Source organism: Cannabis sativa, chromosome 5, assembly GCF_029168945.1.
Source record: "Cannabis sativa cultivar Pink pepper isolate KNU-18-1 chromosome 5, ASM2916894v1, whole genome shotgun sequence".
NCBI lineage: Eukaryota > Viridiplantae > Streptophyta > Magnoliopsida > Rosales > Cannabaceae > Cannabis > Cannabis sativa.
The window spans coordinates 74,857,315-74,929,403 of record NC_083605.1 but is presented as its reverse complement, the minus strand read 5'-3'; the positions used below and the strand labels follow the sequence as shown (position 1 = coordinate 74,929,403).

Genomic DNA, 72,089 nt, shown 5'->3' with positions numbered 1-72,089 from the left:
AAAATTGATTAAAGAAAATTAAAGTCCTAAAAATCCAAAGAAAACCAAACGAAATTTTAAAATGAAAAACCTAAAATATCACAAACCAGAAAAAACCAAAACGATGAAATGGAAATACAAGAAAATGTTTAAACTGGGGGGAAACGAAAATGAAACCGAAAACAAACCTCGGTTCGAACAGCAACACCAACATTATTGTTTTTCCCATAAACATCTTCAGCCATTTTTTCTTGCACACGGACCTTTGTTTTCTTCTTAGGAGGAGCTCTCCCACGCTTCGTTAATGGAGGAGCAAAATCAGAGTCTTCCTCCTCAATAAAAGGACGTTTTCCCTTAGCTTTATTAGCTAGTGATTTCAAACCCATTTTGAATTTTTTTTTTGAACAGGAGAAGGAGATGAAGAAGAACGGGTCACATCCATTTTATATAAAGATTGAGAAACAAAAAGAAAGAGAGAAAAATGTTATGGGATGGTTTAGAGGGAGTTGAAAAAATTTTGAAGAACAAAAATGAGAGGGAAAATGGTTGAGGAATCGTGATTGAGGGATGGTTTAGAGAAAATGTTATGGGATGGTTTAGAGAAAATGTTATTATTTGTTATTTCAAAAAAAAAAAAAAACTGAAATGAAATAAAAAAATCAAAGGAAAACAAAAGAAAAAGAGAGAGGGAAGTGATTGAGGGATGCATGATGGTTGATAGGTGAGTTGACGTGACTGGTGCATAGATGTGATGTGTATGTGGTATATGTGTAATAAAATATTGAGAAAAGGTAAAAAAGTTGATTTGACCGTGTGTAGGTTTATATGTAATAAAGTGTATAATTTGTATTTTTGGTGTAAATGTTTCTTTTAATAAAGCTACGGATTTAAGATAATAATAATAATAATAATATATAGTTGTGAAATTGTAATTTTTTTCATTTGATTTTATTTTAATTTTTTTTGTCAAATAATTTAAGAATTAAGCGGCTAAATATTTAGCTTATTTTTCTAATTCTATTTTTCTCATTATAAGAAGGAATTAAGATAATTAAAATCAAAGTATTACATCAAGATTACAAGAAAATTAGAGAAAAAGAAAGTATTTTGTGCTAAAAGTCATTTCTTCCCTCACATGGACAGTTAGAGAAATTTTAGAAATGCCACTAAGGATTACCAAGCCTCATATGCTCATCCTTATATGCTTAGTTTAGTATTTAAGAATGAGTACATCCTCATAAGTGAATAAATAGTGACTATTTATAGAGTTTTCACTCTCATATGCACATGAATGACCACCATAAAGTCTTTGAGTGTTACCAATCATAAATGAGCGTTTATGATATTAATTGGGCTATTTGAAAGTGTTTTGAGCTGTTAGAGAAGCTTTCAAATGTTAAAAATGCATGCCATTATATACTAAAAAAACAGTAACTAGTTTATAGTTGCTAGTTACTAGTTACCAATTACTATTTTTTAGGTTTGGTCAATTTTTCTCTAAAGTATTTCAAACCACTTTCACTTAATTTTAAACTATATACACACCTTATAAATGAATAAATCAAGTCACCAATAGCTATTATTCATTTATATCTAAACACAGTTAATAATATCTTAACTAATTTATTAAGAGTGATAATATGAAAAGGAATTACAAAGTTTATCTTTATCATCTTTCAAAGATTTGCAACTCATTTCTATTATTTAGTTTCAAAACTATGTAATTTCCAATTGTATATTATTATTTGAGAAAATTAATAATTTTTTACACTTAATTATTTCATCTAAATATTATATATATTATATAAAATATTATAACATCATTAATGCAACTTATTAGTTAATTAAATATTTTTAGTCAAAACAGAAGTAAGTGAGTAATGGTATAGAGAAATATTGATGAGTTTACAGGCTTTGTTGTTGTAGACAGGTATATATATATATATAAATATTTATATATATATAAATAATACTTAATTTAATTATTTTAACTATTTAAAATAGGGTAAATACTATTTTGGACCCTATGTTTTGCAAAAATTACAGATTGGACCTTGTGTTTTGTTAAATGATAAAATGGACCATGTATTTTCTAAAATAGTAAAAATAGGATCCTGAGCTTAATTTTTGACAACTTTTTTTTAATACAACCAACTTGAAGACAATGCTTAATACGAACATACACAAAAAATGTAAACAGTTTTGTCATAGCACTTTTAGATCGGATTATAATTAAACTTTATTTTGACAAAAAATCAATTCAGGGTCCTATTTGTACTATTTTAGAAAATACAGGGTCCATTTTGTCATTTAACAAAACACAAGGTCCAATTAGTAACTTTTGCAAAACAGAAGATCCAAAATAGTATTTTCCCTTTAAAATATATAATAATTATTTAATCCTTTTAAACATTTCAATGTTTTTTCTAATCTAAAATCATAAACCGTATATATACAGCTAGCATATATTTCAAAGGATATCATATACTATACTATATTATAATTAATTTTTGTTTAATATATATAATATTGTTGATGAATAAGAAATCGATCGATTATTTTAAAATATTTAATTCTAGCTAGTCAATTGTAGAAGTATATATAGTGCTTTAAAATAGTCAGAGATTTGACTAGAATGATATTTTGACCAGAATATATATGATAAATATTAATATTATTAGAGATCATTTGTGTAATAAGGTGAAGATTTATTTTCTTGGAGTGATCATCGATTATTGCAACTTAAAATCATATAAATATATATAATTTATTAATTAATAACTAATTTCATCTAAATCTATATCATGATCAAGCATACTCTGACTACACATGTAAGATCTATAAATATATTTATATAATTTTATACAAGTCTAGGGGTTTATAACACTTATCAACTAATTTTCTCTCCCTTTTTTCTTAAAATATATTAACAAAAAAAACTAATTATTATTAAGTTAAAAAGAAAATTGGAAAAGGAACACAAATTGGTAAATATTGGTATAATTAATAATCCCATCAATAATTAATTTTTTTGAATTAATTTCTTTTGTATAATTGAAATTTAATCTTTGATCCTATATATAAGGTCCGATCTTAAATTAAAGTTCTAAAAAATATTTTAAAATTTACATAATTTTTTTATTGATTTTGAAAATACTATATTTTTTTAAAATAAGAAGCCAAATTTTCTTTAGGCTCACTAAAATTTAAAATCGGTCGCCCTATGTATATATTTCTGAGTGAATGTGGGATTTGATAGCGGGTCGGATCCATAATAATAATAATAATTTTCAAAGAAAATAAGACAATAATCACATGCTATTTACAATCATAATATTAATTAATGATAATGTATATGTACTAATCATTATAATTTCTTTGTTCTAATTTTTGCTTTAGAACTTTTGCAGAACAATTATATATGTATAATGAATTTAATTTAATTTAATGCTATAAGTATATATTGCATGCAAAATTAACTTCATTTTTTTTCCTTTAAAAAACCAAACTAAAATTACATGGCTTATTAACATTTAGATAATTTCTTAATTTGACACTAATTAAAAAATTAAAATTGATATTTTCAAAAAAAAAAAATTAAAATTGATGGTTGCAAATGACTAGTAGTTCTAGTACTTAATTTGATCCGAATTTTGAACTAATTTTATTTTCATTGATACATAATTAATAATTATTTGTATGGAATAATAATGTAGCTTATTACGAGAAATAAAATGGAAAGATCATTAAGAAATATTTATTATCACTCGTGATTTATCATATTTTCTAGTTATTATTATTCAAAGGTGAGCAATAAAGCTATATATTTTTTGTCGGGTTGTCTAATATTTTTTTAATTAAAAAATAAATGGAAGAATAAAAAATTTATAAAATGAGTATAAAAACAAGAAGAAAATAAGTAGAGTAATTTATTTATAAAATGAGTATAAAAAAAAAAAAAAAAAAAAAAAAAAGTAAAGTACGTGGGAACTCTTTAAGCAATTCAAAGGAACTGTGGTGTAAATTGTAATTCATATATTATAACTATTAATATTAGTAATTTACGGCATTAAATAATTAAGTTTAATTTTTAATTACAAATAAATATTTAAATTTAATTTATTACGATAATTATACTTAAATTATATTTTTAGATAAATATCTAAATGTTAAGTGTCAATTAAAAGCCACATGGCAGTTCCGGACTAGTCAAGATTATTAAATTTTTATCTTTTATTTAAAAATTTATGTAAATATATCAATAAGAAAATAACATGTAGATACTGACTTTGTGACAGTCATTAGTCCCGTGATCCGTAGAGGGAAATACCGGGTAAGTTGTGTAATCGCACACTGCTTGGGGAAGGTCAAGTAGAATGATTCTGAGACTATGTATGTATGGGACTACACAGTTGAAGAATACTTAAATTGATTGATTGGTACTACTTATATCAACAAGGTGCATCTTGTTTTTTGGTAGCCCATCACGAAAGAACTCCATGAGGTGACCTCCTGGAAAGTTTTTCCAAGAAGCATGTGGGTGAGGACAAAGCATGCTAAAAACACTCGTATTGGTCTGTAGGGTTAGTCATCAATTCAGGAAGCAGCCAGAGTGACGTACTCGTGTATAAGAGCTGCCATTCTGTGGGTGTAAGGGCCCAATAGAGGCTTGAAGCAGGGACGTTACAAAATATCAACAAGGTGCATCTTGTTTTTGGTAGCTCATCATGAAAGAACTCCATGGTTAAGCGTGCTTGACCTGGGGTAATTTTAGGATAGGTGACCTCCTGGAAAATTTTTCCAGGAAGCGTGCGAGTGAGGACAAAGCATGCTGAAAATACTCGTGTTGATTTGTAGGCCAGTCGTCAGTCCATGAAGCAGCCAGAGTGACGTACTCGTGTATAAGAGTCATCATTCTGTGGGTGTAAAAACACAATAGAAGCTTGAAGCATGGTCGTTACAGACTTGGCATTTAAGGGCTTAGATTCTTACAAAAATTCTAAAAATATAACTTAAATATTTTTATCGTTAAAAATTAAATTTAAATATATATTTATTTGCAATAAAAAATTAAATTTATATTTATTATTATTGTTCATTTTATATATTTTGTTGGCCCCAAATCAATTTGTTGACCAATTAATTTATTAAAAATGAATAAAGACAAATTAATATGATTATTTGGTGGATTATAGGATAAATGTTCTACCCCACAAAACGTGGCAGCTTAGCTAGAAGCTCTTAATAAAATATGATAAAGCAGTCAAAAAGAATTAAGATCTTCAATTTATATTGTTATTATTTATTAACTAATTTATAATAAAAAAAGCCATGTCAAATAATAATGGCCAGAAATATAAAAATAGACATTTTATTTAGAAATCAAGATCAAATAGTCTGTATCCAGAACAAAAATAAAAAAGAAACATATACACGTGGCCTAAACCTACAATTCTTAATTAATTAATTTAGTTGACTATTTAGATTAAATTAAAAAAAAAAAAAAAAAGGTTGTATTGTTTCTAGATATTATTGCTTAATAAGACAAATTAATATTAAATAAAAAAAATGGTTTGAAAGTGTCAAAGTAGGGGAATTGGGTCCACTACTAGTACACACCCTAGTATACCTAAATTAAATCCAACTTATAATTTTTTAGCAAAAAAAAAAAAAAAAATCAACTTAAAAAAATCACATTTTAAAATATTTTTTTTTTTTGAAAATATTGATATATGTTTTATTAAAGGTTAAGTATATATACCTAAATTAATTTGTATGTATATTGATATATGGTTTAATGTATCAAATGATTTGGTAATTAATTATTAAAGGTTAAGTATATATCAAATCAAGACAAATAACTTTAATTTTATATTGGTTAATTATATGATATATACATACAAATTTATTTATAATTTTATATATTTTATTAATTATGGGAAACATATTTTTAATTTTATATATAATAAAAATTAATAATAAACAAATAAATATTATATAAAAATAAATAATAAACACATATATTATTTTAATAAACACATTATATCAACAACATAATCACAAATATTATTATAATAAATATATTAAATTAATAATTAATTAACATTATCTCAATAATAATATAAATATATTTTTTATACATAATGTCATGTTCAATTATAAGTATAGTTTCTTTTAAAAAAAAATACACACATTTTTAAAAAAACTATAAGCATAAATATTTTATTTTTAAAATTATTATGTTCTTCTTTTTTTAGTAAATGAGGAAAATTGTATTACTGCGAAAACAATTTACATTATGTACAATTATAGGCAAAATTTACAAGATTATGCCCAAACTCTTGAACGAATCAATATCCTTACCATAAAGTATTATTTCTTGCCTCACAAATATTTGCATTCAAAATAGCAATATAGGCCTCTCTTCTACACTTTGTCTTCCTATAACAATGGACTAGATCATTCTGTCAAACATTTAGATTTGTCTAATTACACACCTCAATTTGAATTTGTTATGAATTTTTAGTAAAAAGAAATTATATTTTTTCTATTAAAATATTATCATAATAAACATACTAAATTAATAATATTCTTATAAATATTAATAATACTGATCAATTTTGGTCACAAGGCGATTAGAGAGTTTGGTAGTTTGCATAGCATACATGGGCAAATACAACTCCACTGATTTAATGAGGGTAGCACGACCCGCCTTAGATAAGGTTTTGGCCTTCCACCCCTGCAACTTAGAAGTAAGGTTATCCAAAATAAAATTGAAGTCAGCATCCTTTTGTCTAACTCTAAATAGGGGCAGCCTTAAGTATTTAATATTGTCCTCAGGAGAGTCAATCCCCAAAGCTTCATTAATCCCTCGTTTCATGCCATTGGAAGTATTTTTACTGAAAAATATAGAAATTTTGAGCATATTAATTTGTTGGCTAGATCAAGAACATTACCGCTCAAGACATTGCCAGTACCCTTTAACTTCATTTAAATTTGCTTTACCAATAAGAATTAAGTCATCTGTGAAGAAGATATAGGAGAGCACCGGACCTCTTCTGTTGAGTCTTATACCCTGAATAGTACCCTTGTTAAGGGCATCCTCTAGAAGCCTAGATAAAACTTCTGCAGCCCAGATGAATAGATAAAGAGACATAGGGTCACCTTGACGTAAATCGCAAGAGGGTTTAATCTTACCAACTTGATGAGCATTCTAACAAGCATTATTGCGGGTCTCCCACACATTATACGCCATAGCATTAATTGCAACCTTACAAACATGCTTTTCTTTTTCTTTAATAGAATATATATTGATGTTTGATGCATTTTTTTCTAGCATCCACATATATAGTATAAATATTCTAATTTATATATAAAAATATAATAATGTGCATCCTATATATTTAAGATATTTTATAAAATTTTAAAAAATTCAAAATAATTTACATGTGTGAAAAATAATATTTAAATAATTTACTACATGAACATATATATTTATTTTATATGCGTGTAAAATAATTTATTTAAATTCTATTTTCGAAGAACTTTTCAATAATTCCATATCTTTACTAACTAATTAAAAATATTAAAAACATAAAAGGAGAAATGTTAAAAGGTGTTATTAGTGTCTAACACTTTTGTCATATCTTATATCGTTGTTAGTAAGGGTGTTCATAAAATAGTCAATCCAATCTAATCCGCACGATCCAATCCAATCCAATCCGCAAAGTGCGGATATCTGCACTTGTGCGGATTGGATTGGATTGGAAAATTCAAAATCCGCACTTGTGCGGATTGAATGTTGATTGACATGTAAAAGTAACCGATCCAATCCAATCCACACATATTTATAACAAAATTAAAAAATTATATATACAAATAACATTTTAATGTAAAGAAAATAGTACTTTAAAAGTCTAATACATATAATAGAATTATATTGCAAAACTTAATAGATAATGTATATTCTATTCTTATATATTTTTGTTCTACTTTCAATTTAAAATAAAATTAAATATCTTTTTATATATATAATTTTTTTCCTTTGAATTTGTTATTTGTTATTTTATTTATTTAATGTGTTGTTGTAGACATAAAATAACTATAATTTATTTTATTTTGTTGCTAGTTATGTGAAGAAAAAAAATATTTTTTTATAAATATTAAATAATTTAATATTAAAAAGTAACCAATCCAAAGTAACTGATCCAATCTGCACTTTTGCGGATTGGATTGGATTGGATTTGAGCTATTGTGCGGATTGGATTGGATCCAAAAAATGAAATCTGCACTTAGTACGGATTGGATGTTGTTTGACCAAAAAAGTGCGGATTGAATCTGATGAACAGCCCTAGTTGTTAGTACGATTAAGTATCAGAAATCATATAATTTGAAATAATATTTTTCAAAGAATATCGCTCACTAATTATCTACGTACTTCTAAAAAGTACTGAACACTAATAACAATGCTCATGAAAAAGGTGTATTAATACACCAATTTTTGGTGGGTGAAGTGAACTATAAAAGCTCCCTTTATATATTGCTTAATTAGTTACTAAGTCAAATTAATTACTCATCAAATTAAACCATAAATCCAAGGCCACTAGTTTTCGTTCATAGTTTCAATTCGTCTAGGTTCAAAGGCTGCATGCATGTATCGATATCAAATCTTCTTGCTTTATTAATTAATTAATTGGCTAAAATATTTAGAAAAATAAATTAAGATTATTGTGTTCATATTAACTCATTTCATCTTTAAAAAATAAACACCACCATCTATATTATATGCATTATTAAGTTGTAGCACCCACTAAACCAATAATTATTATTTATTAAATAAGGTATAGGACATCTTTGTTGAGATCATTGCTATTTGGTATTTTAACACTATAGTGATGGAATACCTTATATATAATTGGTAAGTAACTTTTTTATATTATTTATTAAATTAAAAAATATAACACTTAATATCTCAAAATATATATATATATATATATATATATTTTATAACACTTAATAATATTACAATGTACCAATATATGTCACACAATATTTCTCCTTTACAGATAATCAAATGATCCTTTACAAATAATAATAAATAAATAAATAATCAAATGATTATGATAACAAATTTAATGGGATAAATAGTATTGTTACATTTATTAATATTATTATATAATTATTATTTATTTTACCTTTCTTTAAAAATAAAAGAATTTCATTATAAAATACCATTACGCTACACTCAAAAAAAAAAAAAAAAAAAAAAAAAAAAAGAATTTCATTGTGGCATCTGCCAAACTGACCCAAAGGTAAAAATAATGGGATTTTTTTATAAATACATAAAGTTAAAAAAAAAATTACAAAAATACGGTTGTACGAAATTTTAAATATTTTTTACGATTTTTTTGATTTTATTTACAGAAAATACAATTTTTTTATGTTGTACTCTTGTTAATTTGTTGTTGATTTTTTATAATATGTATGTTATTTTTTGTTGTTGTTTTGATGTTGTTTGGATGTTACTTTTCTGTTACTTTTATGTAGTTTTCTTGTTGTTTTCGTGTTATTTCTATAAAAAACCGTAAAAATGTAAAAAAAAAAAATCTTAAAATGTGAAAATATAAATTTTTTATAAAAAAAGTGTTTTATGTAATTATTCCTATAATAGATCAAATAAAGGCAAATTTAGTGGGTCATATGAAAAAAAAAATATTTTTGGACCCTTATTTAAAAAAATATAATAATTTCCAATATCAGTAAAAAAAAATGTGCAACTTTAAAAGGAAAATTTTTTCAAACCTCTGGGCTAGGTGGACTCTAAATACAGAATTAACCCGTCTATGCCTCGGACCGAGTCTTCAAGAAGGATACCCGGCCACCAAACCATTGCATGATTCAAAAAAATGACCAATTTGGCCAAATTATAGGCAATGATATTTGTAGCTCTATGATAGTTTTTAAACTCTACAACACCCTATTACAATTGTTTTTTAATTAGTAGTTAAATATATAAAAGATAATATAAAATAAAATCTTCGAACATCTAAATACAGTAGAATTTTTATATAAGACTTTATTTAAGAATAATTTTTAATTTAGTTATAAATAAGAATAACATCTAAATTATTATTAATTAATTATACATTTTTTTAAGTCTTACATTAAGAAAGTATACTTCTATATAAAAATAATTTTATCTTAATAAAATTATATATAGTTTATAAATTTATTTATGGAGTATTAATAATTTTATTTCAAATTATAATACATGTATAAATATTATACTTACTAAAAAAATAATTTTATAATGATATACATTAAAGATTGTTTATTGTTAGTCTTGGTACATTTAATACTTTCTGGTATTTTAATTTTTTTAATATACTTCTATTTAGCTATAACCTCTCAATTAAAATATAATTTGTTCTAAGCATGTAATTATACTGTAACTGTGTAATTAAAAGTAATTAAGGGTTCAATTACATTTTTCAATCCTCATGTCCCCCTTAAGAAATTACTATAAACTTTACTGTATATTAATTATTAAAAAAAATATTATTTTTTATGTAATTACTAAGTATTTTGTCAAACAAGACATTAAGAATTCAATTGTAATTACCATCTCATATACGTTCATAACTTGTATTATAAAACATACTAGTAATAACACGACTTATCACTTACATAGTAACTTCCAAACTCGCTCTAAGTATTTTCCTACTTGTACATCTGTTTGATAAGTCTAAAGTAATTAATTATTTAATTATATATTAATCAAATAAAATTATAGTAAATATATATAGTTGGAATATTTCTCTATCTTTAGATTTTTTCTTTGTGCTTATATTTATTTATTTTTATTATTATTTGTATAATACATTTACAACCTAGAAACTATTTGACCAATAATTTGACTACATATCTTTTTCATCTGGGTTTCCTAATAATAATAATAATAATAATAATAATAATAATAATAATAATAATAATATCACCTTAATGAACTTCAAAAAGAATTTGTTTAGAAGACCAAGTCAAAATCTCAAAACCCATACTAAATCCAGTCATCAAGTGATCAAGAAACTATAAATTTATAATTATATATAATAATAATAATAAGGTTAATTAGGATTTTTTTTCCTGAATTTCGACATGTATCAAATCATGCTCCTTGAACTTTATTAGCCGTTAAAAATTCCCCCTAAACTATTGAGATTGTTAGATTTAAGGATTTTTATCCAATTTCATTCAATTTTACTAATCCTGTGATTGTCCATGTACTAAATCATACTCCCTATACTTTGATATCTACCAAACCATGTCCCTCGAACTTTGACATGTACTAAATCAAGCCCCCTAAACATTCAGCCATGTTAGACTTTCCTTACAAAAATTAGAAAAAAAATCCTTAAATCCTACAATCTCAATAGTTCAGGGAAAATTTTTAACGGCTAAAAAAGCTCAGGAGGCATGATTTGGTACATGTCAAAGTTCAGGGGGTAAAAATCTTAATTAGTAATTTTGAATTTTGAATTTTATAAAAGTTATCGATTGGATTCCTTTTTTTTTTTTGTTACATGATAAAAAGGATCTTACATTTTTTTAAATAATACACATAGGATTTTAAGCTCAATTTTTAATAATTTTTTTAATATAACCAACTTAAAGATAATTTTTAGCAAGTACAAATATAGAAAATATAACAAATTTTGTCATAACACCTCTATATTGAATTATTATTAAGTTTTATTTTAATAAAAAATCAATTCATGATACTATTTAGTACTATTTTAAAAAATATAAGATCCAATTTGTTATTTTATAAAATATAAAGTCCAATTAGTAAATTTTACAAAATACAGAATTCAAAATAGTATTAATTGTTCTAATATAAATGCATAAGATAAAATAAAGAAGTGAGATTTTAGTAAAATATTTTAAAGAATAAAATAAAAAAAAAATAACGTGATATTTACGTATATTTGTAAAATTATAGATACATGCATATAAAAATATTTTATAAATTATATCAATAATAGAAACAAAAAAAGAAAACACTAGTAAGGACATTTTTGTGTTTATCAATATTAACTTAGACTAAAAATAGACATTACTTTACTACTACTATTGAAGAAAACTCACTTGATTGAGGGGCTTAGTGGTAATTTCCAAAAAAGGAATTAAATGAATATAATAGTAGCTTCTCATGAAATGACAAAAGTGAGGTTGATATGAAATAATAATAAAAAGTCAAAACTATTTCCACAAACCACACCACAAGGCAATGACGCGGAATGACCTTTGAATATTCTTTGCAAATATTAAAAAATTACACATAAAAAATAATAGAAATACTATCTGACACCTTTTTAAGTGTGATATCGTTGTTGGTATAATTAAATATCAAATCTCATATAATTTAATATTATAATTTTTAAAAAATAAAGCCATGTGCCAATCCCGCAACATCGAAACCTTTCTCTTGAACCACTGGTCGTTTCATACCCACATACACTTGCAAAGGCAGGCGCATCCCTGGTTTCGTACAGATAGATATGTGTTTTTTAATCTTTAAACTCCCGCTCTCTATAAAGTGTCGCATTTAGAAGGTGTTGAGTATTACTGGTGCTTAATAATAAGGAGTTTTTTCATTTTCACACTTCAAAATAATTTTTTTGGCATATTTACGGAATTCTACATAGAAACTCCTATTGCAACTAGCGCTGCAACCTAAATTGCAACAAAAAATCGCATAGAAATACCTATTGCAACTAGAGTTGCAACCACTTCAGGAACCCAAACTGTAAATTTGAAAAAAAAATAGTATATGGGATAATTCCCTGATAATAATACTCTAAAAATAATTTGATAAAAAAAAAATTAAATAAATTATTATATAAAAACAAAAAAAAAAAAGAACTTTTGAGAGTAATTGAACCAACAAATAAGTGAGAGTAGTAATAGAAGAAGAGGAATTGGTCAGCATAGACTTTCTTCACTCACTCAAATAAAAACTCTTTCTTTCTATTGGTTCTCAATGACCAAAGACTAGTCAGAGCTGAATAACTCGGTTTCTTAGTCAAACTTCAAACTTTCTTACTTCAAATCTCAAATTAAACAAACCCCACCATTTCAAACTCAAACATACCACCCTTTAAATACATCTTCTTCACAAATTTCCAATTACAACTCACTCTCCATATTGTGAGGAATAGTGTTTTAATTAGTAATGAAAAGTAACAAGTTTTGAGATCAGAAAAGAAGAGCTGTATTGGGTTGGTTTTTGTTGAATTCATTTGATTACAATTTTGAGTAAAAGAACAATGGAGGGTAATTGGAGCTGGGAGCAGAAGATACTTATCAGCGAGCTCGTTCAAGGGATGGAATTAGCGAAACAGCTTAAGCAAAATATATGTTCTCAAGCTTTGCCGGAGAATAGAGAATTTCTAGTGCAGAGGATATTATCTTCGTATGAAAAGGCTCTTTCGATTCTTAAATGGGGTGGCGGTCAGCAACATCAGCAGCAGCAGCAGCAGCAGCCTCTTAGGGTGGCGACTAGTGTGAGTTTGCCCGAGTCTCCCATTTCGAATAATGAAAGTCCTCAGAGTGAAAACTTTGATAGGCCATTCAAGGATCATCATCAAGATAGCTCTAAGAAAAGGTGAATTGAATTGAATTGAACTTCTACTCTTTTCATGATTGTTTGACTACTTATGATTGTGTGTCTTACTATTTATGGATTTCGGTTTTGCAGAAAGACATTGCCTAGATGGACAGACCAAGTGAGAGTTAGCTCTGAAAATGGTTTGGAGGGACCTCAAGATGATGGCTATAGTTGGAGAAAGTATGGACAAAAGGACATCCTAGGAGCCAAGTATCCTAGGTAAACAGTCATTGTCATATACAAACCATATTGTCCAAAAAAAGTAGGCAAAAACCATCAACTAATAATAGTATAATAGTACCCACGTGTTGTGTGGTGTAGTGGTAGAAATGTCTTTATTGGCATTCTTTCTTGTTTGGGTGAAGGGTTCGAATCCCACCACAGTCCCTGATGAGAGGAATTATGCTTGGCCATTTGGAAGGCTAGCTTGTGGTGGTGGTGTCATCCTTAATGGGATGAGAACCCTCAAGGTGTATACCGATGACCCAATAAAGAGAGGATGAGATATAAGTTCCCTATAACTGACACGTGGTCTCTGAGATTATCTAAACTATTGAAGGGATGGGGAAGAAATCTGCCCCAAGTGATTAGCTGAAAATTCTAACATAAAAATGTTACCTTTATTTTGCAGAAGCTACTACAGATGTACTTTTCGCAACACACAGAGTTGTTGGGCCACAAAGCAAGTGCAAAGAACAGATGAAGATCCTTTCCTTTTCGAGATCACATACAGAGGAACACACAGTTGTTCACAGGCGAGTAACTCGGTTCAGCCACCTAAATCACCTGAAAAGAAAGATCAGAAACCGAACAATCAAAACATGATTCCTCAACAGCAACAGTTTGAACAATTCAACCCCAAGTTTCAATCTAACTTGAGGGTAATAACAGATGAATTGGGACACAGAGAAGTGATGGAATCTCCTTTCTCTTTTCCTTCAAGTTCATTTGGATGTATGAATGTGAAGAATGAAGATAGCTTTACACCTTTGATGTTAGACAATGAAACTTTCTTGGGAGGCTTCTCTCAATCATTTATATCTCCAGCAACTCCTGAATCAAACTACTACCAGATTTCGCCGTTCCAGATAAACAGTCCTACAGCTTTTCATAACGTGCAACAACAACGGTCTGAATCTGATCATACCGAGATTATCTCAGCCAACAATTCAGTAACCAATTCTCCTATTCCAGAAATGAATTTCTCACTTGATCCAATGAACAATGACCCGAATTTCCCATTGACACTCCTGGACTTTACTCTTGATTCAATTTAAATGTTTTCGAAAAGAAAACAAAACAAAACAAAAAAGATATTGCAGCTCAATTAGGTAGCTATCTTTACCTGTTGAATTAAGTGTGTAGTTTAAGAGAACAAGTTTAAGATTAATAGTTTGTAAAATTCATTAAGTGCCTTTTTCGTACTAAATAGGTGTATGTTGAGACTAACAAGTTTCAAAGGTTCTTCCTTTGAAGTTCAATTTTAAAGCAGAGTTTCTAGAAAAGTATAAACACTCAAATAAAAATGCTAGAAAATACCAGAAAAGGGCATTCTAATTCAGATATCAATTCAATCTGTATATTTACACCTGAAAATGAAATCATTTTACAGCACACATGAGATTGAACAACATACAAGCTTCTACAATTTAACATACCAACCCCATCACCCCAATTCTTGCAATGGATTCATCCCATATCACAATATAAGCTTATGTCAGAAATATTGGAAAATTAAGCTTATTTGAGAAAGTTGAAGAAGACAAGACAAAATAGTTAAAGCTATTGTGACAAGAAGACATGAACACAAGACCAAATTACATACATACATTAAAACCACTTAAAGTTGAGTTTTCTTCTCCTCCTTTAACCTTGACACAGTACTTGGTGTATCTTCTTGTGTATCTTTAGCTTTCCTCAGAGCTTCTCTTAATCCAATCACAATGAATATATTGGTCAGAGTTAGAAGAGATTCAGCTCCACCATGTAACCAGTCCACATTAGACAAAGAAGTTCCATAGTGTACTTTTGCTGTCTCAAAGGAGAGTAAACATAGTTAGTCCATCTATACAAAATGTATGAAAGCATAATAAAGTAATTGAATTAGAGAACTCTAAAACTGTGAGAACTTACCATAAATTCCAGCAGGAACTGTTCAATGGATTCAGGACACCAAAGATCAAACTTAAAAATGTCAGAAAAATTCAAGACAAAATTATATATTCACATATAGTTTCGAATATTTACGGCATAAGTTTTTTTAAGCAATGTTAGTAAAGCTATAATTTAGTCCAGAACGAATTTGCTAGTGTCTTAAATTTGTAACCAGACATAGTTTTTGAATTTGCTAAAAAAGATTTAGATGTAACTGATACTACGTCCAAACACTAATAGAATCTGTACTAACTAACTTAGATAAAAAGGACAGTTTTAATAACATTATGTAATTATGCAGCAAAAAAAATCATTGAAAATCATTGATTATAACGATTATAAATTTAAAATTTGAGTACTTACCCCACAAATATCCCTATATTTATACATGTATATGAAAATTGGAGAAAGTTAAGAACAAGAACTATTCCAAAGACGTTTTGAGGGATCAAAGAAAGAAGTTATGGTAACTGTTTTGACACTAAATAAATAGATTAATGATCAAAAGGGTATCTGAATCTCCACACAATCTGATAAAAGCTTAAATTTGTAATAGAGAAAAACATAGTATTTTCACATCAGAAAGAAGAAAGAGAATTATAATCATCCAACTAAACTGAGCTAAAAAGTAATATGAGAAAACTTACTAGTAGCCCCAACAAAGGTGAGCAAGAAGTAGAATCCAAACAAAGTGAGCTTTGGGGCAGACTTAGATTTGGTGAGAAAATAGAGAAAACCAATGTAAGGGAATAGAGAAGCTGCAAACAACTGTGAAGCTATGCTCTGGGAATCAATGGTGGGTGCCCATGGATCAACTGGAAGAAGTGCTCCACAGGGAGTCCCTCTTTTTATTTTCTTACACAACAGTCCTCTTTGTCCCAGAATATGGGAATCCTTGTTCTTCCCCAATGGTTTTGCTTGGTGGGGTTTTGAGAAAAATGAGGATGAGCCCAAAGAAGTAGGAGGAAAAATAAAGGTGGGAGCTTTACAAAATGAATGAATACAAGTAGTCATAGAGAAAAGTTTTGGACTTTTTCAGTGGTGAAAGGAGGAAGAAGAACAATGTAGGAGTTGAAGAAATCGTTGTGGACAGAAACTGGACATTTGGTCGGAGAAGATGATCCTTTTTGCTTAGTGTTATCATCATGCTCTAAAACCAGCGGTTGATCAAGACCGTTGATGAAGGTACGTATTAAGTTTATTGGGCTTGTGGCCCATATATAGTTGGCCACTCTATTGGCCCATGATCATCTTTTGTTGAAAAAATAATTTCAAAACTACTTATGTACAATATTCTAAAAAAAAAAAAAATTATCTCCTTAATTTTGACATGTACTAAATCATGTCCCTGAACTTTTAAGTTCGTTAAAAATGCCTCTTGAACTATTAAAATTGTTGAATTTAAAGACTTTTATCTAATTTTTGTAAAAAAAAAAAGTCCAACATGGATAAAACTTCAGGGGCATGAATTAGTACATGTCAAAGTTCGAGAGGCATGATTTGGTAGATATTAAAGTCTGGGAAGCATGGTTTAGTACATAAATAATCACTGAAATAGTAAAATTGAATGAAATTAGACAAAAGTCTTTAAATCTAACAATCTCAATAGTTTAGGGGAAATTTTTAACGACCAAAAAAGTTTAGGGGCATGATTTGGTACATGTCAAAGTTCAGGGGTAAAAATCATAATTAGCCAAAAAAAAAAAAAAAACTAGTGTAAAATATGTAAAGTTAGGGATATTTGGAGCATAGTACTCAATTTAGACTCTATTAGTATCTTTAATAGAATATGTAAGAGCATCTCCAACTATGCTCTTTAAACACACTCTTTAGTTAAATTAGGGAGTGAAACTTAAAAAAATGAACTACAACCATAAAAAAATAGCTCTCTATAATAAAGAATAGATATGTAAGGAGCTCCTAACTTTTTTAATAAGCTTTTTTAATAATATTTTAATCAAATACTAATTAAAGTAGGGAGCATTAGAGTAATGACAATAAAAATAATTCTCTATTTTAACTTTTTAACTAAAAAAATAGATAATACTATTAAAAATGCTCTGAGACCTGAATTCTAAATTATAAATTTACGACACTAACGAGTCCATATTCACAAAATTAGACAGAAATTACAATTTAATAATATTAGATACTTATGTGACTAAGTATATTATTTTACAAACTCAAAACTTGAAGTATTTATGCTGCAAATATCTAGTGTAAGTTATAACCATAAGCCAATCAATTAGCAAGTCAATTAATAACAAAATGATAAATGTCTAGAGTTAAAAATTTTAGGAAGAAATATTACCCTAATCATAATTAAGCATTTTGTACCTATAAGAGTACAAGTGATACTAATTCATGTTTTGTTGATACAAAGTTAGCTCCAAGAAGGGAGAATTTTGTAATAAAAAGACATCGATACCAATATTACTCAAATAAATGTAACTAATACGATTGTAAAGAAAACAAAACTTAATATGTATACAACTAGGCTTATATGTAGACACCACAACAACAAGAAGTCAAGGAGAAAGAAAACTCAATAGACTAATTGGTGGGTTCAAATGTAGCCTGTTCATGCCAAACACCACTCAAATTTGATTGCCACAACCTAACAACTCCATCGTTTCCGGTGGTTGCCAAGGTCATTCCGCTCATATCCCATTCCATCTCCCATACCTGATCACAAAAAGAAGACCGCATGTACAGTCAGTTACCACCATTTTAAGACTGTAAAACAAACATTGCTATACATGAAGCTTGGTTTGCCAATATCTCAAGAATCTCTCTCTTGAAATTGAAATAACAGAATGCTTTGTACTACATTAAAATCGTCATGATATCAGTAAGTGAACTCAATCAAAGAAAGTGGCATTGGTAGTATTAATACCTCGCCTCCATGGCCGGAGAGCAATGCAACTTGCTCCACCGAGAGTCTTCCATTTGTGTCAGGGGTCAATCCAAGATGCCATAGCGCAATCCCCTCGTGGGTTGCAACAGCAATTATCTCATATGGCCTGAGTATTACCGAAAACAGAAATCAGTATTAGGGACAATGCACTTTCTGAATTCATTTGTTCCATAAGCACATGCAACAGAATATTTAATTGCCTGTAATACGTAATTTTATCCCACTTTGTTGTACCTGCCAATATTTGGTGCCCAGGCAACAGAGTAGACCTGATCACCCTTGTTGCCATCCAAAGCCAATTCTGCAACTGGAAGCCATCTTTGATGAGCTTGATCAAACTCCCATACCTGAATGAAAACTAGATCATGATTAGCTGTGAATCGATTAAAATAAAAAATGAAAGCTATTTAAATAAAACTTTAAAGACTGTGATAATCTATAAACAAATGCATACCTTGGAGGAGTTAAGTTGTGGTGTATCTGAATTGAAACCCAGAACAAAACTTAATTCCTGGCTTTCACCTCTTGGTGGATTCCATGAAATAGATGCAGACATACATGAAGCTTTGCTCAAAATAGAAACTGAATCACTGACATTCTGAAATTCGGCCTGACCAAAATGAACAATTCCAAACATGTTAATATTTTTCTTTTCATCTCCGATAGAGTACAGTAATGACTAAATGTTAGAAAATCATAAAAATTCAAAAGAAAAGTCGGTACATAGCTTGCAGAGATTTTCAGTAATAGTATGATTTTCCAGCTTATATAAAATTAATGTAATTGAAGTAGAGTAAGAGAAGTAAGATTGAAACTGAAGTGTACTGACCTGAAGTTGCCAATTCTTCAGTTCCAAGGGATCTAAGAGCTCATAGACTTTGATATGGCCATCTGAATAAGCAGCAACCTATAAATGATTGTTTCAGAGAATAAAGAAGAACACTTGAATAGTAATAAATTACTGTATTACTATAACATAAATTATTATGGGAAAGGTATATGGTCCTCGTTAAAATCATTCTTACAATTTGTAATTCACACATGACAAATAAGATGATCGCATAAAGTAGTTTGTGACATTCTTTTTTTCTTTCTCATTTTAAAAACACCCATTTGAAGGAAATATTCAGTGGTACATCAGTAGCTAATTCGTTATACTCACTCATCAATAATTGTGCCGAAATATGTAGAAAACGTTGAAAATAAAAGTATTAACAAAAAGAGCAAATTCTTCCACCTCACCATCTTTAAGCCTGATTGAGAAACTCCAAATTGGATATCCAGCACCTGAGATGAATTGCTTTTAAAGGTTTTGCAAATCTTCCACTGAAGAGGTTGTGCATCTAAAATACAAAAACAGAAAAACATTAATACTAATGGCAAAATTAAGGATTTTTTCCCCTAATTATATGGTATATAAAATCCAAATCTATGAAATTCTGCTTGAAATCCAAGTAAATACAATCTTCACAAAACCCAAAACGGGGTCTTTAAGTGGGTAAGCAATTGGTGCTGAAGAAACTCAGTACCATATTAAAAGTCTAAATGTAAAGCTAATTTTGTAAATAATGGGTACAAAACCCTAAACTAATTGTTACTGTGATCTAGAGACTAGACAAATAAGAGAATATTAGTTAAAGGAAGTGAATAGAATTTTTGAGCTTTTTGAGTTACTTGAAAAGGTTGTTTCTTAGAATGAAAAGGTTGTTAGTAAAGTTAGTGACAGCAAATCCGAGAGGCAAGAAACAAAGCATGACAACAAAAGATTCAGAAGATTGTTCAAGAATATACAAGTGAAGCTAGCTGAAACCTGAAACTGAAGTGAAGTACACATGCTTAAGATCAAATATTATAAATTTGGTGGAACAACAACATTGGACATTGGCTAGCGCTGTCCATCTAGCAATGAAGGTAGAAACTCAATATAACAATCAAAATGAAGTTGAAACTTGAAAACACCTCAAAGCAAGAAAGAACCATTAGTCAAGAACAGCAACAAAACCTCTTACAGTCAAGATCAGCAGAGGTTGATGGGAAATAATGTCATCAAGGACAGCAATATTACATTTCAATATATTGCATCTCAATTTGTTAAGAGACAAAAATAATTTCTTTAAGAGCAGGAAAAGGGACTTAAATCCTCTAACTTCTTGTGCCAAAGAATCCCTAAAAGTATCAGATAGAGCTAATGAGCAGCTATAATTTAATGAAAATAAAGTCACTTGTAAGATCGAGAAGCTCGAATTCTAGTAGTTCATCAATCTATGTTAGCTCCTAGAGTATTGGAAAGTGATTGGAGAAGAAACAACATCTTTAGAATCAAGTACAGTACATCAGTCATGGGAAACTTTGCAACATTATCATTGATAAAAGGCAGCTAAGAGAATTTGTTTTCCAAATAAATGGTGACACATCCAAATTCCCACATTTTAGCTTGGTTCATGAAACAACAACAAGAAGAAGAAAGGTGAGAAATAAATACCTTCTACAACCTCCTCCCAGAGTGACACTGTTCCATCCACACAAACACATGCCACTGCATCACCATATTCCGGAGGAACCCAAACAACTTTGACAACTCCATTTTCATGCACCTAACAGAGATGATAAGATCAAACATAATAAACAAACTCAGAGAGCACTAAAAAAACACAAATCAACAATCATACTCAAAACCAACTTGCATATTCATCCACTTTCTTGTATATCTAATACAAAACCATTACACCACCAATGACACAGTTTTATTCAAGTGAATTACAACCAAAATTCACATCTCGACCAACATCTCCAAAAGCTATCATTACATTTAAAAATTTATCAATTTGATCAAAAAGCACATTACTTTGAAGGAAATGAAGGGAATAGAATGCAGTATATTGAGGAAATAGAAATATAGGAACAAACCCTAGATTTAGATGAGCGGGTGAAGGAGGAGGAAGCAGGGTCCGGAGAGTCGAAGATAGAAAGGAAGCCATCGTTGGAAGCAGCAGCTAGCCTGAAACCGGAATAGTTCCAGGAGGAGCAGGTTGTGCCAATGTCCAACTCCACCAAAGATTTCTCCATGTCCGTACAATTGCTTCACTCACTGTAACTCTGTAACTCCGATGAGTGAGGAAGGAGAAAGAAGCAATCTTTAAACCCCTTTCCCCTTTCTTTCTAGGGTTTTATTAGATTTTCTTTTTTCTTTTTTCTTTTTTTTTTTTTTTTGATTAATTAGGATTTTTAGTACTAAATTGTGCTTTTGAATTTTTCACACAATTATTGTTGTTATTTTTCTCTCATTTTTATGTAAACCGCTCACACTGTACAAATGTCCGCAGTGCACCATACCGCATAAAAATTGTAGTTTAAAATTCTTTGTGGTGCTGTTGTGGTTTGTATTTTTACCAAACTTCACGGTTCAGTGCAGTTTGCAGTTTGAAATTTAATAATTGCATACTTGCAGTTCAAACTGCACCGCACTATATATTACAAAATTACTAACTTTTCAATATAAATTTTATTTTCTTTTCATATAAAAACAAATATATGTAATATATTTATATTGTTTTTTAGAGACAGTTTAACATAGTGATTTAATAATTAGAATATATGTTATGATGTTAAAAATTTAATAATTTTTTTTTGTATTATTAAAACTTTAATATATTAATTTTTAAATTTTTATTATAATATTTGATAATGAATGTAATGTAAAGTGTTCAAACCGTACCGCACCATACCGTATTTTCGAGGTATAATTTTTGTAATTTTAAGATCTCACGATACGGTTACGGTTTAAGAAATTACAAAAATCACATATATGCGGTTTCGTTTAGGAAAAGGGCTATAACCCGCTTCATGTAACGTCCCCTGCTTCAAGCCTCTATTGGATCCTTACACCTACAGAATAATGGCTCTTATACACGAGTACGCCACTCTAGTTGCTTCATGGGATGACGACTGACCCTACAGACTAACACGAGTGTTTCTAGTGTGCTTTGTCCTCACTCAAAATTTCTCAAGAGGTCACCCATCCTGAAATTACCCCAAGTCAAGCACGCTTAACTGTAGAGTTCTTTCGTGATGGACTACCGAAAAACTATATGCACCTTGTTGATATAGGTAGTATCAATCAATTTATTTAAGTTATCTTCAACTGTGTAGTCTCATACCTACACAGCCTTAAAATCATCATACTTGATCGTTCTTAGACAATGTGGAATTGCACAGCTTATTTGGTGTTTTTCTTTATGAATCACGAGACTACTGACTGTCACACACTAACCATACCGCGAACACTCCTATTTTGATGTAGTTTTTTTTTTTTTTTTGTGTCTTTATAAACTATCATAAAAATCTAAAAGGAAAAAAAATATCAAAAATAACACCAATTTTCCCTTTTAATAACTTATATCATTCCATATAAAATTATATTGCAATACTTGCACACATGTATATATAGATAGAAACAAAATATATAAATTGTCATTCCAAACAACATTCCATAAATATAAAAACAAAAAACAAAAGCCAACATTAATCCTTATTTATTACTATAATTATTTATCTTATGAAATTTGGCCGAATAAAATCCATATCAAACTTTGTGATTTTTCCAAATATGAGCAACCTCAGCAAGTGACTTAGTAGAAGACCCTTCATCACTAAGAGCCAACTTAGAAGCTTCCTTAAGATCACTAACATTTTTCCTCATAACCTTTCCTTCTTCACCTTCCATTAAAATCTTCACATACTCACAAATCTCATCCCTCCCAACAATTCCACTCTCATTAAACTTCACTCTCAACCCAATTTTCAAACCCTTTTCACCAACCAAAACAGCATTCATTTTTTGCTCAGCATAAAGTGGCCAAACCACCAAAGGAACCCCATGAACAACACTTTCCAAAGTTGAATTCCACCCACAATGGGTCAAAAACCCACCTGTTGATTCATGGGCCAACACCCTAATTTGAGGGGCCCATGAGTCCACAACAAGGCCCAAATCTTTAGTCCTCTCCATAAACCCATCTGGGAGATAATCAAATGGCCTTTTTTGACTCTTCAAAGTGAAAAAAGCACTTGAAGCTTTGTCATTTGGGCTTCTAATAACCCAAAGAAATCTTTGCCCACTCATTTCAAGTCCTTTAGCCATTTCAGTGAACTGCTCTTGTGAAAGGGTCCCACCACTACCAAACGACACAAAAATAACTGACCCTTTTGGTTGGTTATCAAGCCATCTCAAACATTCGGGTACTTCCTCTGACCCGGTACCCGAACTCGACCCGGTTTGAGTCAACGGCCCAACCGGGTAAATAGGCGGGTTACCATGGACTCTATCCATGATAGCCCTAAAAGCACCCGGTTCCAAATCCACAAAGCTATTAACCAAAATCCCCGAAGCCGAATGATACTTCTCCGCCATCCGAACAAAAGCTCGATAGGTTTCAGTTGTCCGGTCGTGAAGCGGGCTAAAAAAATCCCGCCCCTCGACCGGAATACACCCGGGTAATTGAATCGGGTCGGATAAGAACCGATACTCGGATGAAGTGATGGCATCAAGTTTTGGTAAGTAAAAAAATAACGACAACACATTTGCTGTCGTTGGGAAGAAAATATAAGGAGGAATATTGAATTCTTTTGCCACGTCAAAGGCAGCTGGACCAAATACATCAACGACAAGAGCAGAGAACTGAGTTGACTCGGTGGTGAGTTTGAGAGCTTGTTGTAAAGCTGGGAGTGACCGAGTCAAGGTGAGTTCGATACGATCTTCAATTGGGGTTTCTGCTGTGAGGTCGTCCATGTTGACAGGTGGAAGAAATTGGGAGGAAATTGGGTGTGGAAGGGATTGAAGAAGCTTCTTTTGAAGTTCAATGGAAGACGACCCGTCGTTTGGAACAATGAAGGTTATGGCTATGTTGTGTTGTACGACAAGTCGTTTTGAGAAAGCTATGAGTGGGAAAAGATGTCCCATTCCTGGTGTTGGGACAATGAGTATGTGGGGTTGTTGTTGTTTTGGAGAAAGGTCTCCCATGGTGTAATTGGGTTTTTTATTTTAGTGAAATTGAGATTTTTGTGTGTAAATTTGTATAGTATATATGTGTATATATAGGTTGTAGTGTATACATACAATTTATGGAGCCAAAAATGAAAAGTGTTATCTTCGTATATCATATAAGGAAAATCAGATTTTTTTTATTAAAAAAAATTGATTTTATTGGAAAGCAATTTATGTAAAAAAAAAAAAATCTTCAAATTTATGTACATACCATTTATGTTGATACATATCCAAATAGATTGGGAAAATTAAGTATGTTTTTTATTATAAGATTATCCAATTTTTTGTATTGTAAATTGTAATACTTATGAGAATACCATGCATGTGTGTATAAAATTGGTATGTACATTTTATTATTATTTATTGAAATGACTATATGCATTGTTTGGTGGATATTGAATCTTAAATGAAAACTTTGTCATTTATTAATTGGGGATTTCAATAATAAATTGCTATGGTTTTTTTATTTTGGCATGAGTATTCCAATTTGGACCTAGTCATTGATTTTTTAATTTCTTTTTTTTTTTTAAAAAAAAAAAGTTTCAAAACAAACAATTAGAAAATAAAATTACTTAATGTTATACTATTCATATAAAAAATTTATAATGATTTATTCACTTAAATAAAAGAAAAAAATTTAAGCAAATAATGTTCTCAAACATGATTACAAGTTAAATTTACATTCCTATTTACATCTTTTAAACAAAAAATACATCCCTATTTACATTACAAGTACTTAAAATATTTTATGTATATGTAAAATATTTTTATTGGGACAATGTTATTCAATATCCTTAAGATAATGGTTATTTTTTTCAATATCCTTAAGATAATGATTATTTTTACATTTAATCTAATTAAGACATTGTTATTCAATAGAGAGAGTTGGGTATGCAATCTCTTTAAAATATATGTTAAAATTCACTACAATTTTTCATTCAAATGTCTCTTCCTTTCTAATTTAATCCAATTCAATCAATATTGACTTAATTTTTTTTGATAATTAATCAATGGACTTAATTATATCCTACTTTTATGCATGAAATTTTAGGTCTTCAATCCCACAACCATAAAAACTATATAGGTTCGTCTTTTTGGGTCTATAACAAAAAATGCCAGAATTTCATGGTAATCAATATACAATAATTATATATATCAAGTAGTTATTATATGAGAATTGATATAAGTTAAGTATAAACGCTAGTACTCAATAATAATAATCTTACTATATTATAAATATATATGTTAGATTTATTATTGTGGACTAATATAATCATGAGCTTAATACCATAAACGCAATCATTAACTATGTGCCCAATATTTGTTCACTACCATAATGGGATGGTTAATAATCATATATTATGTTAGAGGCACATGAGAGCACCCTTAAAACTATAATTGGCCCATTAAATTATAGTATACCATTATTGGACCACTTAAGCCCAATTAGTAAATAACCCTTTAGGGTTAAAGGGCATGAGATGTATATATATATGTTATATATGAAGAAGTGGTTTTAAGGTAAGTTAATGGTAATAAGGTGAAGAGGGGATAGCTCCACATTGTGCTCCTCTCCAATCTTGGTTTTACATTGGATTGTTTGGATTCTTGGATGCTCTAACATGGATCAAATGGATGGTTCATCAATGGAAGGTATGTATGTTTATTTTGGTTTGTGATGCTTTAAATAAAATATAGATCTTGCCTCTTGGTTAATGATTATGAGTAAAGAAGATTAGCATTTAATGTGTTTGAATATCTCATAATCTATATGATAATTTAACAATTGGTATCAAGAGCTAGTATATTTAATTTTAGAGCTCCATAATATTTTGAACTAACCCATTTTATTTTCAAATCTGAAATTTATTACAATTTTTTGTCTTTTTCGGATTTATATGTTTCATGAAATGTAAATATGAGATTTACTCTTTAAATGGGTTTATATATATTTTCTATGGTTTTTTATTTTATTGCTATGGAGGTGTTCATCAATGGTGAAAGCCATTTTCGGATTTGTTGTATTTTATGAGTAATGGTTTTTCTTGTAAAAATGGATGAAATTAATGGAAGAAATTGATAGAGGGTTGAAAATGGAACATAATCCCTCAAACGTCGTCGGTTTTGGTGGCCGGGAATGCTCCAACCAATCGGGTCACGAAATGGGTCGCGCCGATCCGAGTTGCAGGCCCGCGGACCCATGGGGAAGTTTGTTGGGTGACAGGGATGACGAAAAACGACTTGTCGTTTTGCCTCTGTCGGTCAAACGACATGTCGTTTATCATGGGTGAAAAACGTCGTTTTTGGAGCAGAAAAACGACATGTCGTTTTGGCTCTGTCAGCCAAACGACGTGTCGTTTTTCATTGAATGAAGGTCGTTTTTTGGGCAGAAAACGACGGGTCGTTTTTTGACCCTGCGACACGTCGTCCACTACAAACGACACGTCGTTTTTCCGAAAACGACATGTCGTACGCACGAAGGCTCAGCCCATTTCCAGCGAAAAACGACGGGTCGTTTATGACTCTGCGATGCGTCGTTTCTACCAAACGACATGTCGTTTTTCAAAACGACATGTCGTACGACAGGTTTCAAAAAAAAAAATAATAAAAAACTGGGCGCGTGGGGGCACGTGCAAGGTCAAATTTTGGGCCTTTTTCACCAATTGATTCCATTTTTACCATTCTACCATTTTCACATCTTAATTTATGCATAATATTAATTTATGAATTTGTTCATAATCTTAGTTATTAATATTATCTTGTTATGGCATAAATTAATGTTTATTTAAACAATTAATGCTTATTTTCTTACCTATCGTAAAATTAAGCATGTAAAATTGTTTGGTAATGAGGAACACTTAAATATTAATTTATTTAAGTATTGTATTTTCCTCCAAATAACATTAAGATCTTTATAAGTAATTAATTATCCTATCGATGATGGTTGCTTATTAAAGATGCTTAGTATGGTGAAGAAAATTATTAAATATTATGAATCACAATTTATCTATCCTTTCGATAGTGAATTAATGTATTTGATTATAATATTTAATAAATTGTTCTTACCTGTGTATGAGTTCCATCTTGTTAATTTGTCTGAGAACTCTAGCATGCATAATGATCATTTGTTATTTTGCGATCATTTATTTATGAGAAAAGAGCACAAATGGCATGATTATGTTATAACATGCATTTAATGGTTATTGCTCTTGTTTCTCATAGCTTTAAGCAATCCAAGAACCTCTGCCATGTTGACGCTGAACAGAACTAACCACAAGCAATTGGTAGAATCTCTCATGATGAATTCAACTCTCATGAGAGTGGATTTGGCCTTGAGAACTGATGCACCTCCGAAACCTACTCATGATACCACTGAAAAGGATAGAATGTCCTATGAGAATTGAGAGCATTCCAATCGTTGTTGTCTGATGCTTATGAGATATCACATGGATGAGTCCATTCGTGATAGTATTCCCCAAACTGAGATTGCAAAAGATTTTCTCAATGCGATCAAGGAAAAGTACAAGAACTTCTCAAAGAATGAGAAAAATGAATGCTTGACTTTGTTCCATCGGACTAATTATGCTGATTCAGGCGACATTAGATCTCACATTGACAACTGATGGGTTGTTACCAAAAGCTCAAAGGTATGAGATTGGATCTTGGTGAGGATTACATGGTGTAGTTTGTGATGGAAACCATTCCCTCTCAGTTTGATTCGACCAAATCAAGCTACAATGCTCAAAAGGAGCAATGGACCATTGAGGAGATGACTGCCATTCTTGCTAAGGAAGAGGAGGACTTGAAAAAGGGAAAAGCAAGAAGCATCTCCCTGGTAACGAACCCAAGCAATTCTCAGAAGAGAGAGTCCACTTCCAACAACTCTAGTTACCAAAAGTCCACTTAGAGAAGAAAGGCAGTGACAAATCAAAGAAGGTCGAATAGTTCGAAAGGGTACGTATATATGGAAGACGATACTAAAGTCAGAATAGAGTTTTTTTTGGGACTGTTAGACTACAGATAAATACAGAACATTTTTTGGAATCGCAAGATGTTGCTTACTTGCCCTCTATTCGAAAGAACTTGTTTTCTGTATCTTTTTGGATAGACTAGATTATAGTCTTCTTTTGGAACTAGAAATTTAATTTTGTATCTTGACTCTATATTGCCTAGTTTATATAAGCTTGATTTATATGATGTTGTTTCTGTTACTTCTCCCTCTTACCTTTCCTCTTCTTCTCTTAATGTTGTTGTTGGTTCCAAACGTGCAAGATTAGAATTGAAATCTTCCATGCTTTGGCATAAAAGTTTGGGCCATATTTTTTCTAGAGATAGAATGGAGAGATTGGTGAAAGATGGTGTACTTCAAGATCTCGATTTCTCTGAATTCACTGCATGTGTTGATTGTATAAAAGGGAAAGTTAACTGCTAAGGTTAGAAAGAGTAAGTCAGATAAGTGCACAGATGTATTGGAGCTTATTCACACTGACATTTGTGGGTCCTTTGTTCCACCTGCTATGGGCGGCTATAATTACTTCATTACCTTCATTGATGACTTTTCCCGATATGGTCATATTGAGCTCATTAGTGAAAAATCTGAATCTTTAGATGCCTTTAAGTTTTTCAAGACGAATGTTGAGCTTCAAAAGGAAAAGAAGATTAAAGTTGTCAATTCTGATAGAGGTGAAGAGTATTATGGGCGTTATGATGAAACTGGAAGGAACCCCGGGCCGTTTGCCAGATACTTGCAGAAACGTGGCATTGATGCAGGATATATATAATGCCAAGTACACCCCAGTAGAATGAAATTGCTGAAAGAAGAAATCGCACACATCTTGATATGGTACGTTGTATGTTAATTCATTCTAGCTTACCAGAGTTTTTTATGGGGTGAGGCATTAAGGACTGCTGCTTATATCTTGAATCAAGTGCCTAGCACGTCGGTTCCAAAGACGCCATACAAGTTGTGGTCAGGCAAGAAATCGAGTTTGCATTACTTTCACGTTTGGGGATGCAAGACTGAAGTAAGGCCTTATAACCCTAAATCTAAGAAACTGGATTCGAAGTCTATCAGTGAGATTTTTTGTAAGCTACACTATTGGTTCAAGAGGTTCTAAGTTCTATTGTCCCTCTCACACCACCAGGGTGATGGAATCAGACCGAGCTGTCTGTTTTGAGGATGAATTTGGTTCAAGTCAAGGGTCAAGAGAAATTGTATTCAGGGAAGAACGTATCTATGTCCCTGTACTTGTTGCTTCTGCTTCCGCTTCCGCTGCTAATCCTACTAATGATCCTATGATTGAACAGGTTCCAATAGAAGCTCACGGTGAACCTTAAGATCCAGTACAAGATGAAAATCTTGATTTGGGGGACGATGAGGTTGTGGTGAGAAGATCACAAAGAGCCTGTAGGCCTGCTATTCCTGATGACTATCTTGTCTATATGCAGGAACATGAGTTTAATGTGCGAGATGATTCTGAGCCAGCCAGTTACTAAGAAGCAATGAATAGCCCTAAATCTGCATTGTGGGTGGATGCAACGAAAGAAGAATTGAGTTCTATGTCACAAAATGAAGTTTGGGAGTTAGTTGAACTACCCAAAGGTTGTAGACCCATCGGGTGCAAATGGGTGTATAAGATCAAACGTGATTCAAATGGGCAAGTGGAGAGGTGCAAGGCTCGACTTGTGGCTAAAGGCTATAGTCAGAGAGAGGGCATTGATTTCAAAGAAACTTTTTCGCCTGTTTCCACCAAAGATTCGCTGCGAATCATTGTGACTATAGTAGCCCATTTTGATCTAGAACTCAAACAAATAGATGTAAGGACTGCCTTCTTGAATGGTGACCTATCTGAGGATGTGTACATGGCTCAACATGTAGGTTTTGAGAAATTTGGCTAAGAACACATGGTTTGCAAACTCAAGAAGTCAATATATGGGCTTAAACAAGCATCAAGACAGTGGTATCTCAAGTTTGATATGATTGTAAGTGGGAGAATATGGTGGATCGATGTATACACATGAAGGTCAGTGGGAGCGGTTTCATTTTCTTGGTACCGTGTGTTGACTTCTTGCATCTAATAATTCTGACCTGTTGGCTAAGATAAACAACTCTTGTTTGACCATTTTGACATGAAAGACCTTGGAAGTGCTTCTTATGCGCTTGGGATTCAAATCCCTCAAGATAGGGCCAATGGTATTCTTCTTTTGTCTCAGAAAACTTACATTGATTGGATCTTGAAAAGATTCAATATGCATTCATGTTCTTCTGGGAAGGCACCGATAGTGAAGGGTGACAAGTTCTCAAAGGCTCAATGTCCACAAAATGATAAAGAGAGAGATGAAATGAAAATTGTTCCGTATGCGTCACTGGTTGGTAGCCTTATGTATGCTCAAGTATGCACGCCCTGATATTGTCGTTGTTGTTGGCGTGTTGGGTAGGTACTTGAGTGATCCCGGACTTAGCCATTTGGAAAGCGGTTAAGAAGTTCATGCGGTATCTTCAGGGTACCAAGGATCATATGTTGACCTATCGGCGAGCTGACACTCTGGATATAGTTGGGTTCAGTGACGCCGATTATGCGGGATGCGTGGACGATAAAAGGTCCACTTCAGGCTATATTTATATGATGGCTGGAGGAGCTGTATCGAGGAAAAGTGTCAAGCAGACACTCATAGCTTCATCCACAATGGAGGCAGAGTATATGGCGTGTTATGAGGCTACTTGTTGAGAAATATGGCTGCAGAATTTCATTTCAGCACTAGATGTTGTAGCCTTTATCGCGAGGCCGCTGAAATTATATTGTGGTAATTCTGCAGCAGTAGCTTTCTCTCTAAGAACACTAGAAGTACTTCTCGCTCAAAGCATATTGACAAAAGTACTATTTTGTTAAAGAGAAAGTTACAAAGTCTCCTATTTCCATTGAATACACGCCTAGCACTGGCATGTTAGCAGACCCACTAACGAAAGGCTTACCCATATGTGTTTTTTTGGAGCAAGTTGCCCGAATGGGATTGTTGGAAGCCTAGCTTATTAAGCTCAGTGGGAGTTTGTTATTTATGTATTGAACATGCTAGTATTTTGTACGGATTGCTTATGGCTTGTGTTTTGTTAAGAACATGCATTATGATACTGAAGTCACTTCTTTATTGTTATTACATATGTATGCTTATACATATATGTCGTTGTTCAAGGAAGTGACAGGTACAAAACGAGATGAATGCGCATAATCTCAATTTTGTCGTACCCCATGCATGTTTAGTTCGATTGTTAATGATTGTTAATGGATAAATGTCTTCAAGGTCAATTCATACATAATACATGTATCCTGTCGATATGATATTATGTACGTCTTAATTGGTTACCTTATGTGTGATAGACAATGTTATGGTGGTTGATTATATTGTCCAAGTGGGAGAATGTTAGAATTATTATTGTGGACTAATATAATCATGAGCTTAATACCATAAACGCAATCATTAACTATGTGCCCAATATTTGTTCACTACCATAATGGGATGGTTAATAATCATATATTATGTTAGAGGCACATGAGAGCACCCTTAAAACTATAATTGGCCCATTAAATTATAGTATACCATTATTGGACCACTTAAGCCCAATTAGTAAATAACCCTTTAGGGTTAAAGGGGCATGAGATGTATATATATATGTTATATATGAAGAAGTGGTTTTAAGGTAAGTTAATGGTAATAAGGTGAAGAGGGGATAGCTCCACATTGTGCTCCTCTCCAATCTTGGTTTTACATTGGATTGTTTGGATTCTTGGATGCTCTAACATGGATCAAATGGATGGTTCATCAATGGAAGGTATGTATGTTTATTTTGGTTTGTGATGCTTTAAATAAAATATAGATCTTGCCTCTTGGTTAATGATTATAAGTAAAGAAGATTAGCATTTAATGTGTTTGAATATCTCATAATCTATATGATAATTTAACAATATAATGTAAAAAAAATATATATTTTTATTAGACACTTTTGATGTGTAAAGTCACCAAAATTTCCAATCAATTTTATTGTGATTTTTATTTATTGTGATTTTTATTAATATCTATATCTATATATAAAGGAAAGCATTAGAGAGGTTAGGTGACACTCTACATTTTATTTCATTAAAATTTTCTATTTTCTCAAAATTTTATATTTTTATTAAGTTTGTATTCATAAAAGCTTATTATAATTAGTGATAATAATTATTCAATTACCACCTTTCAACTTATTTTAATGTAATTAGTGATAATAAATATTTAACTACAACCTTTCAACTTATTCATAATTTGACAACCTTTCAACTTATTCATAACTCTTTTATTTATTGTATTTTATCACTATAAATGTAGATATATATGTCCTCTTTTATGCAATATATATTTTGATCTGTGCTATTGTTTCTTCTCTAATCTTTGTTAGGCAACTTATATGTAATATTTTAAGTGTATAAATATATTTATTTATATATATACATGTTTATATATTAGCATATGTACTTACATTTGTATCAATTTTACGTGTAGGTTATGTCAATCAACAAGCATTCATGTAAAGAAGTTTTTGCTACGCTAATTAAGGAGAACTAGCACCAATCCTGAAGTATCTTTGAAAGCCTCATGAGTTTTCTACTTTCTTAAATAGCACATTTGTCATACATGTTAATGATGTTTATCAGGTAAATGATGAACAAATTTCTTACTGAAAAATGTTATAAGCTCCTCACATAGAATGAAAGTTTATTTGATATACTTCTGTGGCATGATCTTCTTATTACTTTCTAATTTATTTATTTTGTGGTTATTTTAAATTTTAATCTCATATTATTCTAATTTTTAAGATTTATTAAATAATAATTAATTAATTAAAAGAGAAAAATTAAATAATTAAAAAAATAAAGTTAACCTACCCAATTAAAAGATGCAAAAATAACCGAATTTTATAATAATACTAATTATTTTAGTTTATTATCTATTATTATTAATTTATATTATTTGATATGATCATTCTTGCTTACCAAAAGAAAAATGAGATTATAATACAATATAAATTAAAATAAAAAATATGTAGTATTTTTAATTAATATATTGATAATAGGTATAATAGAGTATACTAAGTGATTTATTATATAATAAGTTTTGATTTTAATCTTTATATATTAATTACATATATAATGCTTAAATAATTATTAAAATATATAACAGTTGTTTGAATATTTTTTTATAGAATATTTTATATATGTTATTTGCTTATATATATTCCAATTATTAAAACAAAATAATATGTAATAAAACTCAAATATAAAATCTATGCACATTATTACCCATATAATTATAATAATAAGAAATAAATATTAATTTATATCTTTCATTTATTTATATTTATATCTTATATATCTATATATTCATATAAAGGTAAATATAAAAGTGATTGACATGACAACTACTATTTCTTTCTATTGTTTCTAATTTTTAGGTTTTTTAATTTTTTTAATAATTATAAAAGAAACAATAACAAAAAGAAGAATGTACATTAAAATTGGTTGCATTCTTAAGAATATGAAAAGCTCATATTTAAACACCACTCTATTAGTTACTAAGTCATTATATGTATACAAAGTATAAATATAGAACTATGCATTACATTAATTAATATTATGAAAACTCTATATTAATATACCATCCTATTATTAAGTTGTATATAAATAATATATATGTAATATAATAAAGAGATGAGCAACTTCTTATTATAAGTCATTTTTCTTATAAATATAATTTTTCTAGATACTTTTACACAATAATTTGTTGTACATGAAATATTTTTCATCAAATTATAGCTAACTTTAGAGAAATAAGCTTTTTGGATACACAAATGTACAGGTGCTGAAAGAAAATTTCTCTATTTAGAGATTAAGTGAAGAGGATTATATTTTTAATTGAATTTTAATTGTTTTTTTTTCAGCAAAAAAAAAATTATTTATTATTTAGATGTAATATATAATATATTATGAAGAATGTGTATGATCTCATCTCAATAAAATAAAGAGAGATTTAAAAACGTCTTCCAAGAAAATAAAAGATGATCGAGTATCATTTATATTTAAATAAACATTCTCAATTATGAAATAAAAGTATATCTCAACAAAATATAATTATTATTTTTGTTTTGCCTTTATAGCATATTATTTAAGCTTATATAAATTGTTAGGATAAAATTATTATTTTTTATTGTGTTTAATAATTTAGAAAATATATGTACCAAAATATTGGACGTTTGAATTTTTGTTATAAACTTAAGTTAGATTAATTTGATAAAATAAAATGTATGTAAATATTTAGCTCGAATAAATAAGAAGATGCTAAATTAAGGGAATTTATATAGTTTTGATGTTTTATATTAAAATTATTAATTTAGATTGACGATGATTCTTTAGTTAGTTTTTAGTTTGTCGTATTTTAAAAAATAATATAGTTTAAAAATATTTGAAGAGCTGCGCGAAGCGCGGTATTGTTACCTAGTTGTTTGTATAAAGAGAATTGTGTTACCTTAAGCTTAAGGTGTCCTAATACTATATTAATATATGTGGCGGGTTGTGAATAATTAATGGTTTTTATATTATTTATTAAATTAAAATACACAATATTCAATATTAAATATCACTCAATATTAAATTAAACTAATTACAGTATGCCACTCAATGGGCCCTAAAATTCAATGGACCCTAAAAAAATATGGGGTATATTGAAAAATACCTCTTTTATTTATCAATTAGTCAAATCTACCTCTAATTTTATATTTAATTGAAATATACATATTTTGATATGTATTGTACCCAAAATACCCTGACATAAGAGAGTCACATGGAGACTATATTGAGGTGACAGGGGTAAAATTGGTAAAGTGTTTAAAAAAAAGAGGTAAAAATAATAGGATTTAAAAAAGAGGGTAAAAATAAAAGAGGACTGGGCCCTTATTTGAAAGATATGTTATATATTTAAAAAAAAAATATATTAAACAAGGATTATTTAAAAAAAAATGCAAAAATAACAAAAAAAAAAATTACAAAAATTAGAGCTGCATACGGGTTAGATTTTCAGGTTTTCGGATGGTCGAGTTTGGGTTTTTGAATTTCAGGTAGTTTAAATGTGTAACCGAACCCGATTTTCGGGTGGTCGGGTCTGGCAGGTTTTAGAACGGGTATGGCAGGTTTGTTGTGGTCAAAATTTCAAATATTTTTACGATTTTTAAGTTTTTTTTTACATAAAATAAGTTCTTATGATGTTTTTTTTATGTTGTACTTTTTTTATTTTGTTGTTGATTTTTTGCTATTTGTATATTATTTTTTTTTATGTTGTTTTGATATTGTTTTTCTATAATTAATTGCATATGATTTTTTTTGTTATTTTAGTGTTATTTTTATGAACTCTGTACAAATATAAAAAATTATATATTTAAACATAAATGTATAAAAATTTACCAAATATAGTAATTTACATAAATTTCCCAATTAACCGAGGACATATTTTGATACCATCTTTTGTGATGTGCGAAGTAATAATAAGTAGGGTCTTTTTTATTTTTATACTTCTAAATATTTTTTTTTTGTATTTTTACAGAATTCTATATAAAAATGGGTAAATACCATTTTGGACCCTCTGTTTTACAAAAGTTATCAATTGGACCATGTGTTTTGTTAAATGACAAAATGGACCTTGTATTTTCTAAAATACTATAAATAGGACCCTGAATTGATTTTTTGTCAAAATAAAGTTTAATTATAATCCGATCTAAAAGTGTTATATGACAAAACTGTTTACATTTTTTGTATCTGTTCGTATTAAGCATTGTCTTCAAGTTGGTTGTATTAAAAAAAGAGTAATTTGCGGCGAAACCCCCCCAACTATCAATTTACTTGCAAAAAACCATCCAACCTCATATTTTGGTGGGAAAACCATCCAAAGTACTGTTCCGTTTACATTTTTAAGGTGTCGTCTGTCCAGCCTCGTTAAGTTCTAATTTTGCCCACGTGGCAATGACAAGTCACTAAAAAATTATCCTATGTGGCCATATTTTACAAAATAAAAATAAAACTTTAAGAGTAATTTGCGGCAAAACTCCCCCAACTATCAATTTACTTGCAAAAAACCATCCAAAAATCTTTAAGGTTGGATGGTTTTTTGCAAGTAAATTGATAGTTGGGGGAGTTTTGCCACAAATTACTCTTAAATTTTTTATTTTTATTTTTATTTTTATTTTGTAAAATATGGCCACGTAGGATAATTTTTTAGTGACGTGTCATTGCCATGTGGGTAAAATTAGGACTTAATGAGGCTGAATAGACGGCACCTTAAAAATGTAAACGAAACAGTACTTTGGAAGGTTTTCCCACCAAAATATGAGGTTGGATGGTTTTTTGTAAGTAAATTGATAGTTGAGGGGGTTTTGCCGCAAATTACTCAAAGTTATAAAAAATTAAGCTCAGGGTCCTATTTTTACTATTTTAAAAAATACAGGGTCCATTTTGTCATTTAACAAAAAACACAGGGTCCAATCTGTAATTTTTGCAAAACACAAGATCCAAAATGGTATTTACCCTATAAAAATCTCTATTAATTGTAACTAGCGATGCAACCTAAATCGCAACAAAAAATCGTAAAGAAACTCATATTGCAACTAGTGCTGCAAGCACTTTAGAAACTCAAATCGTAAATTTGAAGAAAAAAAAATTAAAAAACAGTATATAGAGTAATTCTCTTAAGTAATAACTACAATCTTAATTCAACAATTTCGAGATAAAAAATATTTCAAAATTAATAATCAAAAATCATGTCAAGGAATTATTATATCAAATACTCCATTATTTTTTTGGTATTATTGTATTATTTTATTGGTGATGATTACTTAATTTTACCAACTAATTAATTATAATTAGTCAGCCAACTATGACAATTGACCACTACATAATCACCCCAAAACTTAGGCTCATATACTATGACAATTTGATTTTTTATACTTAAAAAATTAAAATATTTTATTCTTAAACCAATACCTTTAAAACTAACAAAAATATGACACTTTTTTCAAAACCCCAAAAATACCCCTCAAACTCTCACTGCATCTCTCTTTCTCTCTCTATCTCGGCATCCCAAAAAAAAAGCCCCATGGTCCGACCATCGGACCTGGGGCTTTTTTTTTTTTTTCATTCGGTTTGAGAGACGAAAAGAGAGGGGGGTCCGATTGGTCGGACCCCATGGTCCGACCATCGGACCACTGTAATTTTTTTTTTCGGTTTGACAGAGACGAAGAGAGAGAGGCTGGGTCCGATGGTCGGACCATGGGGTCTGATGGGGTCCGACCAATCGGACCCCATGGTCCGACCACTGTAATTTTTTTTTCGGTTTGAGAGAGACGAAGAGAGAGAGGGGGTTGTGCACGGAGAGAGGCTATGGGGGCCGCTGCGCCGTGCGCCGTCACCGTCGGTTGAGGCTTCGGGTTCTCGGGGTTGAGGCTTCGCGACCGAGAGAGGCTGGGTGGGTTGATGCTTTGGGTCCGAGAAAGACGAAGAGAGAGAGGGGGCTGTGTGGTTGAGGGGGCTATGGGGGTCGGTCGGAATGGTGCTGTGGGGTGGGCCGGCATTGGGTCGGTGTTCTTGCGATGGGGTATCGCACAGCAGAGAGAGAAAAGGGGAAGGAGAGAGAAAAGGAGGAGGTGATTATGAGAGGGGTATTATGGGGATAAAGCAAAAGTAGTCATATATTACCTATAGTATAACATTTATGTTTAGAAAAATAATTTTAGGGTTTTTTAAATATAGAAAATCAAATTTCCCATTATTAACACCATAAACTTTTATCAATTATTTTATTCTGCATAATATATATTTATATTTAATTTGTATTCTTTTTTTCTTTCTTTCTTATATTCTGAAAAAAAAAATACATACATCAAATTTTGAATATTTGGTGTAAAATTGTCTTAAAATCGATATATAGTTATATATATATATATTTATGCTTGTTATACATCACTTTCTCAGTACATATATATAAACATTTATATAACATGTATATATAATCCATAATAAAACAAATTCAGTTAATTCCGAAACATAATTTGTTAAAGAGTAGGTATATGCATATGCCAGATTTAATCAACAACATATATACACATGAAATTATTATATAGCCAAAAATATATTCCAAAATATTAAAATATTAACAAAGAAAAAAGTCATTACACATTATCTATACATGTACGGAACTTATAATATGAATTATACATTTGTATTTTTATTAATAATCTCTCTCTATATATATATGATTATGATTAATATAAGAAAAAGAAAAAAGAAATTTAACTACAGCCGTTGGATTATCATGATTATGATTATGCATGATCTTATAAGCTATATATGATCAGAGTTAACTATAGTATAAGAGCTAATTAAACTACAGCCGTTGGATCAATCAATCAATCTAAGCACATGAAATACCGATTGAAGTTGCAGGCGCGAACCGCTCCGAACCAGTTCTCCTCACTAACGATCCAATCTCCGGCGAAAATCCACCTCCGAAATCAATCTCAGGAACTTCAGGAATCGTCGTAAGAGTACTTGATTTGTCGTAAACAACGAGGAATCCATCTTTCGATTGCTCCGTGTTAACTCGGAAGATCGAACTCGAGTTCAGTAGTTTCGGTCTAAAAACCGATCGGAGAAATTTGTTCAAAGAACGAGAGATCTTCGACGATTTCTTCGCCGCCGCCGCCGACGGTGTAGGTTCAGGTACCGCCTGTAACGGTGGATTCACCGGGTGAGGACGAGGAAGACCTCGTCGATCTGATAAGTGAGGCATCGAGAAGCTTCTGGAAGAGTTAATAATGGCGGAATCGAGCTGGCGTTTGAAGGAATTGAGCTCGAATGAATCGTAAAGTGAGCTCCCGCAATCCCAAACCTGATTATTATTACTCTTCGCCGCGACCTTAGTCTGATAATTTTGCTTTGATTTCTCCATAGTATAACAGGAAATTAAAGAAGTAGTAGAGAGATAAGTAGTGTTTGGTTCGCGAGAAAACGATGGAAAATTTTTAGAGAGAGAGAGAGAGAAAAGAGAAAATTGGAGCGAGTTAGTTATGATGTTTGGAACCTAAAAGGAGTTTGTATAGTCACGTCCTTGCCTTCTTCACCATGATTTTATTATTTATATTTAATTTTGAAGGACTTTTCGTGTTTTTGTAATAACTTTTTTTTTATTTATTTATTTATAAAAGGCTGCATTTAATGAAAATAAAAGATGTGTAGTTGGCTTCATTAGATTATTAGAGATATGACAATTTTTTTAATATACATATTAAAGTTTTAAGAAAATTCTACAATGCATAATAGAGAATTTCAAAAAAAAAAAAAATTAATCTAATTTTTTTAATTATTATATATGTTTTAGTTATTTAAAATATTTTTTAAATTTTAACCCATTCAAATAAATTTAATATGTTAAAAATAGAGTTTGAATATTATTTTTTATATTATAAATTATTTTAAATTTTTTAATATTTTACAGAAGAGAAATGTTAAAGGGCACTAGTGTGTTAGCATGCTTTTATGTGTCAATATCAGTCCAACTAAGTATTGAGTCCCATATAATTTAATATAATAGCTTTTAGGGAGTATCGCTAGTCAATCGCAACGCGACATGTCGAGAAAGTATTAGGCAGTATCTAATAGTAATATTCTTTACAAAATATCTTAAATAATTATAAAGATAATAATTTTTTTTTTATATAAAATAAATATAAAATGCATTAGTGCACTTTTTTTACGGGTTTTAGAACTACACCCAAAGTTGTGTATAGTATTGTTACAACATATATATATATATATAGTTTTTGACATTATCTTAACTGATTTATGATAAAGTATTCGATCACATTTTCTTCAAGTGTACTAAAATAATAAAGGTATTTTATGTGATGCGACACACATGAGCTGTAACAAAACATTATTAATTAATTAACAAAATATATACATATATTAATAAGAAATAAATTATAAAAAATGTTGCTTGATCGTCTTTTGCAAGCTCCTGAAAAGCTAAAGAGCATTAATATGATACAGGTAGATAATTTAATATGATACTTAATATTTAAAACAGATAAAAATATTAAATTAACATTAGTATTAAGAGTTTTATCATTAAAATCTAAATTTTAGATTAAATATAACCAAAATAAATCTATTAAGTGTTTTGCTACAATTCACTCTAATACTTTTTATTTCTCCCTCAAGCTAACCCATACAACCACGTGGCAAATATATTATTATTTTTCATGTGACTTTACACGTGTCCTATTGTGTAAATCTTCACCCTTAATTCTTCCCATCATAATAATGCATATTAATTAATTAATTAAAAAGCAGCATATATAATTCACAAGATAAGACCAAATTGTTAGTTGAAAATTAGTGGATATGATCGTGACTAGTAGTGGCAAATATGTGGTATTATTATTGGTGCTTAATTTTTTTTTAGTATTATATTATTAGTGTAATTAAATATTAAATATCATATTTATAAAATAATAAATTTTAAAGAAATTTGTAACTAATTATAGGACATTACTAATAAATGTGTCAAAACTAATAATACTCTGGTACTCAATATGATCTATGTTATATGTTGGAATCCAAAGAGGTAATTGCAATGTGTTCTTTCCCAAGAACTTTATATTTTAATTGATCCAACTAATATTAAAAAAATGGTAAAGTAAAAATACTTGAAAAATAATATATAGTCATGTTAATAGAATAACTTGGTAAATAAATACATAAAGTAGTAAAGTCAAAGTCAAACTTGTACTTGATGTAAATATGGCTTGTCTAAAAGATTAGTTGTACTGGTCATATAATTAAGATCACGAATTGGATATTAATATTATTATACCTGTAAATATATATATATATATATATATATATAATATGTATTAGTTTTACTTGCAAACCAAGATTGTAAACCAACATTAATTACATTAATTAAAAAAAAGGTTAAATAAGATCTTTAAAGGTGATAGTGATCGGACAACGTGACTATAAGATGAATATTTATAAATAATATAGGGTAAATACCATTTTAGACCCTCTGTTTTACAAAAGTTACCAATTGGACCCTGTGTTTTGTTAAATGACAAAATGGACCATGTATTTTCTAAAATAGTACAAATAGGACTCTGAATTGATTTTTTTTCAAAATAAAGTTTAATTATAATCCGATCTAAAAGTGCTATGACAAAACTGTTTACATTTTTTGTATCTGTTCGTATTAAGCATTGTCTTCAAGTTAGTTGTATTAAAAAAAAAGTTGTCAAAAATTAAGCTCAGGGTCCTATTTTTACTATTTTAGAAAATACAGGGTCCATTTTATCATTTAACAAAACACAGGGTCCAATCTGTAACTTTTGCAAAACACAGGGTCCAAAATAGTATTTACCCAATAATATATTATATTTATCTATATCTCAGTTTCTTGTACTGTAAGTAATTTAGCATATTTGTCTTTAAACTACAAAATTTAACAAACAATACCTCCATAATATTATTGTCTAACAAATAATAATTAAGTACTCTTAATTTATATGTATTTTTCTTTTAATTATTGATGAAATTAAAAGTTGACGTACGTGCATGGAAGATGCAAAAATAAAAAAATATATATTGTTTGTCCTGATTAATAAATGTATGATGGGTCTCTTTAATTAAAAGACAAAAATAATAAAAGAAATTAGAATGTTATTTAATTTATATCTTTTATCCCCTATTAATTCAATTCTAAAAAATATGTTAGTTAAACATTAACTAGAGAATACATGGTTATAAAAAGAAAATAGAAATATTTAAGTTATACAATATATATATATATATATATTTAATTAGTTTTGATTATTTTATGTATAAATAATGATCCAAATAATTATTTATTTATTTATTAATTTTTTTGCTGAATATAAGGACCCAAATAATTGATGAAATATTTAATAGATAATTTTTCATTCTGTTTGACCCTACGTATACGGGTATAGATTTCTTATTTAAGCAATAATATATATACGAATTTTATGATGTTAAATTACTCAATCAAATTAAGAGGGTGGGAACCAGATATAAATTAAGATTTTCTTTTATTTAATAAGAAAATAAAATTAAATATAAACATAAAAATAAAAATAAAATAGGAATGAAAAATATAATTTGGTGTCCTGTACTATAGCCTGTAAGGAGAGTTAATTATATGAGAAATGTATTTATAGTGTCTTTGGTCTCACTTATTTTATTTTAATAAATATTATAAAAAATCGTTAGCCAATAATATTATAACACTTTATCGTAGTACTAGTCATCATAAGTGTCTCATAGCAATGCTTTAAATTATATAATGAAAGAGAGTTATTTTGTAGATCAGGGTATCCTACTATTATTAGTGTCTACCTAGCACCTTCTAAATGTGTCACTTTATATCTGATTAGCAATACTTCTTATAAATTATTACATGTAAGATTGGTTAGCTATACTCCCTAAAAGCTATTATATTAACTTATATGGGATCCGATACTTAGTTTGATTAATAGTGATATTGACACATAAGAAGTGCTAGGCACTACTAATTCCTTTTAGCATTTCTTTAATATTTTTTTTAGTTGTATTATAGTTTTGTCAGGTTGTATTAATTAGTGGTCACCAAGTCATAAGCAATTAATTAGTTATTATTATTATATTATAAATTTGGGATTCATTATAACAATTTGGCATTGGGCACGCAATCAAAGTGTAGATTAATTTAGTAGAATATTATAATAATGTTAGGTATAAATTTAACGGCTAAATTCTTTTAACTATCATTTCATTTATACTTGACCTTTTATTAAGTTTAAATTTTAGCGATAAAATCTTTCAAACTACTGAACTGTTAGTAAATTTAAGATGTCATCCGGTTAACTGCCATAATGAACTATATGTATGTATTGTATACACTCTTATACACGTGACACGTTTATATTAATAACCTAATATTAATATTTTAAATTATAAAAAATTCATTTTACCTCAATTGTAGATACTATGAAACTTGGAACTAGCTACTCAAACATGTAACTTTACTTTAAAAAAATTTTATAGTGACAATTTTTTTTATTGAACAAATATAGTAAATAAAAATATCATAAGCTTTATTCATATTTTTTCTAAAATTTATAGAAAGGATGCCATAACTAAACGAACACCATTACTCAAAAAAAAAAAAAAAAAAAAAAAATCTTCCATATAACTTTTGGATAGGAAAATATAAAAAAGATTGAAATATAAGAAGTTGACAATATCATTTCTATAATAATCTTGCTAATAATAACATAGTGAATACAACCAATTCTAAAATGGGCTCCTCCCCTTTTGATTTTTTCAAGGTGAATACAAACGCTATAATATTTAATTCGACAGACAAATATAGCTGTTTGAGTATAATGATTCGTGATGATTTCAGAGTAGCTAGAGTTTCGACAAATTAATATTTGGATGGTTGTTTTGTTCTTGAAGTTGTTGAAATTTTAGCTATTCGAAACACTTTAATTCAATACATCTCTTTTGAGTATGATACTATTCAGAGTCATTGGATGTAGACGTCATTGGATCAATTTATGCACACCCCGTCAATTGTTACTAATTAACTTCTACACACATTATGATTGTTTGAATGCTATGATTAAAATTAATATCAAGGTTTCTATAAAATAACTTTTTTGAAACAATAGGTAACCAGTTACCCTTTCCCATATTTTTTTAACCTTCTACACACATTGTATAAAAACCATAAAATGTGGAATTTCCATTTGTTTTTTTTTCAGATACAAAGGCCACTTTTGAGAGCCTTAAGTTACAGGGTGAACATACAAAGCCTAGTTAACTACTTCACTACTAAAGAGCTTGAACTTCTTGGCATCCATAACAAGTTTTCGAGTAGAAGAAAACGTGCCCATTAATCCCGTGCAAGTGAAGACGACGATGATGGAAATGTTGATCAAATAAGTGAGGGATGATCTCGGAGGCTTGTAGGTTTTGTTGTAGAGGAGCATCGGGAGGACGAAATCCAAAGGGATGAACCCGACAGCTCCAACTACACTACTAATGTCACCGAAAAATGGAAGCATGGCTGCAAAAAACCCGCAAAGTATCATATAAATTGTTCGAAGAACTAATCGAGGAATTAAGTTTCTTTTCGCGAAAATCCCTTGCTTGGTGTCAGCTGATTTCTTTTCCATGATCTCATAAGCAACTTGTGAGTAAACCTGCAATATATTGCAGAGAAATTATTAATAAATGTAACATAAAATTTTGAATAACTTGAAGTAAATTTTACCAAGCCAATGGCAAGAAGCTGAAGGAGAACAAAGACAACAGAGAGTCCAAGAACCCAAGTTGGAGCCAAAGCAGGTCCTTCATCTGGCATTAAGCTCTCGAAAATGTTCGAGTTGGATTTATTTCCGAAAACCCAATAACCAGACACTGCAACCGAGTAGAAAGTAATGAAAATCACAGTGTAACACATGACAAGTCCTTTCACCATCTTTCCAGTAGCAGGTGGAGCCAGAGTAGCCTGTATTGATATTGATGGGCATGTTGAGAAGTTAAAATGAAGAAAAAGTAAGTAATCAATATGGCTACAAATCATTTAGGATAAACTGTTTTGTGGTTAGATGTTTGTTATGTTTCATACATACACAAAAATTAGATGAGATCAAATTCAAACCTGCATTTTTCAGCAGGGGTTTTACAACTAATGAAATGCTCCAAAGAATCTGTCTTTACTTGTATTTCAGGCAATATTCCGTTCCCGAAAATGGCTGCTAGTATGGAGATGGAACTGAAGGCACTGAAAACTCTTGCTGACTTGGATGATTCTAAGGAATAGTCCTTTGGTGGGGCAGTTCCTGAAGTACCTGAACACCATATTAAAAGAAGCATAAATTTGTTAATACAATAAATACAAGACTTGAGCCCCCAACTACTCACATGGACTCACCAAACACTTAAAAGCTAGTCTTAAATCTTTCTCCGTTCTTTAAAAAAAAATTAAAGAGTAATTTGGATCGTAAATACTTAAGTTTAACTCCCGGTTACAAATAAATACTTAAGTGTCAATTCAATATTCATGTGTCATTTTCTTATCGGTATATTTAAATGAATTTTTAAATAAAAAAATAAAAATTTAATGACCTGGACTAATCAGGGACTGTCATGTGGTCATTGACTTGACACTTAATGGTCAAGTATCTACGAAAGTTTCAGCAATATAGTTTAGGTATATACTATCAAAAATTAAACCTAGATATCAATTTGTAGCCAGAAGTTAAACTCAAATATTTACACTGTAAATTACTCTTGAAAGAAAGATTGAACTTCATTGATAAATGCAATCGAAAGCTAACAAAGGCAACAAGTCAGAAGGACAATTGTCCACTCTAATAACGCGGTCAGGAATACTACACGATGCTCGGGTGAGCCAATGAGCAACAAACTGCTTAACAAAGCAAAGAGAAACATTTTCAAAAGAGAAAAGTTCAAAACAACAATTACTTGAAAATATGTTTCTACTATAGCGTGAACACCAGGGTGCTCCTTCAACCAACTCAAAGCCTCCTTAACGCTAAGAACCTCAGCCATTTCAATCCACTAATCTTAAATCTTAAATGGCAGTCTTAACATCATAATAAGACTCATTAAGCAAACAAAAAGTCAATTTTGCTTACTAACAAATGTCAAATTTTGGGGACATTTCTCAAATGGTTTCCACTTTCCAAAAGACATAGAGACATAAACTTGCTACTTGGTAAAACATTCATATGGGCTTACATTATTAGTAATGAAGATTTAAAGATTTGGTACCTGCATTAATACAAGCACCAACCACAAGAAATGAGTACCCTAAGCTGAGAAGTAGTGAACCCAAGTTGATGTGTCTGAGTGAATGGAAGGTAGGAAGTTGAGACAGGAATATCATAACCACAGTCACCATTGCTATGAAGTGGTACAATTTCAGTGATCCATTGGGGGAAAGCTCATCATACATTATCTAACCAACCAAAACATGAAAAAACCAAAGTACTTCAATAATAATCATGTGTGGAAAATTAGAATAGTTTTCACAGCAATAGTCTGAAAGATCATGATCATCCATTGATGTGGGGCCTTATGCAGAATAATTAGACTCATTTGGCAAAACTCATCATAATATACAATGAAGATTAGGAAAAAAATTGTACTTTACTCAAACAGTTGATCAATTATTATTTTAGCTGCCAAAAGTCTACTACTGCTGAGACAAGCAATAAATTGATGATGAATTTCGAAAAGGGAGCGGGGTAAGATGAATTCAATTCAACTTTAAATAACATTCTGACAATCTAAATACCGAAAAGTCAGACTGTGGCTAAATGGTGTCCAAGTTGCATTCATAGAATTATGAGTCTTGCTACTTGTCCCAAAGACAAGACAAGCAACAACACGTGCAAATGCATGACATCTTCTAATTGGTCGGTAACCTGCAAAAATTGCTAAGCAATCAACATTTGCAGTCTATCGATCAATTGGAAGATGCTACATCAGCTCGGGACAATCCTTAAATTGTTGTTTTTTTTAAGTAAAATTCATTTGTTAGTTCTTACCAAATACCAACTTAGTTTCCATAAAGCAATGGTCACCATTTTTAGGGGACCCATCATAAGCTAAGAATAATATTTTATACAAAAGATCTTTTGGCATTGTAGGACCATAATCTTGATAAAAATAAGTAAGACTTTTTTTAGTTTCACATTATAAGTGTTTTGACAAAAATGGACAGAAATCACTGACACAAAATCTAATTCAATTTATACAAAATCACATGGCAATGGCAGAAACCATATTTATACCAAACTCAAAACTATACCTAAAAATCTGAATATACATAACTTCATAGTCATTTATATCAGATAAAAAGCAAAATTATATACCTGAATGCATTGCCCTGCAAGTAAAATTGCTCCTATTCCAACCCCAGTATTTATAGCTGTTTGAATAAATATTACAAAGTACAACATCCAACCTGAACCTGTAAATGAAAAGAAAATAAAAAACAAATTTTTATGTCTTATATAGCAAAAATAAGATTAACCCATCATGAACTTGATATTGTAGTTTAGGAAAAGGGAAAAAGAAATACTAAAAAAAACACTAGAACTCACTGCCAATCTTTCATACTTGATTAAAATTAGAAAAAAAAAAGTCTAAACTATTCGGAATTTTTTAAAAAAATTAGAGGTGGTGAAATGGTTTTGAATAATTATAATATACACGATTGTAAACAAAAAAAAAAAAATAAACTAAAAACCTAAGAGAACACGGTGTACTATAAAATTACCCAATAAAATTAACCAATCATTAACTTTATTCTAGTTTAAGGAAGAAAAGAAAAAAAAAAAGACTACTAAAAAATACAAAATCACCCCAATAAACACAATCACTATGTGAGCTAATAAAATTGTGCCATAAGTAAACAGTGTCCATCTAGACAATAATATGTACCCGTAAAAAGTTCAATAAAAAGTTCAATACGACACTTAACACCAACAATAATGAAAATGCGAATTTTGAAAATTTTGCTCTAAAATTTGGATTTTGAAAATTACTTATTAGCAAAGTAAAACTATTAGAGATTTTGGCGCAATTTACTCTCAAACCTATCCAAACAATTTTATTTTTGTTGCACTTTCTTCTAAACAAGTAGATATTCTAGAACTGTAAAATGCTAATTTTCTTGGCAACCAAACAAAAAAATAAATAAGTAATAAGTAATTAAAACAGATCAAATCCATCCAATAACATACACGTGGCAAAATCATAAGGTCTAGTCTTATAATATCACCACATTCTTCCCAAATGTCCATGAAAATGACCTTTTTACCTTTCTAATTCTGACAAAACAAGAAAACGACGTCGTTTTCTAGGTTTCTTGAACGCAACTACTTTATAAAGAAAAAAACAGAGCAAGCATTTAAAACGACGTCGTTACCTAGAACGTCGGCGGCGAGTTCACGGAATCGGATATGGCGGCGACCAGCTTTCTCACAGTGATCAAGAACCTTAGACATAAGGTAATAAGCGTAGAAAGTGACCATCCCCATAACCGTCAAGCAAAGAAACCCAAGTCCCCAACCTAACCCTCTGAAAGCGTACGGCAAAGTCAGAATCGTTGGTCCAACAATCGCCGTCGTAAGATGAAACCCGGCGTGCCACCACTCCCCTGTTCACAAATTTCAAAATCAAAATCTCAACTTTTTTAATATTAATAAAAAGAGAAATAAAAATCTCACCTTTGGATTGAAGAACGAAGGCTGCTCCGGCGTCGTTTTGACGGAATGTTTCGTCGGTTTGAAGAAGTGAAGGAGAAGTTTCCGCCATTTTTGGAGAGAAATGCGTAAGAAGAAAGAGGCTTCTTATTTTTTTCAAAGGTGGAAACTTTAAGAGCTTCGACCGGAGATTTTGAGGTGAAGTGAGGTTTGGACAGCTCAGGCGTAGATGGTGGAGGGGTAGAGATGACTTTTCATGATATGATCAATGGAAGAATGAGATGAGATTGAGAGTGACTTTCTCTGTAAATATATATTTTTAGGAGAAGCAGTCGAAGTTGAAAGCCATTGATTTTTTTTTTTTTTGGCTCCTTAAATTTAATATGTAGGCTATGGCTATGTGTATGTATTTACGAAAATACCCTTATGTTACTACATTTTTTAAGAGAAAGAAATGGAAAGAGAAGTACTGGTCAGTACTGATGAGAAGGAATAAAAAATAGTATATAAAATTCATCATCCATGTGATTTTTTTGTAATCCTATAAATATAATAATCTTTTGAATAATGTTAGATATACATTACTTAATGGTTGGGGTGAGCATAAAAATCTAAAAAATTAAAAAAAAAAATTGTTTATACTGACCTATTGAACATTGTTTGAACCGAAACTGATGAAACCGAAAACTAAAAAAATCGCTAACGGTTAAAATCGTCATTGAACGGTCAGTTTTTGTTTTGATAATAAACCAACCAAAAAAATTGAAACCAATCATTATACATATATATTAATTTATTAAGTTTTTTTTACATGTATTATAATTACTAATAATATATAAAAATAATATATTATTTTTTTATTAATATTAAAGTTAAAAGAATAAGATAATTAGTTTTTGAACAACTAATTTATATGTTCGTAGTTGTAAAATGTAAAATAATGTAATTATAGAATAAATTGAATTATTATTTTTTTTAAAAAAAAAAAAAATCAGTTTGGGCAGTTTAAATTGACTAAACCGAGTTTCAAAACGGTCGGTTTTAAGATAGGTTCTGGATTGGTCGGTCGGTTTTCGGATTGCACCAATCCAAATCGAAAACCAAATTTTAGATTTTTATATAGGAAAAAACGACCAAACCGACCGATGCTCAGCCCTACTTAATGGATACATTAATTACACCATATTAAATAGGGTGTTTTTACAATACACATTATTAAAATTAGAGTACTAATGCAATTCCTAATTCTTTTAAATCCATAAAAAAAAAAATTAATCTAAATTTTTTATAGACGTTTTTTTAAGATATTTTGTAAAATTTTAAGAAATTCAAAATAATTTACAATATATAAATTAATGTTTAAACTGACTTTTTGAACCCTATTTTTGACAAATGTTTTAGATAACTATAACGTATACGACCATAAAAAAAATTGGACTAAATATTTTTTAGATACCGAAACATATTAGAGTGCATTGGTGCATTTATTTCAGGGGGTGTATTGTAGACTTTTAGTTACTTAGGGCATTGTTTGGTATTGTTTTTTGTTTTTTGTTTTCAAAAAATTGTTTTTAGAAATGAGAACAAAAAATAATTTTTGAAGTTTTTAAAAACAAGTCATGTTTGGTTAGTGTTTTTTAAAAACAATATTGACTAAAAGTAAATTGGTTTTTAAAACAGAAAACAACATTTTGTTGTTTTCAAAATTATTGTTTTTTGTAACTTTGTTTTCTGAAAAATGTTTTAAAAAAACAAGGCCAAACATGCCAAATTGTTTTCAAAAAACAATTTTCTGTTTTTAAAAACAAAAAACAGTTTTTTAATCATGCTGCCAAACATGCACTTATATTTTTAAGTAGGGGACCATATTACTTTTTTTTTTTTTCATTGTGTAATTTTATTTTTTAACAATCAATTAAAATAATAGGTTGTAATATAATTGGGATATCTCTCTCGTTAGAGACACGATCGGTATTATAATTAAAAATTGATTCCTATAATCAACAGTCTAATTCCTAAATTGTTTGACCAAAAAACTAAAGTAAAATTACATGAAAAAGATTGTCACATCACAGTTAACTATAAGAACACATATATTCAGTTTCATCCACTGTTCAAAAGACACAACAGTAAAAACTGCTACAGCAGGTTCATTCAACATCGTAGCTTGAGCACTCAACTATCGTGCAAGATATGTAACTGTACTACTAACAATCCCTTAAATTGCAAATAATTTATTATTTTCAGCCACTAATAACGATTTGATGACGAGTCATTGAAGAATAAAAAAGAACCAATAGTGAAACAAAACAATGTCACACAGACAAGACTAAAACACTCATAACCATGCCACAAAAACAAAACTAAAACATTCAAAATCATGTCGTAGATGTAAAACTGATTGGAGTAGCAAAATTCAAATCGCAATAACTAAACACAACCCCTACCAAGTCGTAAGGGAAGGCCATCGGTCCTGGCCGAAGAAAGAAAAGACAACTTCCAGTTCTAGTAACTATAAATTTAGGAACAAGAACCTTAATTTTCTTCGCTATAATTCATAGGTATCATATTACTTTTAATCGTATAGTTAAGATATTTTTTTTAATAGATTTAATCACATCAAATTAGCATTTACTAAATTACTAAAGCTCTATCATAGAGTTATGGCTGGGTAGTGTAATATAATTTATGTTCCACACATTATTGTGTGCAGAAAGTGTGTCCAAATCATTAAATTTATTTATAATTCACCTTAAAAGTATCAAATAATATATTATTAGTAAATTTAATATTAATTCTCACATATTTCAATTTAATAAATAATATTAAAAACTATTAACTAATTATTAGATGACATGTGAGTATGATATTTTTTTTCTAAGCACAAATCATCATTATGGAGAAACGTTTTATGAATAATTAGCAATTTTTTATAATAATTATTAATTAAATATATAAAACTTAATATTAAATTATACCCAAAGCTATATAACTTAATATTTAATGATCTAACCCTAATATGCCATGGTTCTTAGAATTAGACAACTAGTATAGGATGGCTATGCATCTAAATAATTAAATAAGGCAGCCCTAGATCTTGTCAAAAGTGGCTTTATAGTTATATTATTCTTCTTCTTTTTTTGGTTCTTTCAAAAGGAGCTAGGTGATTCCTATTGATATGATAAAATATTGTTAAATTTAATTATCATTTATAACTAATTACTACAATTATACAGTATATTAGATTGTACATATTTGTATTTAATTGTATCGTATTTATCTATATATATATTAAATAGTACTGTTGGATGTTATACATTATCCCTTTACATATACTTTTTAATTTAATTTATGGTGCGTTTGGAAAATCACATTGTAATTGGATTTGTGTGTAATTGGATGTAATTACACAATTTGATATGTTTGTCTGACCATGTAATTACACTGTAACTATGTAATTGGAAGTAATTGAGGGCTTCCAATTACACTTTCTAATTCTCATGGCCCCCATGAGAATTGAATGTAATTACACTGTGTAATTACTAAAAACTTTCCATATTAAACATTAGCTACTAAAAAATATTATTTTCCCATGTAATTACTAACTATTTTGCCAAACTAGATATTAGGAATTCATATGTAATTACTACTTCATATCCAAACACACTTTGTATTTTAAAATATAGTGTAATTACTACAATGTGTAATTACTACTCTAGTAATTACCATACTTAATAATTATACAATTACTTCCAAACATACCCTTAATGTCATAGACATTCGTGTGTGACATCAAATTATAAATTTTGTTTAGTGAGAGTAAATATTAAAAACAAAACTTTATAAATAAATATATATATATATATATTATGGTCGCATAATTAAACATAATAAATTAGTGAATGACGAGCTTGATGAAAATTATACATATCCAGTCCTCTAAATCTGGAGGGTTACGATCTTCGGGACACCGCTAACAGTATTTTAATTATGTTGTTGGATAACAACTTTTGTCTATATTATATTATTAATATTTTGTAACTAGATTTCAAAATTTCGAGTTGTAAATATTTTATAAAATTATTTGTATTTGGCAAAGATTAAATTATTATAAAATATTAAATGTATTTTTTTTTCTATCAAAATTTTTTGATTAGTAAATATTAGTACATTAATTAAAAAAGAACTCTAACACGTGGCTTAACTAGTAGGTTGTTACAATATAAATATCAAAATTTATATAAATTACAACATATAGGAAGATACTACTATAAAAACACTTATTCCCGACGGTTCTCAAATTAAATTTTTTCGAGGACAATCGCTAATAAAGTTACGTGACTGTTTAAAATTGTAGACAATAGTGAAGTATATTCCCGATAGTTTTAAATAATCGTTTAGAGTTTCTGACTGTCTAAAATAGTCACGATTTTAAAATTGAAAAATGAAGTATTCCTAATAGTTTTAAACAGTCATTTAGAGTTCTCGACTATTTAAAATAGTCACAATTTTAAATTTTAAAAACAAGTATAATAGGTATCCTCGACGATTTTAAACTGTCGGGAGTAAATAGTCGACATTTTAAAATTGTTAGGGATACCCGTTATTATATAAAACCCAAAATTTCAATTTCAAAATCCCAACTATGCAAACTCTCTCTCTATTTCGAAACTCGATGGTTTTAAACTGTCGGGGATACCATTTTAAATATAAAAATCCAATAACGTTCATTCCATATCTCATTTCATTCCAAATCTCTCTCTCTCTCTCTCTCTCTCTCTCTCTCTCTCTCTCTCTCTCTCTCTCTCTCTCTCTCTCTCTCTCTCTCTCTCTCTCTCTCTCTCTCTCTCTCTCTCTCTCCGACCACAAGCCACCACCATCCCTCTCTTCCGCTCTCTGTCGCTTCGTCCTTCTCCTCCACTCTCTTTCATCCGCGACGACCACCCCTCTCCTCTGCCACCACCGTCACTTGTCACTATCTCTTTCTCTCGTATGGAGATACTCGGGCGACCATGAGCCACCACGAGCACCACCATGACTTCGTCCCTCTCCTCCACGAGTACCACGAGTTCATATTTGTTCATCATTTCTATGTTTTTGTTTATTGATTTTCTTATTTTGGTATTTTGTTTGATTTTGGTCTGACTCTAAAATTATTTTTGTATTTCTTTTGTGATCTAGATCTGTATATAAGATGATTTGATTTTGATTGGTATTGTAGTGGTGTGCTTGCAGTGATAGTGGGTAGTGGTTTTTGCGATGGTGGTGATGACTGTTTAAAACAATTACCTATAGGTGATAATTTTAAACAACTATCTATAATATAAGTGACTATTTTAAACAATCGGCTATATTGCTTAGTATCTTCAACAGTTTTGCATAGTCGGGAAAAAAAAAATTCTAACAGTTTTCCACTGTCGCGTATTCTATTTAATTTTCTTGACGATTAAATATGCATTAATTTTAGAAACCGATAAGAATACTTTCCTTAATTGTTACTAATTGTTTAAAATAATCGAGAAAATCCAATTTTACAGTGGTTATATAAATACTAAAATATACATCCAAAGGACTAAATCGAAAAATATGAAGGTTTCAACTTTATAACAACACTCAAATGTAATAATATCTACATCGTCCTAATTTTGATTTTTTTTTTCTTAAAAAGAAGTAATCATATAGATGTAAACAAATTAGGCCTTATAATCATTATAAACAATATTATTTGGTATTGAAGAAACCTCAATCCAACCAATTACATTTTAATGTCCTAATTTTGGTTAGATAATATTGAGTAAGTATTATTATAGCTTATTATTGAAAACTAGCAAGATTTTAAACAAACACTTGACAACATCATTATAACAATTTATTTAATTTTTTGTGAAAAAAATAATTAATGATTTAAGGTACAATAATAGTGTTAGGGTTCGTTTGGTACACTGTATTGTATAGCATTATATTAAATTGTATCTTATACAGTATTTTTTATGTAAAATTATATGTGGTATTAACTTTTATAGACACTTAAATATATAATATTTTAGCATAGATTAAGATTTTAACATAGTATTATATAAAAATATAATATATAATACAATAAAATACGACCGAATACGATGTTTTAAACAAGCTCGTGTAAGTAAAGAATTGCATGATATTTGGAGGGAAGAAGGTTATTAGGGTAATTTTAGTCGAAAGATAAAACAAATAATTGCATGAAAACGATGCCGTGTAGTACACCACATCATCACGTCATTTACTATTTACATAACACTTTCAATATATAATTATTTGCCATGACCCAAGGAAGGATGATGTATGTCTCTTTTATTGTTTTTTTTAATGAATAAAGAACAACAAACTTTATAGAACTTCAAAACTCGTGGTGTGTGCTTCTATCATATCATCCTAATAAGAAAACAACTCAAAGAAGTCCAATTAGCAAAATATTATGAGAAAATTTATTAAGTTATTTAGGACAGCAAAACAAAGTTTCCAAAGAAAAAAATTGTTAGTTACAAATTAATTAACACAAAAACAAAGCATGGGCAAGAGCTAAAACTTTTGCCTTTGAGGCACTATGCACCATGTGCTGCAATGTGATTAATTGTCATGTAAAAATATTTAGGTTTACTTTAAATAATTTATTTAATTTTGTACTTTAATATTTTGTAGTATAATTATTAAATTAAAAAAATATATATTTAATTTTTTTAGCTTACTTTTTTATAGACAACTATAATCACTACACCTTCACTGTATATTAGAGATGATTATTACTTTATTGGACACCTTAACACAACATATTAGGTTGTATTTTACAAATAATTATATTTTCTTAATATTATTTATTAAATTAAGATATGTATAATTTTTTAAGTTAATAAAGATACATGTATCATATTAAATTAAATTTAATTATTAATTAGTAATACAATAATACAACATTATAAGTATAGGACAAAACTTTATTTTCCATATCCTTATTAAATATAATAATAACAAAGAATGACAATGGAAGCATTCTCATCAACTATATATAGCTTGTTGTTCAAAACTAGGGAGAATTCTTACATATTTAAACTTCAATGTCCCAAGAACATGTTAAATAAAGTCGATGATGTTAAGATATTACTCAATATCTTATATAATTAAACTTATAGGTAATTATCTAAAAGGGATGTATTGTTGTATTTTTTATTTATTTTGATGTTAAAAAAAATTAATTTAATTTTTAAAATTTATTTCACACTCGTATAAAATTTTAAAAAATATAGAAATCAATGTTAAAAATATTTATTCACGCGTATTTGAAATAAAAAAGTCACTTGTACAACAAATTGTTTGAACCTTTTATTTTATGCATTAAATTTTTTTAAATTTCTTAAAATTTTATATAATATCTTAAATAACTAAGGCATACATAATAATAATAATAAAAATTAGACTAATTTTTTGTGGGATAATTACACCATATACTGAAAATTTCAACTTTTTTACTTTTATATTGTTGGGTGGAATTTTTTTCAAAAATACTGTGTAAATTTTATATTGTGTATTGTGTTAAGTTTTTACTGTTGTTTCACTGTTATTTTTAGTTGTTCTGTTTTGTGTTCTACTATTGTTTTATAAAAATATTGTATTTTTGAAAAATTTCCTTATAATAGTATTTTTGTAAAAATTAATCAAAATTTCATGTAAAAATTTCTATTTTTTTTAGATACCCGATATGAGATACTATGCACCCACTAAAATGTTTTAGTGATGATAATAAATTGCAACAAAATGTTTCTTTTGGATTGTAGCATATATTATGCATGCACAAAAGAATATTTTTGGTCAACAAAGCCGCCACAATATTTTATATCATCAAAACCATTCATAATTAATTAATTAATTAATTAACTAACTACTTTTTTTTCTCATATTAATTTCTCCATTTTTCATTTTCCATTGCTGCAATTTTCATGGAAGAAAAAGAAAAGGTTAAAGAAAATCTTCAGGTGGTTGTATTCCCATGGTTAGCCATGGGCCACCTAATCCCCTTCTTCCACCTCTCCAAGTCTTTAGCCCAAAAGGGTCACAAAGTTTGGTTCGTCTCCACACCAAGAAACCTAACCAAAATTCCCAAAATACCCCCACACCTTTCCTCACACCTCAACCTCGTTACCCTCACTTTCCCACGTAAAATACCAAATCTACCCCTCAACGCCGAGTCAGCCGCCGAAGTACCCTTCGCCGCCCAATCTCTCCTCAAACAAGCCTTCGACTCGCTCGAGCCGGCTCTAGCCGACTTCCTACAATCCTCCAAACCAGATTGGATCATCTACGACTACGCTTCGCACTGGATTCATTCACGCGCCGCCGAGCTCGGTATCTCACGCGCTTACTTCGCGCTCTTTAACGCCGCGTGGCTTTCCTTCCTCGGTCCGCCGTTGGATCTGATCAACGGTCTGGATGGAAGATCGAGTGCGGAGGATTACACGGTGGTTCCGAAGTGGATTCCGTTTGAATCTCGATTGGCTTATCGGTACCACGAGATCGCTACGAACATAGATAGAGAGATTGATATGAGTATTACGAACGATTCGGTGCGATTTGGTATCGCACTCGATGAGAGCGAAGTAATCGCCGTTAAAAGCCGACCGGAATTCGAACCGGAATGGTTTGATTTGCTGGGAAAACTTTACCGGAGACCTGTAATTCCGGTCGGGTTTTTACCGCCGGTGGTTGAAGAAGATGATGATGACGTGGACTGGTTAGGGATCAAGGATTTTTTAGATGAACAGAAAGAGAAGTCAGTTGCTTACGTGGCACTTGGGACTGAAGCAACTCTAACTCGGGAGCAACTCACTGAGTTGGCTTTCGGTCTTGAACTATCCGAGTTACCTTTTTTGTGGGTGATCAGAAACTCGCTGGATATGTTACCGGGTGGGTTTTTGGATCGGGTTAAGGGTCGGGGAAGGGTTTATGTTGGGTGGGCTCCGCAAGTGAGGATACTGAGTCATGACTCGGTAGGTGGGTTCTTGACTCACTGTGGTTGGAACTCGGTTGTGGAGGGACTCGGACATGGGCGAGTTTTGGTGCTTTTCCCTATGGTGAATGATCAAGGGATTAATGCTAGGGTTTTGAGTGAGAAGGGAGTTGGGGTTGAGATTCCTAGGGATGAGTTTGATGGGTCGTTTTCGAGAGACTCGGTTGCTGAGTCGGTGAGATTGGCTATGGTGGATGACTCGGGCGAGTTGATGAGAATTAAGGCTAATGAAATGAAAGGACTTTTTGGTGTTGGTGATGGGAATGAATTTCACTTGAACCAGTTTATCGATTTTCTTAAATAGAATAAGTTAAGGGGTTAAAATCAAAATCAAAACTTGATTGGGTAAGTTTGTTAAACTTGTAATTAAAGTGGTCAAAATATGTACTTGGCCATACTTGGTCAAATTAGTAAAGTCTTCTATTTAGTGTTGCTCCTTAAAAAAATTATTAATATTTAAGTTCCTCAAATTAGTTTTGAGTGATGCTTTTTAGCACTAGGAGAAGATAATAAATAACATTCATATTTGAACATTTTCATTTGAACATTCTTTGCACATAATTTCAGTCTGTATTTTTTGAGAAATATTGAATTTAAAAAAAGAAATTAAAGTGACCATAGTTGAAGATGATGTTACTTGGCGTTCAAAACTAGCCTTGAAGTGAATGAATTAGAAAGAACCAAATAAGGGAATGAAAAAACTAGCCTTGAAGTGAATGAATTAGAAAGAACGAAATAAGGGAATGAGACGACTCTTTCTTGAACAGATCTTCCCCTCCACACTAATTACGAGTTTTTTTCCATTCCTCTTGTCATCTTAACGCCCTTAATGTTAGGTTTTGAAAAAGATTTTTCATGTTATTTCCATTTAGGTCTGATTCGGATCCCTCTGTTATTTTCTTTTCCTCTTGCACCTTTTTCTTTTCTCGAAATGAGAAAGAAGTACACTCGAATTGTATTTGGGAGGTCACCGACTTATTAAAATAAGTCGTGTTTTCTGAAGTTATCCCATGTTACAACTTTGCACGTAAAAGAAAAAATGTTCAAAGAAAGAGTCAGTCAACTTGTGTAGTCAACAAATATGTTCAACAAGAACCCATTAAAATAACTTAGAAGTTCCTCAACTCAAGAGAAGAATAATATCACTTGAAACCAGTCATCAATTTTCTCAAAGAGGAAGAATAGTTTTTCTTATTATTTTTTGTTTTCTTTTTGAGGGAAAGGTTAAGTCAAAATACAAATTTAATTTGGTTTGTTTTAATTTGGGCTTGGGCTTGGTCTCTTCTGGTGGGCTTGGGGGTTTGTTGGGTTCTGTTGGTGGGGCTGGGACGAAGGAGTGGGAAGGAAATGGTGGAGATGTGGGATTTGTGGGTAATGGGCCGGGTTTGGTTATGGGCTTTTCTAATAATTTAAAAGGGGGTGGGCCGAATGTTGTTAAGGCTAGGCTTGAAAATTCGGTGGGGCCGGGTTGTGTAAGCTCCTTGTGTAATGAGGCTGTTGGGTTAAAAGGTGGGATGTTTGTGAGTGGTGGGCCGGTTTGTGATAATTTAATAGATAAAAATTGGGCTAATGGGTCCAAATCTTTAGAGAGGCCGAAAGTGTTTGTTGATCCAAAGGGCAAAGAGAAGGGGGAGGCTTTTGGTGGGCCGTGTGGAATTGATTGTGATATGGTGGGGAAAAATATGGCCCACGTGAATGATGCTAGTGAGGCCGAGCCTCAAGGTGAAGAGGAAAGGGCTTTATCTCATTTTTTTAGAGCCCAAGAAGAGCTACTCTATGACCTTAAGCACTTTGGTAATTTGGACTTGTATGAAATTAAAAAAATAGGTGGTGACATTGGAGTGAAGCCTACGTCGGAAACTAATGAACGTACTACCCCGTTCAAGAAGAGGAAATTTGAAGGCTCCGCTTCTCTCTGCACCCGCCCTAACAAAATTGTTAGACGTCATCCGGATGTTGTTAGGGACTTTCCTTGGGACCCAAAGGAAAAGGACTGCGAGTCTAAGGTGGATTTTGATGATCGTTCTGAAGAACCTTCTGAGGGGTCGAGCTCTTCGAGCTGTAACAATGGTGTTAAAAGGAGTCATCTGATTGGCTCGTTTGTAATTGAAGAATCTGGATCCAGTCTTTCTGTGCACTCGATCAACCCTGTGGAGGAGAACGTCATATCTCCTCCACAGGCGCCATGAGAGGTGTAGCATGGAACTGTAGAGGGTTGGGGCAGACCTCTACAGTTCGTGAACTGAAGTCCCTGCTCAGATCGCGCTCTCCTGATTTTGTTTTTTTGACTGAGCTCAAAGTGGATCCTAATCATCTGGTACGTATACTAAAAGCTTCTCACTTTTACTTTAATATTTTTGTGCCGCCCGTTGGCACTGCGGGAGGTATTATATTAGCTTGGAAATCTGGGTTTAGTTTTGAGTGTATTTCTTGCTCTCGTAACCATATTTCGGGGCTTGTCTATTCGGACCCCCCTTCCCACCCGTGGCTCCTCTCGTGTGTGTATGGTCCGCCGTATAACCATGCTAAAAAACAATTCTGGTCAGAGATTATGGCTCTTGGAGATAGATTTGGCGGCCCTTGGCTGATATTTGGTGACACTAATTTTGTCCTGAGCTCCTCTGAGCGGGAAGGTTCAAGGGGCCGGGACCCTTTCATCCCTTTCATCTCTCACCTTGTGGAGACTCGTGGCCTAATAAATATGCATATTCAAGGAGATATGATGACTTGGGATAATCACCGGTCTGGAAATAATCATGTGAAATCTGCCCTGGATAAAGGCATAGTGAATGGAGCTTGGATGCAACTGCTCCCAAGATCTGTTCTCTGCTCCGTTCAGACGAGTACTTCTGACCATAGACCTTTGTGCTTGGACACGGGGGGGATTGGTCCTAAGTTTTCCAGATGTTTCAAATTTGAGGAAAGTTGGACGCGGGATAGTAGAAGCAAACTTGTTGTAGCCAGTGCCTGGGATTCGGTGGCCCATCCGTGGGCCCCTGCTCGCGTTTTTAAGAAGATTGGTGCGACTAGGGTAGCGCTTCTGCAATGGAAGAGAACCCAATTCGGTAAGATTGACAGTATCATTCAGGAGCTGGAAATTAAACTGGACCAAATGCAACAACTGCCGGCTGGCTCCAGAGACTGGAACTCGGAGATTGAAATTAGACGAAGCTTGAATGAAGCCCGAGCCAAAAAAGCGATTTATTGGAAACAAAGGGCCAGAATTTCGTGGCTCAAGGACGGGGATAAATGCTCCAAATTTTTCTTCCTTTCTGCTGCTATAAGAGGTAGAAGGAATGCCATTGAATGCATTTTGAATAAAAATAATGAATGGATTAATGAGCGAGTGCTGATAGGCCAGGAATTCCTAGATTTTTTCAAAAGCATTTTCTCTGGCTCTGAGAATAATCGACAGATGGATAGTGATCATTTATTTAATGAGAAGATTTCTCCTCAAAATCAAGCTGAAGTTGTTAGCTGCCCGTCCCGTGATGAGATCAGAAGAACCCTGTTTGCCATGAATAACCATAAGGCCCCTGGCCCTGATGGAATGTCTGTTCTGTTCTTCAAGCACTACTGGGAGTCTGTGGGAGATGATTTTTGTGACGCAGTTGAAGATTTCTTTGTAAATGGAAGAATGCATAAGGGGGTAAATTCGACGAATGTTGTTCTCATCCCAAAAATGCAGAACCCGAAAAAGCCGAACCATTTCAGACCAATCTCTCTCTGCAATGTGATGTATAAGGTTATTTCGAAGATCATTGCAAATAGATTAAAGCCTATTCTTCCTTCTCTTATCTGCCCTACCCAAGCTGCGTTTGTCCCTGGAAGGAACATCCAAGATAACAATGTAGTGGTGCAAGAAATTATTCATTCCTTCAACAGGAAGAAAGGGAAGGAGGGATTCTTTGCGATCAAGATTGACCTTGTTAAAGCTTATGATAAATTTGAGTTGGAGGTTCATCGATCATGTTCTTGGGAATTTCGGATTTCCCCCTCAATTCTGCAGGTGGGTTTCCCAGTGTGTTTCCACCTCCTCTCTCAATATATGCCTTAACGGTGGTCCTGTTGGTAGAATTATTCCTTCTTGTGGCCTGCGTCAGGGAGACCCGTTATCTCCCTACCTTTTCATCTGTGCCGCGGAAGTACTATCCAGACTTTTGGAGGAAGAGATACGAAAAGGTTCTATTCATGGTATTAAATTAAGTAGAGGGGGCCCGGTGATATCCCATGTTTTCTTTGCTGATGACCTAATTTTGGTTGGTCGTGCCAACTTAATTGAGGCTAAGGGCTTTTGGAGCTGTCTGGAAAAGTTTTGTGAGTGGTCAGGGCAGCAGATCAATAAAGCTAAGACTTCTATATTTTTCAGCAAGAATACCCCAGATGGTATGAGGAGAGCAATCAAAGAAGCTCTGGGTATAGCCTCCCCTGAAGGGGTTACCAAGTACCTGGGGTTACCCCTGTTCCGATCCAGACAGAAAGATGCTGACTTCCACTTCATTCTTGACAACCTCACGTCCAAGTTGCAAGGCTGGAAGGCCAAAACTTTATCAAAAGCTGGCCGGGCTACTCTTATTAAGTCGGTAGGCTTGTCTATGCCTATTTATGCTATGCAGACTACCAAATTGTCTAATCGCCTTGTGAATCGGATTGATGGTCTAACTCGTGATTTCTGGTGGGGTTTCGAGAAAGGAAACCATGGCCTGCACCTTAGAGCCTGGGATAAGCTTTGCCTTCCCAAATCATTGGGAGGCCTGGGGTTTCGAAAAACAAAGGAAATGAACCTAGCTTTTTTGGCTAAGTGGGGTTGGAACCTTTTAACGGGCAAACAGTCGTTATGCTCAAAGATTCTGGAGTCTAAGTACCTTAGAGGGAAAGAGTTTCTCAACTGCAATTATAAAGGCTCGGACTCCTGGTTTTGGAAAAATGTAGTTAAAGCAAGCTCAATCCTTCGGAAAGGGGCTTGTAAAAGGGTGGCCAATGGGAGGGACACTAGAATCTGGTGGGATCCTTGGATCCCCCACTTAAAAGGTTTCGTACCGAAACCAAAGGAAGGTGTGGTAAAGGATGACCAGTGTGTTGCTGAGCTCATAACTCCCACGGGTGGGTGGGATATGGGGAAACTTCATAGCCTCTTTGACCGGGAGACCATTTCGGCTATCCTCAAGGATGGAATTCCCCAAGGCAGTGGCAAGGATAGCTGGGTGTGGACATTGGAAAGTAATGGGCGTTTCTCTTGCAAATCGGCTTATCTTTCCCAAGCTTTGGAGAGAGCGCCCCACTGTGATGTTGCGCCTGCTCTTTGGAATAAACTTTGGAATAGTAACATTATGGAGCGCCAAAAGGTTCTTTGGTGGTGCATCCTTTCCAATGCCCTGCCGGTTAGAGCAATCATCTGTAAGAGATTTCCGATTGAAGATACTAATTGTCCTTTTTGTGGAAGGGGAGAGGAAACTGTGGAACACCTGTTTCTAACATGTGATGTGGCGATGCACTTGTGGCGCTCTTCACCTTGGGGAATTTTTCCAGTCACTGACAACGGTATTCGTGTGTGGGATTGGGTGAAATTTATCTGGAGTCTTAATAATAATGGTGTTAGGGTTGAGGATGTCTTTCTCTATGCATCCATTGTTGTTGACAATATCTGGAGAATGCGAAATGAAGCGGTTCACAACAATAGCCCCCCTCATGTTTTAAAATGTATTGACATTATTTGTTCTTCTTTTGCAGAGCTACACACTACTCTTTTGCCTTCTCCTTCGCCGGTGAGGAGGGACAGCTGGAATCCACCACCTCTGGAGTGGATCAAATTTAACTGTGATGTTCGAGTGGGTTTAGAGAGTATGTGTATAGCTGCGGTTGGTAGGAACCATCTGGGAAGGGTGATGAGTATTTACACATCCCGGCTGGACTACTCTGATGCTCTTTGTGGAGAAGCTGCGGCCTGCTGCTTGGCGGTGTCTGTTGCATTGGATCTTCAGCAAAAGTATATTATAGTGGAGAGTGACTCGAGGCTAGTGATCGATGCCCTTAATGGGAAGGCTTCCCATTGGGCTCTAGAGAACTATGCCTCCTTTTGCACTAAGTCTTCTCCTTCTTTTATTTGTTGTAATTTTTCGAACATTAGTAGATCCTGTAATTTTATGGCCCATAATGTGGCTTTTTGGGCTTTTACCAACAACATGTACGGATCTATTCCGGTTAACTCTGTCCCGGAGAACATTTTATGTAATGACCGAGAGGTCTAATATCTTCTTTATATATATAAAAACGCTTTTTCTCAAAAAAAAAAAAAAAAAAAAAAAAAAGAAATACTTGGAACTCTCAAGAGAGGATATTGAATGAATACTTGAACAAAATACTTGAAGAAACTCAAGAGAAGATAAATGTTCAGTTCTATTGACAACATAACATGAAAGCTTTCTTTGCACATTTAGTAGTTATGCTAAAGAAACACCTTAAAAGAAAATAAAAAAAAAAAAAAAAAAACTAGGGAACTAGAGTCAACTTCAGCAAATGTTCAACAAGAACTAGGGAACTAGAGTCAACTTCAGCAAATGTTCAACAAGAACTTGAACATGAATTCACTGATTCACTTGGGGTGGATGTAGTAGCAGTATCAGCAAGAGTCTTGTTGTAAGCTTCTAATTCCTTCTTGTAAGCTTCCATGGCTTCTGCAGCTTTCTCATTCCACACTTCTCTATCTTTCTCATTCAGTTCCTATAAATTCACAATAACGTACAATATTTAGGCTCAATTGTTAGGACAAAAGTAAATTCATACTAAACAGCAGTGTATATTTACCTTCCATTTGACTGAAATAGCTGCATTAACTGAGGCACCATTGAGCCCTGGTTTCTCCTCCAACAAGTTCTTTCTTGCTTCTTTGCTGCATTTTTCATCAACATACCACATAATTAAGCTATTTTCTCTTGTACCCTTCTTCAATTACTGAGGATATTTTCAGTTTATTATTACTAATTATTCACCTGAACAAAATGTATGATGAAGCAGGCTTTTTGGGCTTGTTGGGGTCAACATCCTTCTTCTCCTTCTTCTTCTGTTGGAGAACCTCTTTTGTTTTCTGTAGATTAATTTAATCAATTAAGTAAAAAAACTAAAACAAACCATACTTTAGTGATAATGGGATATAAAGGTTTTGATTAAAGGAACCACCTTGATGATGTTATCCGTTTTCTCTTTTTTCTTGAGCAACTGCAAGGCTTCTTGCTTCTGAACTTTCATGTTTTCTTCATCTTCCTTCCTCAAATTCTCAGCTTCCTCTTCCTTCCTCTGATTGTAAACCTCCATTTCTTGCTTGTACTTCTCCTTATTCTTCTTAGCTATCTGCAATTTTCATATCATGAAAAACTGGTCAGTAAACATAATGTTAGTGACACCATATAATCATTTGACAGCAAAAAAGGATAAATCAAGGCAGGAACCTGTTCATAAGGAGCTTTCATTTCCTCTGTCATGTTCTTCCACTCTTCACCTGTGATCTTAGCTACCTCCAAGACACTCTTGTTGTCTTCACGCAGAGAAGCTCTTCTCTCGTTCAAAAAGATGAAATATGCCGACATTGGCTGCTTCGGTTTCAATGGATCCTTTTCTTTCCTGTAAAATTTCTACTGAGTTAAACAACAGTATATACATTACATACAAAGAAAGAGAGATAAGGGATTTTCTTACTTAGTCTTCTTGTTTTCCTTTTCAGCCTTTTCGGCTTCTTGTTTAAACTGAAGGTACTGATCAAGCAACTCCATAGCTGTCTTTTGTTTGTGTTCATCTTCAAAGAGCTTCATTGCTTCAGTCTCTCGCTTCTCTTTCGCAACGACAAGCAAGTAAGCTTCTTTCTCAGCTTGGTATTTCTCCTCATAAGGCTTCTTCTCTTCAGCAGTGACTGTTTTCCATTTCGCCCCCAAAATATTACCAATATCTGAGAATTGAGCTTCAGGATTCTCCTTCTTAATCTGCATTTCAAAAACCCAGATAGATTTTACAAAAAAGATTCAAAATTTCAAAAACCCCTTTTCTCATTTGATCTGTATATTACCTCATTCCACTGATCTTTACACCATAGGATATAAGGTGGAGATGGCCTTTTCTTTTCAGGGCAAACCTTCTTCTTCTTCTCTTTCTTGTCTAATTCATTATCTTTCATGGATTGAAAAATTGGAAATGTCTACAAAATCATAAAACAATATAAGAAATTCAATCAATCATTAAAACCCCTGAAATTAACCTGAATTAAAATTTTCAAGCAAAACCCTAACCATGGTGGGTTTAAACTCCTTAGCCTTCTGCAATTTCTTCAGCTCCATCTGAAGCTTCTCCTGTTCTTTACCTCGATTCTCGAGCTCTTCCTCCCTAACCTTCAACATCTCATCTTTCTCCTTCAAAAGCTCCTCGGTTTTCTCCTTCTCGATCCTCAATTGCTGAAGCTTATCTTGCATTTCCTGCAAATCTTTCTCAAACGACGACGTTTGTTTCGTCGCCGCTTGTTTCTTCGACGCGGCTTTCCCTTTCTTAGGCGAAGTCATTTTCTTCTGAGAGAGGCTCTCGTGGTTCTCCTTCGCCGGATCGCTCTTCAACATCGCCGGCGACGGCGATGGAGATGGCTCAGACAATTTCCCGGCCAAAATGTTGGCCTCATCGGTAGTTGGGTTCTTCTCTTTGAGAGCTCTGCGGTTCTGCTTCTTGGGTTTCGTCTCGGCTGCGGCGACTGTAGCTCCGGCCATGGTAGAAGGAAGAAAGGTGAGATCTTGGTCTCTGTTGAGTGGATTTTTTACGGTGATTTGGTTAGGTCAATGAAAGAGAAGAGGGGTTTTATATAGAGAGGAGAGAATAGGTTATAACGGCTAGATTTTTCAAATTCAAAAATATAAAATTTTGGGGGAATGAAGAATGGTTTGAATTCCAGTACTGATTCATTTGTGTTAATTTGACCGTTGGTAGAAATTTAAGTGCAAAAATGACTCAATTCATTTTTACCATAGGATATCAATATGATAAAATGTTATTTCAAATTCAATGTGCATTTTGTAAGTTTTTTGTTAAAACATAATATTAATAAATAATAGCCAAATTTAATTCCCCATTGTAAAATAAAGTGCCAAATTTGACTTATAGTATGTTATTTTTGTTTCATTTATTTAATTAATCACTTTTATTCTTAGAGTTTAGACATGAGACATGATGTATAAAATAAAAAGAAATTTTGATGATCTTTTCTCTATGAAATAAAAAATAAAATTGTATGTTATATTTTTGGGGTGGCCATGCTATACACATTGGGATAACCAAAAAATTTTATTGCTCAAGTAAGAAAAATGTGCATTTAAAAATAATTTTAAGAATACATGTTGTAAAATCTTAGGGAGAGAATCAAGGCAAAAAAAAAAATCAAAAATCAAAACTTACAATTTTTTTTTTTTTTTGAGATAAAGATGTAAATTATATAATTACTAAATTACTAAATCAAAAATTATATAATTATATAATTACAATTAAAGATGTAAATTATCTCACTTTTTTTTTAAAAAATAAATAAATCTGTTTCTTATATAATTACTAAAAAAACCACTTTGAAAATAGTTTATTATTTTCTCTAATATAAAAATGTAATATTTTATTTATTTAGTGTGCTAATCAACTTTCTATCTAATGTATTTATTTTGTAAATTTGCTTTTGTTCATTTAGACTGGATACATTTTAAAATGGTTTCAAGTTACTTTGTTTAAAATTTCTGAGTAACTTGATCATATATATAAGTCGCTTGTTTTATAGTGATTCATATTTTTACTTTATATATATTTTGGCTAGACAATTAATTTATTGGCTGGAGAGATTTCTCTACATCAACGTTGTTTTTTTATGATTCAAATTACTCTATATATATTAAAAAAAATTAATTAGAATTTTATTTTCTAAACTTCAACTTACACCAAATCATGCTCCATTAACTTTTTTAATCGTTAAATTTTTTTCTTAAACTATTAAGATTATTAGATTTAAGGACATTTATCCAGTTTCATTCAATTTTACTAAACCATGCTTTCTAAACTTTGATATCTACTAAATCATGTCATTCAAATTTTAAAATGTACCAAATCAAACCTCCTGAACTTTCATCTATGTTAAATTTTTTTTATTAAAATTGAAAAAAAATCTTTAAATCCAACAATCTCAATAGTTTAAGAGAAATTTTTAACGACCTTAAAAGTTCAAAAAATATGATTTAGTAAATATTAAAGTTCAGGGAGTAAAAATTATAATTAGCAAAGAAAAAAAAATATAAACAACACACAGACTAAATATCTTTTGAATTAGGTAGGTGACAAGTAACATGACCTAATTCAAAATAACTAAGAAAATACAGGTGGACAATCATTTTCATCAAAGTATGAGAATCAAAATCTACAACAAATAAATATGGTTGAGGTTTCAATTTTTCATAATGTTACTCTTTTTGACCTTCATTCATAACCTTTCTATTCTCTATACCATCATAACATAATGAAATGAAGTCAAGGACAGGCCAATTTTGATACCTAGTACAGTTGCACTTCTCACCATAAAAGTATGAATTTTCCAATGTCAAAACTTGGCAAGAGCAACCCTTTTTACAAGAATACCATATCATTATCACATTTCAAACTGGCCAATTTCTTAACTATTTACCACCATTTCCATTATCAAATCATTCCATGAATCAATCGCCCCCGGTAAGCACCAATGCAGGCAATCATTTTGTACATTCCCATCTTTATGGCGTTCGAATGGATGATATTCTCTGTAAGGCCCCGGATGCCCATCTGGTCTCAACAGTGAAAGCGGGTTAACATCGAGGAGTTTCATCTTGACCCCATTAGTGGTAGCATTAGCTGTGGCGTCCCTAAATTCTTCTAGCTCAATTTTACGCAGAATCCTGTGTAGATCCTTGAGTCGAAAGTCACCTGCTTTAGCCGGGAGTTTTCTCTTGCAAGTCCCGCCACTTGACCACTCCCCATTCTCGAAATGATCTGGTGTAGAAGTTCTGAATAGGATCATGCCTTTGTGATTAGATGCTGCTACAAAGTTCATAGCTTCTCTCAGTGCTTTTCGGTAAGCATAATCAAACCCCACCTCCTCGAATTTATTTTGACAGTAATGGCATCCAACAACTTCGTTGTTTTCGTAGTAGATTGAAGATTTGAGAAACCATTTCCCGGTTGAAATGATCATGTAGTCTAAGCTCTCGTAAAGACTTGTCCACTTCTTATCGAGTTTGTCAACATGCAGCTTAACTTCAGATGTTGAAACGCCGTTGTAGTCTTCATATATAGTAGCTTTAACGAGAAAAGGAGACCAAATTACAGAGATAGTCAAATTGTATGTCGGAAAGTTCCATCGTCTGGACTTGTATTCTTTGTCATGAAAGACTTCAACTGGTTTTTCCACCTGATGGACAAAATTAAGACACTTATAAATAATGTGTTTGAGAAGGGCTAGAATTGAAAAAGATAGCATAACATCCAAAGATAACAAACAACATTTTAATTTGAACATCTGAAAATACATTGCAGGATTCAATAAGACAGAATCAAACAAATTCCAACCAATACAAACGTACTATGAATCAGAGAAAGTTTAAACCGAAAAACAGTGCAGCAAGCTAAGTTACCATTGTTAACATTTATAAAGCTTGTAATTTAACAATCGAAACTCGTAAAGGAACAGTAACTAAACAATTGACTAATAGTGGCTCCCAAATTTTTGCCTCGTAAATGTATGATAGACTTCATAAAAACACAGATACTGACTATTAAGCGAAAGACCAGAAAGAATAGAGAGATCTTAAGAAAACAACTCATCAAATGTCATGACAGAAAGACGAATCCCTCCCCGAACATGTTATTTGTTACAGCAACTCCCATCTTCATAACTATTTGGGAGCTAGGAAACTATAGCAAGTACCCTAAGAGAGACTCGAAGCTCAAACCTTGAGCGAGCAAACCACATGGCAGAACAATTGAATCAACAAGTACTCTAACATGGATCAACAGAAGCATAGTAGTACACAACATATTCCTGGGCAAGTTTGAATACAAATCACATAAAGTCGAAAACAATGTTGATGTTGTTGAGCTTAGAAACATCAATGAGGGAAATATTGATGAACTCATAACACCCGAAAATTACAATGGAAAACTACATGTTGAACTCATATTGTAAAGAATGATACAAGAGAAAGCTTAACAAAGAAAATATCAAAATGACAAGCTTAATTCAAACACATACCGTTGATAGCATGCAGAGCAATGACTGCACATGGTTCCGAGAAATCGAATCACCTATCAATGCCCATGCTTTGTTCCTCATCATCTCAAGAAATCTTTCAGCATCAAACTTGGGTAACTCACAACGCCGAGGTTTCCACCTCCAGAACAAATACTCTGAATCAGGTCTACCATTTCTAATGCAATTCTGATGGGATTCAATAAAAGAGCAAGTCTTATTTGTGTAAATAGGACCAGATGGGTTTGGAATCCATTCCCCATTGAAAAGATCACACTTTCCTCCATCTATTTCAGGAAGGTCTACTCAAACAAAATGATTATGGAATAAAATCAGAACATATATAAATCAAATTCAACAGTTTGTTGGTATTATCTTAATCACAAAACCACCATTAAAAGCCTCATAATTTCATTCTGACAATCTATAAAGCAAGACAATCAACAAACCCCATTAATGGAAATTAGATCTCAGAGCCTAAATTCAATGCCTAGCAAATTATATCGTATAGGACCACTTTCAAAGTAGGATTGGATTATCCATTAAAATATTCATAATTTTGATTAAGAAAAGGTTAATCATAACCAAACCCCATTATAATTTTCATCATTAGATCTCAACACAGAACCCATTAAAATCTCCATAATCCCATCATTAACTGTAACTAGATCTCATTCCTATCTAACTAGAAATTCACCTGTTTGAGAAACCTGTTCCTCATTTTCTTGAGCTTCAACTTCAACAAAAGGAGGTGGTTCTTCAACAGCAACAATTTTCTGAGGAAGACGAGGGGTTTCAGGTAAAGGGGTTTCAAGTTCAGGAGAAATGTCGGTAGAACGAACGAGAAGAAGACGTAAAGCAAGACCCATTAAGAGAACAGCCACAGCAAACTTAACAAGCAATTGCCTGTGCTTCTGTGGAAGCCATAGCTTCCAGTTCAACTTCATCTTCTTCGCTCAAACTCCCGAAATTAAATCAAAATCTAAACTTTAGCTGATTACAAGCCCTTTTCTTAGTGTCTGTGAACTAGGGTGGGTCAGTTTCAGCCATAAACGTCCAAAAAAACCAAAAAAAAAAAATGATAAAAACCCAAAATTTAATAAATAAAAATAAGAGGAAATTCAATTCAATAATAATAATTTATGGGAAAAGAATGAAAATAAAAATGATAAAGGAAGAAGCTTTATTAAGTGAAGATTGGAGATTGGAGATTGGAGATTGGAGATTGGATCACAGCAGCACCGACAATGTTAGGCCAAGACAGCCAATCATCTCTCTCGATGCCCTGACAAATTCTTTTATTTACCTTATATTTAGGAAAGACTTACTCAAGTAGAACATATTTTTTTAAAAAAATAAAAAATAATAATAATAAAAAAATTATTTTTACATTCTATTTTGTTTATGTTTTAAAAATACATGATTAACTTCATTTTTTATCTCAAAAAAAAAAATATAAAATACATGAAATAATTTAAATGGCAATTTAAATCTGTGACTCGTGAGTTTGTTTTTTAACTATTTTATAATTTATTTATATTTGATTCATAAATTATTACTAGATTGACTTCTTGTTATTTTCTTACTTTTTGTTAAGTATTGTCAATTTTTGTAATTTTAAAATTTTATAAACGTATTTT

General features: G+C 31.3%; 8 protein-coding genes and 1 pseudogene across 8 annotated transcripts; 2 read left to right on the top strand and 7 right to left on the bottom strand.

Annotated features, from left to right (window-relative positions):
- Positions 1-13,137: 13,137 nt before the first annotated feature.
- LOC115717009 (probable WRKY transcription factor 41) lies at positions 13,138-16,909 on the top strand (annotated as a pseudogene).
- LOC115717010 (uncharacterized) lies at positions 15,182-16,813 on the bottom strand. Its single transcript, XM_030645937.2, has 3 exons — positions 16,447-16,813; positions 15,779-15,796; positions 15,182-15,676 (listed from the first exon to the last, which is right to left on the bottom strand). The coding sequence occupies exons 1-3, from the start codon at positions 16,811-16,813 to the stop codon at positions 15,486-15,488; spliced, it is 576 nt and encodes a 191-aa protein (XP_030501797.1). The 3' UTR covers positions 15,182-15,485.
- Positions 16,910-18,091: 1,182 nt separating the features above from the next.
- LOC115715599 (protein SEH1) lies at positions 18,092-21,924 on the bottom strand. Its single transcript, XM_030644243.2, has 8 exons — positions 21,624-21,924; positions 21,199-21,310; positions 19,959-20,059; positions 19,546-19,623; positions 19,171-19,326; positions 18,951-19,063; positions 18,696-18,822; positions 18,092-18,484 (listed from the first exon to the last, which is right to left on the bottom strand). The coding sequence occupies exons 1-8, from the start codon at positions 21,780-21,782 to the stop codon at positions 18,353-18,355; spliced, it is 978 nt and encodes a 325-aa protein (XP_030500103.2). The 5' UTR covers positions 21,783-21,924; the 3' UTR covers positions 18,092-18,352.
- Positions 21,925-23,102: 1,178 nt separating this feature from the next.
- Positions 23,103-24,801, bottom strand: LOC115718128 (hydroquinone glucosyltransferase-like). The gene has a single exon (XM_030647088.2). The coding sequence runs from the start codon at positions 24,733-24,735 to the stop codon at positions 23,299-23,301; it is 1,437 nt and encodes a 478-aa protein (XP_030502948.2). The 5' UTR covers positions 24,736-24,801; the 3' UTR covers positions 23,103-23,298.
- Positions 24,802-38,942: 14,141 nt separating this feature from the next.
- On the bottom strand, positions 38,943-40,043 carry LOC115715738 (uncharacterized). Its single transcript, XM_030644404.2, has one exon. It carries the CDS (start codon positions 39,778-39,780, stop codon positions 39,244-39,246), a length of 537 nt encoding a protein of 178 aa, XP_030500264.2. The 5' UTR covers positions 39,781-40,043; the 3' UTR covers positions 38,943-39,243.
- Positions 40,044-44,511: 4,468 nt separating this feature from the next.
- On the bottom strand, positions 44,512-49,574 carry LOC115717001 (probable GABA transporter 2). Its single transcript, XM_030645925.2, has 7 exons — positions 49,157-49,574; positions 48,856-49,086; positions 47,798-47,895; positions 46,692-46,878; positions 45,615-45,745; positions 45,166-45,402; positions 44,512-45,094 (listed from the first exon to the last, which is right to left on the bottom strand). The coding sequence occupies exons 1-7, from the start codon at positions 49,242-49,244 to the stop codon at positions 44,705-44,707; spliced, it is 1,362 nt and encodes a 453-aa protein (XP_030501785.2). The 5' UTR covers positions 49,245-49,574; the 3' UTR covers positions 44,512-44,704.
- Positions 49,575-56,885: 7,311 nt separating this feature from the next.
- On the top strand, positions 56,886-58,727 carry LOC115717130 (UDP-glycosyltransferase 91C1). The gene has a single exon (XM_030646078.2). The coding sequence runs from the start codon at positions 57,103-57,105 to the stop codon at positions 58,471-58,473; it is 1,371 nt and encodes a 456-aa protein (XP_030501938.2). The 5' UTR covers positions 56,886-57,102; the 3' UTR covers positions 58,474-58,727.
- Positions 58,728-64,481: 5,754 nt separating this feature from the next.
- Positions 64,482-66,994, bottom strand: LOC115716885 (high mobility group B protein 13). The gene is made up of 8 exons (XM_061116102.1): positions 66,446-66,994; positions 66,226-66,354; positions 65,862-66,142; positions 65,615-65,786; positions 65,346-65,516; positions 65,159-65,253; positions 64,974-65,058; positions 64,482-64,889 (listed from the first exon to the last, which is right to left on the bottom strand). The coding sequence occupies exons 1-8, from the start codon at positions 66,908-66,910 to the stop codon at positions 64,731-64,733; spliced, it is 1,557 nt and encodes a 518-aa protein (XP_060972085.1). The 5' UTR covers positions 66,911-66,994; the 3' UTR covers positions 64,482-64,730.
- Positions 66,995-68,480: 1,486 nt separating this feature from the next.
- On the bottom strand, positions 68,481-71,759 carry LOC115716360 (protein trichome birefringence-like 24). Its single transcript, XM_030645139.2, has 3 exons — positions 71,147-71,759; positions 70,453-70,751; positions 68,481-69,612 (listed from the first exon to the last, which is right to left on the bottom strand). The coding sequence occupies exons 1-3, from the start codon at positions 71,394-71,396 to the stop codon at positions 68,842-68,844; spliced, it is 1,320 nt and encodes a 439-aa protein (XP_030500999.2). The 5' UTR covers positions 71,397-71,759; the 3' UTR covers positions 68,481-68,841.
- Between the last annotated feature and the right edge of the window lie 330 nt (positions 71,760-72,089).

Bases quoted from the DNA above. Each gene is read 5' to 3' on its own strand.
- LOC115717010 (XM_030645937.2), bottom strand. From the start codon at position 16,813: ATGACTACTTGTATTCATTCATTTTGTAAAGCTCCCACCTTTATTTTT.
- LOC115715599 (XM_030644243.2), bottom strand. From the start codon at position 21,782: ATGGAGAAATCTTTGGTGGAGTTGGACATTGGCACAACCTGCTCCTCC. The intron at 19,624-19,958 runs GTGAGGTGGAAG...AATCATTTATAG, and splicing joins CTCAATCAGGCTTAAAGATG to GTTGCTGCTTATTCAGATGG. The intron at 19,064-19,170 runs GTATGCATTTGT...GTTTTCATTCAG, and splicing joins CACAACTTAACTCCTCCAAG to GTATGGGAGTTTGATCAAGC.
- LOC115718128 (XM_030647088.2), bottom strand. From the start codon at position 24,735: ATGGGAGACCTTTCTCCAAAACAACAACAACCCCACATACTCATTGTC.
- LOC115715738 (XM_030644404.2), bottom strand. From the start codon at position 39,780: ATGGAGAAATCAAAGCAAAATTATCAGACTAAGGTCGCGGCGAAGAGT.
- LOC115717001 (XM_030645925.2), bottom strand. From the start codon at position 49,244: ATGGCGGAAACTTCTCCTTCACTTCTTCAAACCGACGAAACATTCCGT. The intron at 45,746-46,691 runs GTACCAAATCTT...TATGGTGTTCAG, and splicing joins TGGTGCTTGTATTAATGCAG to GTACTTCAGGAACTGCCCCA. The intron at 45,095-45,165 runs GTAAAATTTACT...AATATATTGCAG, and splicing joins AGCTTCTTGCCATTGGCTTG to GTTTACTCACAAGTTGCTTA.
- LOC115717130 (XM_030646078.2), top strand. From the start codon at position 57,103: ATGGAAGAAAAAGAAAAGGTTAAAGAAAATCTTCAGGTGGTTGTATTC.
- LOC115716885 (XM_061116102.1), bottom strand. From the start codon at position 66,910: ATGGCCGGAGCTACAGTCGCCGCAGCCGAGACGAAACCCAAGAAGCAG. The intron at 65,517-65,614 runs GTTCCTGCCTTG...TGAAAATTGCAG, and splicing joins TGAAAGCTCCTTATGAACAG to ATAGCTAAGAAGAATAAGGA. The intron at 64,890-64,973 runs GTAAATATACAC...GTGAATTTATAG, and splicing joins CTATTTCAGTCAAATGGAAG to GAACTGAATGAGAAAGATAG.
- LOC115716360 (XM_030645139.2), bottom strand. From the start codon at position 71,396: ATGAAGTTGAACTGGAAGCTATGGCTTCCACAGAAGCACAGGCAATTG. The intron at 70,752-71,146 runs GTGAATTTCTAG...TTGTTTGAGTAG, and splicing joins GGAACAGGTTTCTCAAACAG to ACCTTCCTGAAATAGATGGA. The intron at 69,613-70,452 runs GTATGTGTTTGA...TTTGTCCATCAG, and splicing joins TGCTCTGCATGCTATCAACG to GTGGAAAAACCAGTTGAAGT.